Genomic DNA, 72,089 nt, shown 5'->3' with positions numbered 1-72,089 from the left:
CTGAGTTGCCTCAGAATCCCTAACAAGGCCGACAGGTAATTTTGTTAAGATTTGTTTTGTGACCTAACATATGATTGATCTCAGAAAATGTTCCCTGTCTTTCAGAAGAAAATGTATTTTGATGCTGTTGGAAAAAAAAAATTGTTTATACGTCAGATAGGTCCATTTGGTCTAATAAATAGTTCAAGTCCAATGTTTCCTGTATGCCAACTAGCTACATTTCAGAAGATTATATGCAGAAGTATGTGGTGAACCATGGAAGCATTTACTATAGTTACTAGATACTGTTGTCATGATCAACAGTCCAGATTACAGCAACTAAGAAAACCCCTGTAATGGCTATATCAAACCTAACAGTATTATATGCATATTACCTCACTGTGCTGGCTATGAATAATACTGTATCTTAGCTCTAAAACCACAATTCTTGAGGAGATCCTGGGAAGATGGCAGTGTAGGAGGACGCTGGGCTCACCGAGCGTCCTTCTGATCACTTAGGTTCCACCTACACCTGCCTAAATAACCCAGAAAACTGCCAGAAGACTAGCAGAATGGAGTCTCTGGAGCCAAGCGCAGATGAGAGGCCCACAGAAGAGGGTAGGAAGGGCGGCGAGGCAGTGCGCGCTATATGGACTGGCAGGAGGGAGCCAGGGTGGAGGGGCGGCCCGCCGGCCAAGCATAGCCCCCGAGTCTCGCTTACAAAAGCAGAGCGGCCAGATGGAGTGTGTTCTGACAGCAAGCGGTACTTGACATCTGGAAGGTTATAAGCTAACAGCTCTGCTCAGAGAACAGGAGGGCTGGAGGACAACGGGAGGGAGAGTTGTTGAGCCCTGGACAACAGAGCTCAGCTTGGCAGGGAAGAAAGGCGCTCGCCAGCGCCATCTCCCTCGCCCATCCCCCAGCCAAAATCCCAAAGGGAACCAGTTCCTGCCAGGGAATTTGCTTGCACTGCCAAACACCCAAGGCTATGCTTCTGCGGATCCATCCCTCTGGCGGCGGGTATGACTCCCTCCCGGTTCCGCAGGGCCCCCCCCCCCAAGCGGATCTCCGAAGGAAAAGCGAGCTGAGCCTGCCCCTCCCCCCCCCCCCGCACCTTGCCGATCCACCCCAGCTAATACGCCAGATCCCCAGCACCACAAGCCTGGCAGTGTGCAAGTAGCCCAGATGCGCCACGCCACCCCACAGTGAATCCAGCCCTTAGGAGAGGGGAAGAGAAGGCACACACCAGTCTGACTGTGGCCCCAGTGGTGGGCTGCGGGCAGACATCAGGTCTGACTGCGGCCCCACCCACCAATGCAAGGTATTCAAGACAGCACAGGGAAAGTGCCCCGAGTCCTGCACCACTCCAGGGACTATCCAAAATGACGCAATGGAAGCATTCCCCTCAAAAGAATCTCCAGGAAATAACAGCTAAAGAACTGATTGAAAAGGATTTAAACAATATAACAGAAAGTGAATTTAGAATAATAGTCATAAAATTAATCGCTGGGCTTGAAAACAGTATAGAGGACAGCAGAGAATCTATTGCTACAGAGATCAAGAGACTAAGGAACAGTCAGGAGGAGATAAAAAATGCTATAAACGAGCGGCAAAATAAAATGGAAACAACCATGGCTTGGACTGAAGAGGCAGAGGAGAGAATAGGTGAACTAGAAGATAAAATTATGGAAAAAGAGGAAGCTGAGAAAAAAAGAGATAAAAAAATGCAGGAGTATGAGGGGAAAATTAGAGAACTAAGTGATGCACTAAAGAGAAATAATCTATGCATAATTGGTATTCCAGAGGAGGAAGAAAGAGGGAAAGGTGCTGAAGATGTACTTGACGAAATCATAGCTGAGAACTTCCCAGACCTGGGGAAGGAAAAAGGCATTGAAATCCAAGAGGCACAGAGAACTCCCCTTAGACGTAACTTGAATCGACCTTCTGCACGACATATCATAGTGAAACTGGCAAAATACAAGGATAAAGAGAAAATTCTGAAAGCAGCTAGGGATAAACACGCTCTAACATATAAAGGGAGACCTATAAGACTCGTGACCGATCTTTCTACTGAAACTTGGCAGGCCAGAAAGGAATGGCAGGAGATCTTCAATGTGATGAACAGAAAATATGCAGCCGAGAATCCTTTATCCAGCCAGTCTGTCATTTAGAAGAGAGAGAGAGATAAAGGTCTTCCCAAACAAACAAAAACTGAAGGAATTCGTCACCACTAAGCCAGCCCTACAAGAGATCCTAAGGGAGATCCTGTGAGACAAAGTACCAGAGACATCGCTACGAGCATAAAACCTACAGACATCACAATGACTCTAAACTCATATCTTTCTATAACAACACTGAACGTAAATGGACTAAACGCACCAACCAAAAGACATAGGGTATCAGAATGGATAAAAAAACAAGACCCATCTATTTGCTGTCTACAAGAGACTCATTTTAGACCTGAGGACACCTTCAGATTGAGAGTGAGGGGATGGAGAACTATTTATCATGCCACTGGAAGTCAAAAGAAAGCTGGAGTAGTCATACTTAGATCAACTAGACTTTAAATTAAAGGCTGTAACAAGAGATGAAGAAGGGCATTATATAATAATTACAGGGTCTATCCATCAGGAAGAGCTAACAATTATAAATTTCTATGGGCCGAATACAGGAGCCCCCAAATATATAAAACAATTACTCACAAACACAAGCAACCTTATTGATAAGAATGTGGTAATTGCAGGGGAATTTAACACCCCACTTACAGAATGGATAGATCATCTAGACACACGGTCAATAAAGAAACGAGGGCCCTGAATGATACATTGGATCAGATGGACTTGACAGATATATTTAGAACTCTGCATCCCAAAGCAACAGAATATACTTTCTTCTCCAGTACACACAGAATATTCTCCAGCATAGATCACATACTGGGTCACAAAAAAGCCCTTCATAAGTATACAAGAATTGAGATCATACCATGCACACTTTCAGACCACAATGCTATGAAGCTTGAAATCAACCACAGGAAAAAGTCTGGAAAACTTCCAAAAGCATGGAAGTTAAAGAACACCCTATTAAAGAATTAATTGGTCAACCAGGCAATTAGAGAAGAAATTTAAAAATATATGGAAACAAACTAAAATGAAAATACAACAATCCAAACGCTTTGGGATTCAGTGAAGGCAGTCCTGAGAGGAAAATACATTGCAATCCAGGCCTATCTCAAGAAACAAGAAAAATCCTAAATACAAAATCTAACAAAACACCTAAAGGAAATAGAATCAGAACAGCAAAGATACCCCAAACCCAGAAGAAGAAGAAGAGAAATAATAAAGATTAGAGCAGAAATAGACAATGTAGATTCTAAAAAAAACTGTAGAGCCAATCAACGAAACCAAGACTTGGTTTTTTGAAAAAATAAACAAAATTGATAAACCTCTAGCCAGGCTTCTCAAAAAGAAAAGGGAGATGACCCAAATAGATAAAATCATGAATGAAAATGGAATTATTACAACCAATCCCTCAGAGATACAAACAATTATCAGGGAATACTATGAAAACTTATATGCCAACAAACTGGACAACCTGGAAGAAATGGACAAATTCCTAAACACCCACACGCTTCCAAAACTCAATCAGGAGACAATATAAAGCTTGAACAGACCCATAACCAGCGAAGAAATTGAATCAGTCATCAAAAATCTCCCAACAAATAAGAGTCCAGGACCAGATGGCTTCCCAGGGGAGTTCTACCAGACGTTTAAAGCAGAGATAATACCTATCCTTCTCAAGCTATTCCAAAAAATAGAAAGGGAAGGAAAACTTCCAGACTCATTCTATGAAGCCAGTATTACTTTGATTCCTAAACCAGACAGAGACCCAGTAAAAAAAAGAGAACTACAGGCCAATATCCCTGATGAATATGGATGCAAAAATTCTCAGTAAGATACTAGCAAATCGAATTCAACAGCATATAAAAAGAATTATTCACCATGATCAAGTGGGATTCATTCCTGGGATGCAGGGCTGGTTCAACATTCGCAAATCGATCAACGTGATACATCACATTAATAAAAGAAAAGATAAGAACCATATGATCCTGTCAATCGATGCAGAAAAGGCCTTTGACAAAATTCAGCAACGTTTCTTAATAAAAACCCTCAAGAAAGTTGGGATAGAAGGAATATACTTAAACACCATAAAAGCCATTTATGAAAAGGCCACAGCTAACATCATCCTCAATGGGGAAAAACTGAGAGCTTTTTCCCTGAGATTAGGAACACGACAGGGATGTCCACTCTCACTGCTGTTGTTTAACATAGTGTTGGAAGTGCTAGCATCAGCAATCAGACAACAAAAGGAAATCAAAGGCATCAAAATTGGCAAAGATGAAGTTAAGCTTTCACTTTTTGCATATGACATGATATTATGTATGGAAAATCCGATAGACTCCACCAAAAGTCTGCTAGAACTGATACATGAATTCAGCAAAGTTGTAGGATACAAAATCAATGTACAGAAATCAGTTGCATTCTTATACACTAATAATGAAGCAACAGAAAGACAAATAAAGAAACTGATCCCATGCACAATTGCACCAAAAAGCATAAAATACCTAGGAATAAACCTAACCAAAGATGTAAAAGATCTGTATGCTGAAAACTATAGAAAGCTTATGAAGGAAATTGAAGAAGATATAAAGAAATGGAAAAACATTCCGTGCTCATGGATTGGAAGAATAAATATTGTCAAAATGTCAATACTACCCAAAGCTATCTACATATTCAATGCAATCCCAATCAAAATCGCACCAGCATTCTTCTCGAAACTAGAACAAGCAATCCTAAAATTCATATGGAACCACAAAAGGCCCTGAATAGCCAAAGTAATTTTGAAGAAGAAGACCAAAGCAGGAGGCATCACAATCCCAGACTTTACCCTCTACTACAAAGCGGTAATCATCAAGACACCATGGTATTGGCACAAAAACAGACACATAGACCAATGGGATAGAATAGAAACCCCAGAACTAGACCCACAAACGTATGGCCAACTCATCTTTAACAAAGCAGGAAAGAATATCCAATGGAAAAAAGACAGTCTCTTTAACAGATGGTGCTGGGAGAACTGGACAGCAACATGCAGAAGAATAAAACTAGACCACTTTCTCACACCATTCACAAAAATAAACTCAAAATGGATAAAGGACCTGAATGTGAGACAGGAAACCATCAAAACCCTAGAGGAGAAAGCAGGAAAAGACCTCTCTGACCTCAGCCGCAGCAATTTCTTACTCGACACATCCCCAAAGGCAAGGGAATTAATAGCAAAAATGAACTACTGGGACCTAATGAAGATAAAACGCTTCTGCACAGCAAAGGAAACAACCAACAAAACTAAAAGGCAACCAACGGAATGGGAAAAGATATTTGCAGATGACATATCGGACAAAGGGCTAGTATCCAAAATCTATAAAGAGCTCACCAAACTCCACACCCGGAAAACAAATAACCCAGTGAAGAAATGGGCAGAAGACATGAATAGACACTTCTCTGAAGAAGATATCTGGATGGCCAACAGGCACATGAAAAGATGCTCAACATCGCTCCTCATCAGGGGAAAACAAATCAAAACCACACTCAGACACCACCTGACACCAGTCAGAGAGGCCAAAATGAACAAATCAGGAGACTATAGATGCTGGCGAGGATGTGGAGAAATGGGAACCCTCTTGCACTGTTGGTGGGAATGCAAATTGGTACAGCCACTCTGGAAAATAGTGTGGAGGTTCCTCAGAAAATCAAAAATAGACCTACCTTATTACCCAGCAATAGCACTGCTAGGAATTTACCTAAGGGATACAGGAGTACTGATGCATAGGGGCACTTGTACCCCAATGTTTATAGCAGCACTCTCAACAATAGCCAAATTATGGAAAGAGCCTAAATGTCCATCAACTGATGAATGGATAAAGAAATTGTGGTTTATATACACAATGGAGTACTACATGGCAATGAGAAAAAATGAAATATGGCCTTTTGTAGCAACGTGGATGGAACTGGAGAGTTTTGATGCTAAGTGAAATAAGCCATACAGAGAAAGACAGATACCATATGTTTTCACTCTTATGTGGATCCTGAGAAACTTAACAGAAACCCATGGGGGAGGGGAAGGAAAAAAAAGGTTAGAGTGGGAGAGAGCCAAAGCATAAGAGACTCTTAAAAACTGAGAACAGGGGCGCCTGGGTGGCGCAGTCGGTTAAGCGTCCGACTTCAGCCAGGTCACGATCTCGCGGTCCGTGAGTTTGAGCCCCGCGTCAGGCTCTGGGCTGATGGCTCGGAGCCCGGAGCCTGTTTCCGATTCTGTGTCTCCCTCTCTCTCTGCCCCTCCCCCGTTCATGCTCTGTCTCTCTCTGTCCAAAAATAAATAAAAAACGTTGAAAAAAAAAAAACAAAAAAAAACTGAGAACAAACTGAGGGTTGATGGGGGATGGGAGGGAGGGAAGGGTGGGTGATGGGTATTGAGGAGGGCACCTTTTGGGATGAGCACTGGGTGTTGTATGGAAACCAATTTGACAATAAACTTTATATATTGAAAAAAAAAATTAAATAAATAAATAGAAATTTAAAAAATAAATATAACTACAATTCTTTATATTCTGCTTTGATAATAAGGGTGGGAATCATGAAACACAATTATCATTTGCCAGCTGGTTCCCTGCTATGTTCTGTTAATTGGAATATGATAGAAGGAAACTGGAAGCTACTAAAAGGATGAGTATCCCAGCATGTTTGCTTGTGATTCCTGTCAATGCCACACAACAACGCCAATATCACTGGTTCTTCCTTCTAGTTTTATTTCTTCCCAATACTCCCAGCAAAATCTCATCACGCTTCCTCAGAAGAAACAGAACCAGACAACAGTGGGGTGCGTCTCAGGGGTCTGAGTCTCAGGTCCATGAGGGGTCCTCCTCTGTGCTCCTGAAGCATGAGCTACAGCTATGAAGTGCCTCTTCACAGGGGTGTGAGTCTTGGATCTATGTGGTCTGTTCTCTTGGCTCCTGAGGTACTACAATCAACAGGACAGCACCTTTCCATAAGGGGTCTGAGTGTCAGTTCGGGGAAGACCTTCACCATGCTTCTAAGTTTTCAATACTTCAAACTCCTATCTTTGTTCCCACAGACATAAAGGTGGAAGTGATACCCTGCAGTTACTATCTCTTATTATTTCTGTATTCCCTTTGTGCCTTCAGTCCACCTATACTTGTTTATCTTGGATTAAATACTCCCAGTGTTAACCACTGGTATAACTTCTGTTTTCCTATCCAGAACATGATTAACATACCCACTTTAATCTTCCTTGAAGAGAAAGCCCAAACATAGCATCACAAATCCAAACAGATTAAAATATCTCTGCATCTGGTTCCTGGTACTCTTGAGATTATATTTGCCAAAAACAAAAACAGATTTATTAAGCATTAAGCATGACATTAGTACTTCTGAAAAAACCATACAGACTGAAGTTGAAGTAAGAAGAGTTATTTTTCATAGGATGTTTGTGCTATAAATATTTCCTGAAGATCTAGGGGAAAGTAAGAATATCTGACCAAAAAGTTCAGGTTACTGACAAAGCAATAAAACATGTATTGATGATAATACTAGCTATTATATTAAAGGTTATAGAAGTCAGAGGCAGAGAAAAAGTAAAATATTTGGAATGATTCCATAACCATGGGCAATGCCAATTTTATGTGCCAGATTTAGATAATAAAATTCAGTAACAAGCTATTGTTAACACACTTTTTATTCCCACCTTCTTATTTTTTTTTTAATGTTTATTTATTTTTGAGACAGAGAGAGACAGAGCATGAGCGGGGGAGGGTCACAGAGATGGAGACACAGAATCTGAAACAGGCTCCAGGCTCTGAGCTGTCATCACAGAGCCCGATGTGGGGCTCGAACTCACGGACCGCAAGATCATGACCTGAGCTGAAGTCAGACACTTAACCGACTGAGCCACCCAGGCGCCTCTCCCACCTTCTTCTTTAAAGCAAACAAAAAAAACAACTCCACATTTGAAATCCAAACTGGGTCATTCTGGTTATCTCAGTAATTGAATATCTTTCATCTTAAATGAACAAATTTTAATATCATTGTGGCTGAGGAAATAATAGGTAGATAATTTTAGCCTAAATTTCTCTCTTTGCCCATGGTCTTCTTATTTAAAACTAAAGTGATCTTTTGGGATGTTGTTATCCCAAGCACGAGTCTCAGCATTTTAACTTCTATCAGTGGCATTTTACTCATCTATACAATAACAAAGAATAGAAAACATTGAAAAACCCATCTATTCTTTTGTTGCACTGAGATGGAGAACTTTCAGCACAGCCCTGCGTACCTGTTTGGTCTTCACACTGTAGATGATGGGGTTCAGCACAGGGGGATTAACAGGTAGGTATTGGCAACCAGGGTATGTACATAAGGTGGGGCCCATTTCCCAAATCTGTGAACAAAGGACAGACTAATCAATGGAATATTGAATACAGCAACAGCCCCAATATGGGAGATACATGTGCTGAAGGCTTTCTTCCTCTCTTTCAAAGATGCAATGCTGAGGACAGTCTTAACGATTAACAAGTTAGAAAAAATAATGAAGACCGAGTCTACCCCAGCAGTGGTGATCAGGGCTGTGAACCCCACTGCGCTATTGATCCTGGTATCTGTGCACGAGAGCTTCATCACGTCAGGGTAGAAGCAGTAGGAGTGGTGGAGCACATGGCTGTGGCAAAAGGGCAATCGTTTAAGAAGCAACACCATAGGAGTCTGGATTAGTGCCCCCTGGTGATGATTGCTATTCCAATCTGTGCTATTTTAAGCTCAGTTAATAGAAGCATATCTAAGAGGATTAGAGATGGCCACAAAACGATCAAAGGCCATGGCCAACAGCACTGAGGACTCCATGACAATGTAAAGTTGAATGAAAAACATCTGTGACAGGCAGGCATTAAAGCTGATCTCCCTGGCATCAAACCAGAATATACCCAACATGGTGACCAGGGTAGATATGGACAGGCCGAGGTCAGTGGTGGGCAGCATGGAGAGGAAATAATACATGGGTTCGTGGAGGCTGGGCTGAGTGACAATGGCAAAGAGAATCAGGCTGTTTCCCGAGAGGGTGGTTATGTAGAGAAAGCAGAAAGGAATGGAGATCCAGGTGTGGAAGACTTCCAACCCAGAAACATCAGTTAGTAGGAAAATGATGGACATAGCTGTGGTATTCTGGAAAGTTGACATGTTGAACTCAAACTGCAGAATCTTATCATGAATAGCCTGCAATGATCAATTGCATTTCTTTATAATGAATTCAACCTGAAATTAATTATTTCACCAGGTAAACATTTATAAGAGATAGTATCTATATTATAGAAAGAGCTTATGAAGATTGGTTAAAAAATAAAGAAAACTAAGGCCACATCTAATAGAGAAGCAGAAAACAGGAAATGAACAATTATGTGAGGATATAGAATTTGTATATAAACAAATCTAGCAATGATCCATCTTATTTAAATTCATTGCCTTTTAAGTGGATTGCACCCATCACTTACTTTATGTGGTAGGCAGTCAAGAAATATTTTTTGAGAGGTGCCTGGGTGGTTCATTTGGTTAAATGGCCGACTTCAGCTCAGGTCATGATCTCACGGTCCGTGAGTTCAATCACATGTCAGGCTCTGTGCTGACAGCTCAGAGCCTGGAGCCTGCTTCAGATTGTGTCTCCCTCTCTCTGCCCGTCCCCCACTCACACTCAATCTCTCTCAAAAATAAACATTAAAAAAAGTTTTTAAAAAAAGAAATATTTTTTGAAATGTATATGTTGTGTTGTATGAAATCTTAGATAAACAACAAACAGTATATACAGGGATTCTGATATAATAAATAAAGTAAGTTGGCTTCTGGGGGCCAAAAAAAGGAATGCTCTCATCTCCTGGATACTTTCTTTCAATCAAGTTGAATATCTCCAAACATAAAAATAGCCAACATTTTTTTGGGGTGCCTGGGTGGCTCTGTCGGTTAAGCGGCCGACTTCGGCTCAGGTCATGACCTCATGGTCCATGAGTTCAAGCCCTGTGTCGGGCTCTGTGCTGACAGCTCAGAGCCTAGAGCCTGCTTTGGATTCTGTGTCTCCCTCTCTCTGACCCTCCCCCATTCATGTTCTGTCTTTGTCTCAAAAATAAATAAACCCTAAAAAAAACTTAAAAAAAATAGCCTACATTTTTTGAGCCCCTACTATCTGTTAGAAGTTGTGAAAATATTCTGTATGAACCTACACTTTCTTTGCAATACCATAACTTGAACTGTACCTAATTAACTTTTGTACTACATACCTAGTGTAAGCCATCAAGACAATTACAAACAGAACTGTTTGAATATAGAGGGTCTCAAAGTAAGTACTGTGGACATTTTGATGTTACAAATTTTTATTTGGCATCCCAAATCAATTTTTTGGGCTGCATGTTCTATTTTTTGATGCATTCAAGCATTGACTGATATATTTACTGGCTAAGATACCCACACGATAAGATATTAAATATGTGTGCCTGAACTTTCCATCCCTAAAGTAATAATGATATGCATACTCCATAGAATTATTACCAGGATTAAATTAGTTAATATATACGAAAAACTAAGGAGGGTACTTCACTGTGATGTAAAAGTTCAACAAATATTAGCTGTTATATTTTTTTAATTAAATTTAAAATATTATATAATCACTTCTTTTCCTTCCTTTCCCACATCTATTTGCATACCCCTCCCACTTATTCACAGGTCTTGTCTTCTGAGCTGAGACAAAAGGTGAAAATATTATCTAAGTCTGACTTGGGCAATGCCTACTGCTTAATATCTTCTTTATGTGGTCCCTTCTTCCTCCACAGCTATGATTTTTCTTCTATATTCTTTCCTGATTCAGAAGAAAAACTATTGCTCACTTCCAAAGACAACTCTACCATGTAAGCCCCTAAATGAATTCTGGATATTAGTATAGTTTAACATTAAATTACTGAGTGCATGTGGGGTCCCTGGGTGGCTCAGTGTGTTAAGTGACCGACTCTTGATTTTGGTTCAGGTCATGATCTCAGGGTCATGAGCCCAGCATGGAGCCTGCGTAAGATTTTCTCTCTCTCCCTCTATTGCTCCTGTGCTCGCTCTCTTGAAAGAAAGAAAGAAAGAAAGAAAGAAAGAAAGAAAGAAAGAAAGAAAGAAAGAAAGAAAGAGAGAGAGAGAGAGAGAGAGAGAGAGAGAGAGAGAGAGAAAGAAAGAAAGAAAGAAAGAAAGAAAGAAAGAAAGAAAGAAAGAAAGAAAGAAAGAAAGAAAGAAAGGAAGGAAGGAAGGAAGGCAGGCGTGCAGGCTGTAATCCACTAGATGGATACAGAACCAAATTAAACATGGTACCAGCCCTCAAGGATATTTAGGAAAGGATAAGATACTTATGAAAACAAACATGTAAACGGACAAATAAAATGCAATGTGATATATAAAATAATGGGTTTGTGTTTAAAACACACTGGTTGAATGTATTAGAAAGTCTTGTGGGGGAAGGATCAAGAGAGGCTACTTTGAGAATATAAAGAACACTTGTGCAGGGGATGCTAGGTAAAAATCACCATGAAGATACTCTAAGCATGTCCAAGGTATGTTGTATTAGATAATTTACAAATGTCACTGACATGAGATATAAGGTGCTAAAAGTGTTTAAAGGTAGCAGGAGTCCAGTATGGAATTATTTTATCACCGTCAAAGGGTAAGGAATTTGGATGTTTTCTAAACACTGAAAACATAAAGAATACGTAGATGTCTTTCTGCACTGTGAAATAGCCCCACCAATTTTCCTTCTTTATTTTTATTAAAATTTGGACACTTTCATTTGTACCATTACCACCGTCTATAAATATTTCAACTTCTTTCCCAACCTAAACATAACTCTGCCTCCTTCCTGTCGCATGTATCTCCTTCCCTTCACCAACAACTTATTGAATATTTGTCTTTCCTCATCTCCCTCTTAAATAGTTCACACCTATTCTTGAAATTTGCTTCTTTTTGTACTGAAGCATACTCTGTTGGATTAGTTGTCTATTGCTGCATGAAAAATTAGCACAAATTCAAGGTTCAAAACAAGAAATTCATTGACTCACATTTCAGCAAGTCCTAAGCAGAAGCAGAAGTATCAGGATCTCTGCTCAGGGTCTTACAAGGCTAAAATCAGGGTTTCAGCCAGGACTGTGTCCTCATCTTGAGGTCAGGGTCCCTTCCAGACAGATCCAGGTTGTTGGCGTTCTTTGTGGTATGCAATTGATGTCTCCACTTTCTGACTGGCCATTGACTGGAGGTTGCTCCCAGCTCCTAGAGACTACCCTCTACCCTCTGCCCAGTCATCTGGACCTCTCCCAACAGGCTGCATCTTCCAACCCAGTAGAGGAGTCTCTCTGCTGGCTCCTGTCTCTTTTAAAGGCTCACATGATTAGGGCAGGCCCACCCAGCATAATCTCCCTTTTGGAAAACTCAAAGTCAAGCCATCACCAACCTCTCTGACATCTGCAAACTCTCTTTGCCATACGTACAACATCTATGGATGAATACATATCCATCTATGGATGGATATTTCCATCACATCCATAGAACCGCGCACACTCAGGGGGTGGGTTTCATACTGGACTATACTCATAGGGGACAGGAATCGTGAGCACCTTTTTAGAATGCTGCCTGCCAAAACTGTCCAGGCCAACCAATCTATAAACTTTTATAGGTTTGGCTTCTAAAATGTCCTTTGATTGACCATCCTTATCCTCCACTTCTATCATCTCTATTTTACATAGCAGTCTCATTAGTTTTTGCAGGAACTACAGCTATATTCTCATAAGTAATTTCCCTGCCTTGAGTTTCAAGTGTTTACAAACTTTTTCCACATTGATGCCAGCATGATCTCTCAAAAATACAGCTTCTTGTCACTCCTCATACAGAACTCTTCCTTGTCTTCAGCACGAGAGTGAAACTCTTTCCTATCTTATTATAGCCATCAAGGATCTTCCCAATCTAACAAAAATCTACTTTTCCTGATACCCAACCCCTTCCCTCCCCCCAGGAACCTTTTGATATGATCAACCTGGGCCTTTCCTACCTCACCAAATTACCAAATATAGTAAGTTCTCTCACAGTGCTGTGCTTTGCTTAAGTCATGTATTTCCCATTCTTCTTTGAATAAGCCTAAATTCTTTGATTCATTAGATTCATTCTTAGATTCATTATTTTCTTTAGGAAGCATTTTATGGAATCACCTTCTCCATGTCAAGTCACAAGGAATTACTTCTTCCTCTGGAGTCATATTTTTATTTATTTATTCATCTAGAATAGTGTTAATTCCATTGCATGATCATAAATTACTTGAAAATATGCCTCTCTAACTGAAATCAGCTATGGGCAGGTAGACCATTATATTCCCTGTACCATGAACTGTACTGTGCAGTGTGGGAAGTCAATAGATATTTTTTGATAAAAATTAAATCCAAGGGTTGTATACTGACAAGGAATTCTGGAAATATATCAGGATCTTAACACATTACAGCCTTGTGGTATTTAATTTATGCTATTTGGCTTCAAATTACAGGTGTGACTACTGGAAGCATCTCTGTGAACTCTTTCATTCCCACAAAAGGAAGCAAGCGCGCGCGCGCGTGTGTGTGTGTGTGTGTGTGTGTGTGTGCGCGCACGTGTTGAGGCTTTTTTTAATGAAAGGTTTGTGCTGGCATTTTAAGGTAAACTTTTATGTGCCCCCCTCCACTTCTCAATAGTGATTCTCTCTTCTGTGAAAACAATATTCCAAGCCCATAGTAAGAACATGCAACAGCTCCCATGCAGGACTACCTTGAGTTAGCTCTCTCCTCTGATGCCAGAGAGTCACTAACATGGTTGTACGGTCAGGCAAACCTAGTTTCAAGTGTTGGCTCTGCCACCAACTAGCTGAGGTTCTCCAAATAAGCACTTTATATTAGGTTTTACTTCCATAAAATTAAGTTTACCAATAGCATTCATTGTAAGGATCACTGAGATAGCATTTGTGAAGCATTTAATCTGCTAACGAGTACTGGGGAAGCACTTAACAATGGTAAATGAGGATGAGGTTGATGCTGGTGGTAGGTGGTTGCAGCATTGCCCGCTGCCCTTAGGCAATGATTTTGAAACGTACTCAACTAACCAAAAAACTCACAATTCAAGGACCTGCTGACAAACTTGCTCCAAGAGTCAAGATATATGGGCCACAGATCAACTGAACCCCATTGGCCAGAACATGATGTACCCAAATACTGATTTCAGGAAAAACCCTTCCACAGTTTTCCTGAGACACTCATGAGGGCTTTTTGCAGTTAATTAACTCTTCCTCATTCTAAAGGAAACCGGTGGGTGTGAAGCTTGATGTTTTCCCTAAGCGCACAGTGTTACTTACAAAGTATGGAGCTGTCTTCTTTCCTGTCCTCTTTGCCAGAAAGGGATTTGAGGAGCAGTGGAGGTTTTCTCCTCAGGTACAGGTAGCACATATAAGGAGCCATGACTCAGGCTTCATGAAATCTCCTAATCAGAAAACCCTGGTGGACTTTTCTGCGGCCCCCGAGTACCAAGTTTCCCAAGGGTTCATTCCACCTCACGACTCTCTTCCCTTTCTATCTCACTACATTTAGTTTTGTCATTTCCATGCATGGGCTGGTATTATAGTGCCTTGACCTTGCTAAATGTGAGTCTGTGAGTAAAAATTCCCAAACAAAACACCTGCCATATATGCACCAGCTCACTCCTGTCTCTACCTCTACCCCAACACACAGCAGATAAATGTCTCTTCCTACAACATAAATTGGGTAAATTTGGTACACTTTTAAGATGGGTGAAGGGGAGTGGGAGACACAGGACTCCAGTTGTGGAATGAGTAAGTCACGGGAATAAAAGGCACAGCATACAGAATATAGTCAGCGATATTGTAATAGCAATGTAAGGGGACAAATAGCTATACTTATGGTGAACATAGCACAGTGTATATAAACTTGTGAAATCACTAAATTGTACATCTGAAACTAATGTAACATTGTGTGTCAACTATACTCAAAGAAAAAATATATATGGTTCTCTACCTTCAAAGTTCTCCATTTTTAAAACTTTTCCTGAGAATCCATGCAATTTGAATCTGTTATGTTTATACTTAGAAGTATACTCCTTAAGTATACTCCTTAGAAGTAATTGAATGTGTATTATATCTCCTCTGTTAAACAGTAAATTTCTAGGAGGTATATTTTCCTCTTCAGACTAAGAGTTTCCTGAGTTGTTGATATCCCCTTTAGTTCAGGTTCTTCCTGGCAGAGAGATCACCATCAATGATTCCTCTTAGTATCTGCTTCAATGTTTTATCCAGTCTCATTCAAAAGAAACAACTGTTTTAAACATTACTTGAATTTATATATGTTTAGTCAGATTATTACTCCTTAAAAATAGAAATTATGTCTTCATTTTTCACTGTTTCAACACCAGTACATTCCACAGCACTTGCCAAAATGAAAATGGCCAAAATATGTAAGAAAAATATTTGCAAAGTTATGTAAAAGTTGTTAATTCAGTAAGCATGTATTAAATTAGCTATTATTAATAAAGTACTATGCTTATATCTGTGCATGATAGATTAATTTGAAAGTTCAATGGCTGTTTTCAAAATTTTTTAAGTCAGTCAGGGAAGATGGCCCTAATTGCCTATAAGACAAAGATTTATTAATGGCATCTAGAAGAAGGAAAAGGCAACTACTAGGGGCGGGTGGAGAGCAGGTGAATATTTCAGTTATAGAGCACAAAACAATCAAAGACAAACAGCAAGATATTTATGGTATTTTTTTCAGAAGTGAAAACATCCCAGAAGAGTGTTATCTAACATGCCTGCTAACCTGGAGGTAGCTTGTTAAAATATAAATCCCCAGGCTCCATCTAAAGAATTTCTGATTAAGTAGTTCCAGGTTGGGGTTGAAGATATTAAGTTGTTCTGATGCCCTGGTTTTGAACCACAGTTAGTACAGCAATGGACAAAAGCAGGAAGTGGATGTCATATTATAAATTGGTGGTATGAAGACAGATTGTGAAGACCCATGGGGAAGCAGTTACAAGGGAAGATGAAGAACAAAAAAGTACTGTGTTTTCAAGTGGGTGTTAAATGGAAATCAATTATTTCACTACCTGCAAAATTTTAAACACTCATTATTGAGCATTTTTAAACTGCAGGAAAGTACACAGAAAATATAAACAAGCCAATCTCTAATTACCAGAAGACAAGTACTTTGACATTTGGAACATATCTATCCACACTTCTACAGTGTATATGTGTGAGTGGATATGCAAGTGTATGTGTGTGTGTTCCCATGAAATATATACACAAACAGTGATACATACCCTGTAAACTAATCTATCTTTTCCCTTAATAATATATAAATTTATACCTATGTCAGTATTTAGCTGGTTGCATGAGAGTTTATATTTTATTTAACCAATACCCTAAAATAATTGTTTAAGCAGTTTCCAGATTTGCATTGCAACGAATAATGATATGTTGAACATCACAACACATCTTGGCCCACTTTCCCCCATTAGACACGTATTTTGAAGAATAAATCACTGGATATTACATAGTTAAAATTTTAATACATTTACCAAAGGGACCTGAATAACCCTTTTAAGAATTAAGTAAGTTTGATTTTTATTTGACTTCATGTTTTCTAGGCTTATTCATGTTCTGTGTCCATGAGTAGTCTATCTGGGGAAATAATAAGCATTACCAATAAATGGTTAGAATTACTGTAACTTAGACTTTCCTACTGAGGGAAATTATATCAAATATCCCTTGAATCATGCTGTACCTCAGAGGTTATAAGGCTGTTTAAACCCCAATTCATGACTTCATTTGTCCACTTTGTAGAAATATTTTACCTGTGGTCCTATTCTGTGCCAATGGAAGCATTTGTGACAAGGCCAAAGGTACACGAGACACAGTCCCTATCCCCAAGAATCTACATTCTTGAACTCACTAAATACGAAGCTATTGCATCATCAGAACAGAATGAAAGCATTTATAAATAGGCTTTTTCAATTCTGCACAGTGCCAGTCCTTTAAGACTCTAGGTTTTGAATCCCGGCCATGTGCCAAAGAAAAAATGCAGGGGAGTTGTGGCCCAGGGCCAGCTGACTGCCCTCACTATTCTGTGAGGGCTGCCTGAACAGCAGGGTTGTAAGATCCCTGATCTGGGCAAGAGAGACTGGGGTGGTGCCATTTATCCCCAACATCAACAAGGTGCGACTTCAGAAAGAAACACAGCAGCCCCCAGTGAAGTGGACCGCCTTACACCAAACCCTGCCCCTCTTGCCTGGCAACTACTGGGGCAAGCCTGACTCTGAGCCAACTGGGTAGGCCTCTCCTCCAGAGCCAGCATAGCCAGCACCCCTCATGTACCAAGTGCACTGAAAATCACGCCTCAACACTACACTGAGAGTTCTTTTCTCCTTTTGTCTTCCTTCTTTTTTTTTTTTTTTGGAATCAGGCTCATAGTTTCTTGTTTGTTTTTTTCATTTCCTTTTTTTTTTTTTTAATTGGTCATTTTTATTGTTTTTTTTCTTCTGTTTTTTCCTTTCATTTTCTTTGGAATCAGCCTTATAATAGTTTTTTGATTCTCTGTTTGGTTTTTTGTTGTATCGTTCTCTTTCCTTTTCTCTTTTTATGGGATCAGGCTTTACTCCTTCCTCTTTTTTCCAGAGTTACTTCAGAAAGCAAATCAAAGCACACCTAGTTAAAGGTCCAAACACTCCACTACTGCAAGCAAGGAGGAGCTCTGCAGAGGCCTGACCAGGGGGGAAAGAGCAGCCACAACACAACAGCGAGTGCACACAGCATGTACCAGAAACACTTCCTGAAGTGCCAAGCCCTGGACAGTGTATGACCCCTTTTTAATACAGCAGTACTCTCTGGCACGAGAAACATATCAAGCTTTTAAAACAAATAATCCAAGGGTGACTGGGTGGCTCAGTCAGTTAAGCATCTGACTTCAGCTCAGGTCATGGTCTCATGGTCCATGAGTTCGAGCCTCGCATCGGGCTCTGTGCTGACAGCTCAGAGCCTGGAGCTGCTTCAGATTCTGTGTCTCCCTCTCTCTCTGCCCCTCCCCCATTCACACTCTGTCTCTCAAAAATGAATAAATGTTAAAAAAAAATTTTTTTAAACAAATAATCCAGTGAAGAAATGGGCAGAAGACATGAACAGACACTCCTCCAAAGAAGACATCCGGACAGCTAACTGACACATGAAAAGATGCTCAACATCACTCATCATCAGGGAAATACAAATCAAGACCACAATGAGATGCCACCTTACACCTGTCAGAATGGCTAATATTAACAACTCAGACAACAACAGATGTTGGTGAGGATGCAGAGAATAAGGATCTCTTTTGCATTGTTGGTGGGAATGCAAGCTGGTGCAGCCACTCTGGAAAACAGTATGGAGGTTCCTCAAAAAACTAAAAATAGAACTACCCTACAACCCAGCAATTGCACTGCTAGGTATTTATCCAAGGGATACAGGTGTGCTGTTTCAAAGGGACACATGCACCCTCATGTTTATAGCAGCACTGTCAATAATAACCAAAGTATGGAAAGAGCCCAAGTGTCCATCAACTGATGAATAGATAAAGAAGAGGTGTTTTATAGATATATATATATAGATATATATATAGATATATATATATATGTACACACACACAGTGAAGTATTACTCAGTAGTCAAAAAGAATGAAATCTTGCCAATCTTGCCATTACAACAACGTGGATGGAACTGGAGTGTATTACGCTAAGCTAAATAATTCAGAGAAAGACAAATATCATATGATTTCACTCATATGTGGAATTTAAGAAACAAAATAGATAAACATAGGGGAAGGGAAGGAGAAATAAGATAAAAAGAGAGAGGGAGGCAAACCATAAGAGAGTCTTAAATACAGAGAACAAACCAAGAGTTGCTAGAGGGGAGTTTGGTGGGAGATGAGCTAAATGGGTGATGGGTATTAGGAGAGCACTTGTTGGTATGAGCACTAGGTGTTATATATAAGTGATAAATCACTGGGCTCTACTCCTAACACTAATACTACACTGTAGGTTACCTAACTCTAATTTAAATAAATAAATAATATAATAATCAAATATGAGTTAGAGAGACTATGGGAAGAAAAGATAAAATAAAAAATTCCTAAATCATCTTAGAAAGGAATATTTTGAGCACTGCCTTACGAATTTGCTTGGTTTTCACACTGTAGATTATGGGATTCATCACAGGAGGGATGAGCAGATAAACATTGGCAATGAGAGTGTGCACAAGGGGAGGGGCTTGCTTCCCAAATCTATGCACCAGTGACAAGCTGATCATGGGAATGTAGAAGATGGCAACAGCACTTACGTGTGAGACACAGGTACCAAAGACCTTTTTCCGCTCCTCTGGGGAGGCCATGTAGAGCACAGAGTGGATGATCAGAACATAGGAAAGGAGGATAAACACAGAGTCTAGGCCAGCAGTAGATATAACAATGGCCAAACCAAATGCACTGTTGATCTTGGTATCTGTGCATGAAAGCGTCATCACATCAGGGTGGAAACAATATGAATGGTGCAGAACATGGCCATGGCAGAAAGACAGACGCTTTAGGAGCAGGAGTAAAGGCACTAGAGCCGTTGTCCCCCTAATAACAATGGCAAAGCCCACTTTGATGATCCTTGAATTGGTTAAGATTGTGGCATATCTCAGTGGGTTACAGATGGCAGTGAAGCGATCAAAGGCCATTGCCAGGAGTACTGAGGACTCCATGAATGTGAAACCATGGATAAAGAACATTTGACCAATGCAGGCATCAAAACTAATTTCTCGAACATTGAACCAGAAAATACCCAGCATGGTGACCAATGTGGAAAGGCATAGTCCTAGGTCTGTGAAAGATAGCATGGAGAGGAAATAGTACATGGGTTCATGGAGGCTCGACTCAGTGAAGATCACAAACAGGATCATGCCATTCCCAGAGATGGCAATGGCATAGAGACAACAAAAAGGGATGGAGAGCCAGGCATGGTAAGTTTCAAAGCCAGGGATGCCAGTAAGAAAGAAGACTGCAGGGTGGAAAATGCTCTGATTGAAGGATGACATGATGAGTGAAGGAAGCAGATTTCCCTGAAGGAAAGGACCATACAAGTAGGCAAGGAAAATGTTTTCACTCTCTTCTACACATCATACAATCCAGGATCACTAGTGAGCCTTGTCTTGTTCTTCAATGGAAGTGCAAACCCAGTTATCCTTTTCTTAGATTTGGAGTCCATCTTGGGTGAACTAAGGAAAGAGACAGAACACTAAATCATATACAAGGACACCTGGGTTTTAGCAAGAGTAACATGTTATATCTAGGCTTCAGTACATTTTCACATACATGTGTAAAAAAGGAGGTTAGAGTAGATAACAGTAACATATTTTCCAGTTTTATGATTCCGTGTACATGGACAGATAGGATATTTCTGTGCAACTCTGGGACAATACAAAAGCCAATTCATCCTGCTTTTCTTCACTTCTCTTTTCCCCTTAAGAGGTCCATTAAGGCTTAAAAGTCCTATGGCACCTGGTTGGCTCAGTTGGTTGAGCTCCTGACTTCAGCTCATGTCTTGCAGTTTATGGGTTCGAGCCCCACATTGAGCTCACTGCTGTCAGCACAGAACCCACTTTGGATCCTCTGCCCACCTCTCTATGTCCCTCTCCCACTTGCGCTCTCTCTCTCTCTCTCTCTCAAAAATAAATAAACATTAAATAAAAAAGATAAGTCCTTATGCATCCAAATAAAAGAGGATCATAAAGACAATATTAAATATCTTCTAATACCACTGATTAAATAGCACAATGGCTATTGATAAAAACTAAATATTATTGAAGAGCAAATTCAATCTGGCAAATAGACTGCAATGGGTGATAACTGATAAAGCGTTTCATTGTATAGGTAGTAGCCTTGAATCGGATATTGTTTAAAGGAAATTCTCCCTGAAGAAATATGGCCCAAAGTTAACCTTACAAGAAAAAAGGAACTAATTTCAAGCTAAGACATAACAATTAGAGAGGAATTACCTGATTATGATTCTTAATATTCCATTATTGTGAAAGGATAAGAAAATGAATGGAGATTTTGGTGGGTGTGGTCCCTTAGTAACTGTCATGAATCTGGGTTAATCTCCATTCAGGTGAAGGATGATGACATGTTCACCCACATCAAGAAATCTGTAGGATTAAAGAAGTTCCTCTATAGTGATTCTTGTCCTACGTATTCTTACACCCTATTTTATCTTCAGAAATAATACTTGGTTTTTAAGGTACGTGCTCCTTTTTTACTCATTCACGTGTGTATTCACTCAACAAATATTTAAATATCTACAAAATTCCAGCGTGTGCAATTAGAATTACATCTGATACCACAAGAAGGCCTGTCCAAGACTCTGGGAAAGAAAATATCGAAGTGTATATAAGTCAACTTGGTGAGTTTCATTCCGACTCTATTAACAGGCAGTAGCTGTGACTAGAGTGGGGATAATTCATTACATGAAGTGTGATGAAGAGGGCATTTGAAGAGAAGAAAAGAGAAAAATGTTCAATATAGGAAGGCTCTTCAGAACTCACACACACACAAAAAAATAATGTCTAGAAAATCTGAATTGAGGGGCAATGTATAACAAAATAAAATCCATTGGTTGGTTTCAATGCTTGTACATCAGTTGGAAGACAAATCTCACTTTTTCACCTGTGACTTACATGCAAGAATTAGAATATGTACTTAACTTGCTTTGCCAAAAAAGTGACTCCTGCATTGTCTAACTGATGGCTGGTTTAAAGTCATAGGAACAGTGAAGGAGGTCAGAGGAAAGAGCCCTGGGGAATAGCAGTATTTTCAAAAAAGAAGAAGTCTACTGGTGAGACTGGAGAGGCGTGCCACTAAGCTGAAAATAAACCCCCAGGAAAACACAAGGCCCTTATCAGTTTTTTTCAGACCTCTGATCTCAGAGCCAGGAAAAATGCCTGGCACAACAGTTTCTAAGAGTATCTGTTCAATGAATGAATTCATTATATCTGGTAATAGTAATAAACCCTAGACCCTTAATATCAGGCATATATTGTGATTCCTGATAGATACCCCTTCAAATTAGTAATAAAGTTCATGTAACCATATGGGCATATATTAAAATGAGAGATCAACACTTTTTCTGATTAATCTAGTATTCATCCTACCAGATATATTTCTATACAAAGATAGACCTGGTGATAAAAATAAATTTTTCTGTGTGAAGTTGTAAGGACCTTTAAATAATAACCTCTTTATTTTAAAGATGAGGAAACAGGCTCTCGCGTTAATGTTCTTTGTATTAGAGTTAAATAAATTAAGAGACCCCCAAAGGATTATCTAAGTATCCAAACTAGCCTTCTCTTTAGTAACAACACTGATAATGTACTAAATGACTACTATGTAACAATTTACTTCATTATATCTCTTTCTCTGAATCCTCTTTCCACTGCTTTGCATGCTTCCTCTGGTCTCTTTTTTGAATCAAAGGAAAACAGAGTGGGACTATTCCAATGCAGGGAACTCCATTAGTGAAGCTTGTGGGAAAATAATAGCTTTTTTTCCTTTTAATTCTATGATTCCTAACCCTCCTTTGGTCCTCTTGCACTAAAACTAATGAGCAAATATTAAATAACTATTCATGGGAAGGTATACTTAAATGTCTCTTTCTCCCCAGTGGAGAATTCTTCCAAGACAAGGGCCATGACTTACAAATCCCTGTAACCAGACTACCAAGAACATATAAATAGACTGCCCCCACTATAAAGCTTTGCATCCATCACTATCACAACATGCCCTGGGTCTTATGAGCTCCTTTTATAGATGAGAAAACTGAAGCTAAAATTAGAAAACCAAAGCTCGAAGGAATCATGTTACTTTCTCACATTTATACAACATGACAATGGCAGATCTAAAAATTAAACTCTATTCTCTCTGACTTCAAATGCCATGCTTTGCCATTACTTATTTAAAAGGAATTTAATTTTTAAAATATGTTCAATGATGAACACATGCTCATAGCTTCATGACTTTAATGTATATTTTTTTATATCAATTGTTTTTAAATTGATATATGAATATATATAGTATATGAATTTGTCAAATATATACTACTAAGTTCACCAATTTTCTCTGAACTGTTGGTTTTATAAACTATCTTAAGATTGTAGAGTCCTTGATGTATTCAGAAAAGATTTCAATGCACTAAAACACTGACCTTATGCAAAGGAGAAATCTTGAGTCTGGAAAGGGAGGTCATTTGCTCTTACCCTCTGCTCTTTGAAGAGTCATCCCACACAGCAGCAGAGAGTCTTTTAAAGCCAGAGAGAGAGAGAGAGAGATTATCTCAACCTCAAAACCTTATGGGCAGAAAGATGCTTCTGTCCCAAGGCTAGGAAAACACTTCCTGACCAGTCCTGCCCCATTAAGCCATCTCCAAAGAGGTTCTCTTTTGCCAAGAGAACTCAAACAGAATACTCAGGTATCAGACCTCAGAAAAGCAGGCTTTACAAAGGGCTCAGAAGCTGCCTGGTGAGAGTTATTTTCCCAACAGAAAATCAAATCCCTAGGAGAGAACTATACACCTGTGTCCTGCTAACCCTTTGTGCCCTGAAAGACCACAAAGAGCAATTTCTTTGCATGCAGCTTCATTCTTAATTCGCCAAAGAAATATCTTGGAGATTCCAGGATTCCAGTTCATTCAAGAGCTTTTTGACCCCTAAACAGCTGTTAAGTCAAAACCTTTCATAGAGTAAAAGTAAGGGAAAAGGGGTGTTAATGGATCACCCATGAGTTTGCTTACCAGTCATTTGCCAGTAGTGCAGCAATCATAACACATAGATAACACAGGTAGGAGAGGAGGGGTGAATAACTGTATTCACTGAGGCCACTGCAGTGTTATCTGGTTCAGAGCCCATGACTGTTCCTGAGCATTCTGAATATCTGGAGAGTTGTTCCTAACTTGTACACAGGCATACAAAATGATAACTTAAAACAAAGTGATTCAGCAAAGAAGCATATGAAAAGATGCTCCATATCATATGTCATCAGGGTAATGCAAACTAAAATAATAATGATTCTAGAATTGCCAAAATCCAGAACACTGACAACACCAAATCCTGAAAGGAAGTGGAGCAACAAGAACTCCCATTCATGGCTGAAGGAATGGTCCAGAAAAATGTAAAATGGTCCAGCCACTTTAGAAGACAGTTTGGCAGTTTCTTACAAAACTGAACATATTCTTACTATACAATCCAGCAATTTCACTCCTTATATACCCAAAGGAGTTGAAAACTTATATCTACACAAAAATTGCATATGAATGTTTATTTTTTATTCATCATCGCCAGAAATTGGGAGCAATCAAGATGTGGCTTGCAAGCTTACAAAGGCACTATACTACTCTGATAACTGGTCTAAAACTGACACTAATACATTTATCCCTGTGGTAGAGACATTAACTATGTTTGACAGACAGCTTCTGTTAAAACTGTGATATGGATACTCATTAATGGCCCTCAGACTTTGGTCATTAATACAGCCTTTTGACAATTGTGGGGACTGAGAGGGTTGGTAGTTTCAAGAACAGTAACTAATTAAACATACTTCGTGGCATAAAAAGCTATGCCAAGAGGGCACTGCCTTGCAAAGTTCTGCTATATGGAAAAAACGAATGAGGTATTCACTATCATTAGCATTGCTTACTTGTTCTGTATAGTTTTTTTTTTTTCCTTCTGTCACAAGATTCTAGATTCCTAGGAAAGTCTGGAAAGACATAGTTTTTTCCAGGAGTTCATCAAAAATCTGAAAATAAGCTACCCATTTGAGGTATCTTCAGGACTAATATAGAAACTTAGTCTTCCTGCAGAAAGCACTTTAACAGATGGGGCAGACATCCTCACAGCCCTGAATAAATTTGTCATGAAATGACTGAGACTCCATGGGAAAAATGCATAATTCAAACAGTTGTTTCCAAGATACAGAAGCAAAAGGGGGATACCCAGGCTATTACAGGGACATATATGTGAAAATCTTGCTGGTCATGCTAAGGATTCCAATCTAAAGAGCCTTGGTCCATGAACAGGGCTTCTGGAGCTAGTATTCTGTTAGGAGAACTTCAGGTTCTTTTCTAGTGCAAACTGAGGGATTTAAACCATTCAACAGCCCAAGTTTAATGGTTAGTGGATACACAAACAGAGGGCATAATGACCCTCCTTCATTCTGTTGATAGAGTGTCTCTTCTAATTGGTGTGTCCCAAGGCTTGAATATTTTGAATACCTTCTCTGCATTCACCTATTCCTTTAGAGTTGACAAGCACTGGTTAAAATCAAAGTATTTAGAACCAGATAGCCAGGATCCAAAATTTAGCTCTGTCATCAAAAGTGTGATCATGGGATAATTATGCAACCACCTCCACTCAATTTCTTCAATTTTACATGGGGATAATAATTGTATCTGCTCCATAGATTTAGTTCATGTAATAAATAAAGTGACCCAATATTAATCTATAGAAAAGTTAGCATAGAACACTTTGTACTCACTCATAATAGGTTATTAACAATTGCCAATATTTATGATTATTGATTGTCATTACAATTATTTTTTTCATTAATATAGAAATTTTAATAAATTATTATTTAGTGACTGGTATGTGTCAGATACTATGCTCCAGATATCAAGAATTAAAAGGTGTAGTCTCGGGGCGCCTGGGTGGCGCAGTCGGTTAAGCGTCCGACTTCAGCCAGGTCACGATCTCACGGTCCGTGAGTTCGAGCCCCGCGTCAGGCTCTGGGCTGATGGCTCAGAGCCTGGAGCCTGTTTCCGATTCTGTGTCTCCCTCTCTCTCTGCCCCTCCCCCGTTCATGCTCTGTCTCTCTCTGTCCCAAAAATAAATAAAAAAAAAACGTTGAAAAAATAAAAGGTGTAGTCTCTACCCTCAAGAAGTTCACATTTCTGACAGGTAAGACAGTCACTGTAGTAAAAGAAATCTGATAAGGACGTCACCCTGCTTCCAATTCTCTGGCTTCACAGATCTCTGAGGAATCTGGCTTTGTAGGCCTTTTGGCTCTATCCTAAAAGCACTGTCTTTCCACCCTCTCTGCTTCAACCCTACTGAATTCATCTCCAACTCCCTAACCAAGGGCCACTTTTGCTCACCTCTGAGCCTTGTTCTCCAAGGCAGTAGTAAGCTGTTTACTGATTCCTAAGTTCTGCCTCAAATGTAATTCAAAAAAGATTTTATTTTTTATTGACATAAAATTTACATTTACATTAAACTTAAAATAGCTATTTCTAAGATTTTATTATTTCAAAATTAAAGATAAATTAATGGTGGCTCAGTTGGTTGAGCATCTGACTTCAGCTCAGGTCATGATTTCATAGTTTTGGGGTTCGATCCCTGCATTGGGCTCTGTACTGACAGCTCAGAGCATGGACCCTGCTTCAGATTTTGTCTCCCTCTCTCTCTGCCCCTCCCCCCTTTGTACTCTGTCTCTCAAAACTAAATAAAACATTTAAAAAATTTTTAAGATAAATTAACGGAAGCCGAATATTGTGGACTGTTTTATTTTCCTTTGTTTTTGTTTTATATTTGTGTTTATTTTTTAACTTCCCTGAATTACAGTTCTCCAATATTATGTTCAGTTTGCCTCTAGAATAAAACACCTGTTTTATTGACCATGTTGTTGACCGTTCCTGCAACATTTCCCTAATTTGCTATTATTGCCTCTCCCTACCCTCTATGCTACTATCCTCAGCCCTAGCTTCTTTCAGAAAATCCTTATTTCCTCAGATCTCATTTTAGCTATTATATTTGATTAGCCTCCTTTGACTATAGGGCTAGGTCTCAACATCCATGTGATCTACATCAATGCTTCTCAAACTTGAATGAGATACATGAGTCCCTTATGTATCTTGAAAAAAATACATATTATGATTCAGTACATCTGATATCCTGCATTTCTCACAAGCTTTCAGGTGATGCTGATGCTATTGGTTCTTTAGTAGCAGAAATCTCTATTAATCTTCCTTCTTTAGAGTAACTATAACACAGTATTGTAACTCCCCACATACTTAATTTTATCCTCCACTAAATTCTTTAACATCTGGAGCAATAGCCATTGTGTTCACTATTATAACCTCAAATCTTGCTCAATAACAGACACATAGTATGCATACACTATTTTCGTAATGATAAATGAATGCATGAAGAATGTTGATGGAAGTGTGTATAAAACATGGTGGGGGGGCGCCTGGGTGGCGCAGTCGGTTGGGCGTCCGACTTCAGCCAGGTCACGATCTCGCGGTCGGTGGGTTCGAGCCCCGCGTCAGGCTCTGGGCTGATGGCTCAGAGCCTGGAGCCTGTTTCCAATTCTGTGTCTCCCTCTCTCTCTGCCCCTCCCCCGTTCATGCTCTGTCTCTCTCTGTCCCAAAAATAAATAAATGTTGAAAAAAAAAATTAAAAAAAAAAATAAAAATAAAAATAAAAAAAAAAACATGGTGGGAGCAGAAAAGAGTGGGATAAATAGGAATAATAGAAATAGCCAGAAGAAGGTGATAGAGGAAAGAAAGAGCTACATTTATTTATTGACTAAAATTGAATCATTAATGTTGGCCATATCCACAGGGTAGAACTACTAATAATTCAACATGGCTGAATCCAGGAGAAGAGAATGAAACTTTCACCAGACCATGGAGGGCCAGTAGGAGTCGTAGGAGCTTCATATTTTTGGTAAATAGCAAACAGATCATTTCTAAACACAAATACTGATGCAGCAACCAGTGTTTGTTATTATTGTTATTCTTTCCTTGCTTTTTAAATTTGTTTCTATAATTTGGATACATTAACCCTAGATTACCTGATTTGTCTCTGGCCTTTTGTTCCTGTCTCAGACTGTTTCTTTCAGAACCTACACTGCTTACTGCTTCAGGAAACTTCCAGCCCTGAATTCTTCTTTCCCATTTCCTGATTTAGGATGACCATCCATATCAGCTACTTCATGTGTGAATTTTAAAGCTTGTATCCTGTGACTGGAGAAAATGCTTTACTTATTTCTATGTGATTGAGAATTTTTGTTACCTATATTTTTACTACTATGAATAATATCACAATAAATATTCCTCTCTATAAAGCATTGTCCATATCTCTATTTTTTCTTTGGATAAATTTCTAGGAAGAGAATCTTATGGACATTGTAAGCCAACAATATACTGGAAAATACACTTTCACAAAGTTCTACTGTAAAACAGTATTTAGTCCATGATAACACAACAATATAACACTGTGTATTATAAGTTTTTTATAAAACTTTGCAAATAAAAATTTGCTAATTTGACAGGCAAGAATATTTTACTACTTACTGTAGTAAATACATTGGCACTCAATAAGTAATATTTATTGCAAGTCCTTATGGCAATTTTTTTGTTTCTAATTCTGCTCTTCCTATTTGGATTAACAAGTTGGGAAAACATTTATATGCAGTAATGATGTCACAGACTGTGGTATTTCCCAGGTTCAATGGTATTGATATTGATATATTGATAACTACATACTCCTGGGGCTATGTGACTTCATTGAGAGGCATTCTGCTCAGACTTTTGGAAGGCTGAACTGAATAACCAGCTACTGTTCTGCTGGACTGGTGCAAGTGTAGGACAGCGAGATGGACCATACTTTGAAAATAGGTGTACAGGCGCGGCTTTGCGGGGGCCGGGCGCGCAGGACGCACTGGCCCGCGGGGCCGGGGGGTGGTGCGCGCGGCCGGGCGGGCGTTCATTCATTCGCTGTGCGTTTCTCCCTCTGTGCCCCAATCTGTTCCCCCTCCCCCGGGCTCCGTCCCTGCCCCGGCTTCCCCTCCTACACTTCCTCCTTCCAGTCTCTTTCACTTTCCCTCCCTCTTCTTTCCTCCCTCACTTCCTCTCGCCCGACACCCTTCTTTCCTTTATTTGTTGATTCGCCGCGCACTTAGAAGGCCGCTCAGGCACTTGGAAAGAAACCGTAAATCACACAGGATCCCTAGTGTCATGGAAAACTCCTTCGTTCGATGCAAGTGACTGTTGGGCAGCCTCTCTGTGCCTGGCCCTGTGCTCCGTGGGGAGCGGGGCACACGCGGCGCCTGCCCGTGAGAAGTCACAGTCTGGCCAGGAGTCAAGGGTACCCAAGGAATCACAGGTGTAAATGCACCATCACCTGGCCCGCAGAGTAGCAGAAGAGAAAGTACAGGGAGGAAAAAAAAAAAAAAAGAAAATAGGTGTACAATGTGTGCCAGTGCTCTAACAGCAGGCACAACAGTTCCATGTGCATGCACCAAGCTCTGGCTCAGAATATACTATAATGTTATTATAACACTATTGCTATAAGAAAAAATAACATTCTTTTGGCCAGGGGATACATAAACATAAACATTCCCAAGTAGTTTCTGAGACTGATCGGAAGTCTCACGTAGTTTCTTGGAACTCCCAAGTAGTTTCTGAGACTGATCGTCAATGCCCTAGAATTTGCCCAGCCTGGTGGAGAAAATGTTTCCAATGATCTCAAGAAGTTCAATGTGAGGAGATATAAAAGACTAACCTTCATACACAAAATACAAGCACACACAGGTGACAACATGTTAAAATCCAGTCTGGCACATACACATGCACACATGCTGTTAGGTTTAGAGCAATCTGAATTGGAATTAGTAGTCGATGAATGGTCATGTAAAGATTCTCTAGGGAATGAGTTTTAAAACCTGAAAGGGTCTCCAGTAGCCCAAGCTTTTAATAGTGGTTGTGACACTTATTAACTGAGAGACCCAAGTAAGTTGCTTAAATTCTCTAATCTTTGGTAACTGTATAAATCAAAGTAATAATGGATTCTTCCATCAAATTTATTATCTTACAGTTGTGCAGACTGGAAGACTGACATGAGTCTCACGGAGCTAAAATCAAGGCATCAGCAGGACTAAATTCTAGAGTGCATATGGGAGAATCAATACCCTTGCCTTTTCTCCTTCTAGAGACTGCCCACATTCCTTGGCTCATGGTCTCCCTCCCTCTGCCATCTTCAACGCCAGCAATAGTGGATCAAGTCCTTCTAATGCTGCCACCTCTCTGGTTCTCCACTTTTAAGGAATCTTGTGATTAGAATGAACCCACCAAGATAATCTAGGATAATGTCCTCATCTCATCTCTTCAACTTTAATCACATCTGCAAAATCCCTTCTGCCATGTAAAGGTAATGTATTCACAGGTTCCAGGCATTAGGCGATGGATATCTTTGGGGGCCATTATTTTTTCTACCACAAACATTTCATAATACCTTAGGCAGAGAATGCATAGTAAAATGTTGTTGTTATATTATAAAGAATGAACTATTTCAGGCCAAGATATTGTCTGTGGTGAAACAGACTTGGTAGTAGGAAAAGTTAAGGATAGAAGCAGAGAGAATGGTTAGGAAACTACTGAAATTATCCAAGTGAGAGATATCCAATTATCTGGTGCCTCAGAAGGGGGAGGAAATTTTGGAGGTGATGAAGACTGATTACATTCCAGTTATAGTTTCAAAAGTATTAGGATTTGCAGGTTTATATGCAGAGTGTAAGAGACAGAAATCAAGGATGGAGTCTAAGACCCATATGCTCTAGAGTGGTCCAGAAAAGGTGGGAACATCTGAGAATCTAAAGGGACCATAAGTAGAGAAGACAGACAGCCTATAGCAATCTGCAGGTACTCTATTTATTCAAGACTAAAGAGGGCAAATGTCACCTCATATCAGATTGCATCACTGGCCAGATCCATCACCCACATACTCAAATTCCTTGGTACAATCTAAGATCCACAAAATTTAAACACAAGTGGGAAGAAACCCAAATTACTGTTGTTAGTTTCCTTCCAGCTAGTAGGCTGGGACTCTAAACAGAAAATAGATTGAATTATGAAAAAGAAAATTATTTATTTTCTGCACACACAATTGTAGACTGAGATTTCTACCTATGATATTCTCCAAGCACTTGGTTCATGCCTCTACGATAACATTATCATTGATTATCAGTATTGGTAATTATCAGTTAACTGTGTATTTGTAAACTAAACTAAGAGCCCCTGGACACTAAGAACTATGTTGTATTCCCCCCCTTTTTTAAATCTCTGGCACTTAGCATGATGTTTGGAATATAGGACACTCTTATGCAATATTATCTGGCATGTATGTATACGTGAGTAAATTATGTTTTCTCCTACTTGTAAGAGAGAGTCTGCTAAGAAGCACAGGTAGGCTTATGAAACAGAACTGCCACGAATAGCAATATATGCTAAGAAGTTATGGAGAGGAGTGTGATTTACACTCACCAGAGGAGATGACTTTTAGTGAGTTAGTATACTTTTTAGAATCCTCTTCAGAGTGACTGCCCATGGGCATGGATTTCTTCTTACAGTGATGATAATTTTCTAAAATTAGACCATGATGATGCTTATGGTACAACTCTGTGAATTTACTATGAACTATTGAATTTGTACGTTTTAAACGGGCGAATTTTATGATCTGTGAATTATATCTCAAAATTGTTTCTACAAAAAACACTTCAATAAAAGGGCACAAGGAAAAAAATTACATCAGCCTAAAAAGCACATAGTCACAATAAGTAATTGCATAATGGAACAGACAAAGACTGTATAAGGCAAAAGAAGTCTTCTGGGAACCACCACACCCTGGAGACACAGTGAGTGACACCACTGCCAGGAAGAGACCTCTCAGCTCTGGCCCTGTCTCTATCCAGGCTGGAACAAGTCTTCTCATAAACTTGGTCCTCCCCCGGAATCTAAAGCCTCCTCAGCTTTCTGAGCCTAAAAGAGACCAGCAAAACTGCTGTAGAAACTCTGTAAGTAAAACCATTTTGTTCGATGAAAACGTTTGACTGTAGGCAAGCTGAACTTTCTTATCCACAGGAAGAATTTCCTCACAATGTGCAGAATTACATTAGATAGTGAGATGGTGGGCTGATATGGACAGTAGAATTTATAGAATTATTTACTCTCAGGAAACCTGCAAAGAAGGGGCATTTTGTTCTGCCCAGCGTACGTTGGATAGCCTGTGGTTTGTTAAGCAAATGGCTCTATTAGAGTGCTTATATGTTTATCATGGTTAGTGGTTTGGTGCTTGAGAAAAACAAAGAGGTTGTCAGGAGTTGAAAAGTCATTTCTAAGCCCAATTATTCCTACTAAAAATTTTTTAAAAGTACCAATTTTGAACACCTACTGCATGCCAAGCACAGTATTAGGCACTGTATACAGTCTACCTTCTAGATGGAGAAACTGGATCAAAGAAAGTTTATACTACTTGTACACAAAACAATAGTTTTCAGGAGCAGGAGTGTTGAAGTTTTTTTTTTAATTGGGTTTAAAACCCCAAGTCTGACATTCATTAGCTGTGTGTGATTCTGAATATGTTTCATAACCCCTCTGATACTCAGTTATCAGGAAAAGGGAATCAAAGTGAATTTAATAATACTTGCCAAATGATGTTGTAGTAAGAATTGAAAGAATGTTTCTCAAGTGCTTAGCTCTGCAACATTCACAAAATAAGTTCTAAGAAATGGTAGCTGCTGTTATGAGTAATTTTTTTTATTATTATTGCTATAAAGAGTCTTAAAAGTAGTTATGTTTAAGCAAGGATCTGAACCGAGATCAGTCACATGCTACAGTGATGCCATGAGCAATGGCTTGGACAATATTGATAATGCTATATGGTCTGTTTCAGCAGCTAAAGACATAGCCACAAGCTATAGCTCACAACAGTACAATGAAATAAGAGCATCACTGTGATCTGAGAGGGCAGGAAAATTAAGAGACTATAGCTTATATCTCACATGTGAAAAGGAAGGTTGTACATGGATTGGAGAGGATGGATTAAACAGATTCCAGGGTGATGGCAGCATGAAGAGTTGTTTGGGGGAATTTTGGTACCTCTCCCTAATAATATCTATTAGTCCCCCTTTATTCTTTGATATGAACAGATAAGTTTTCCAGTTAAGAAAAACACAATGAAATGCAACTTCAAGTACCCACTACAAACCACATTGCTATTACTTAGCCTTCAAACATAAACCTCCTCATTCTCCAGCTTTTGACATTTTAGAAGTAAAATCAATAAATATTTTAAAAACATTTGCACATAGGGGGATGAGAGGGAGAAGATTGTGTGTGTGTGTATGAAGGCAGTAACTCTGATTAGATTATTTGTTCGAGTTTGATGTCATTTACTGATAAATGAGGCAGAAGAGAGAGCACCATGTTTGGAATGGGGAAAGGAATGAGTTCTGTTTGGCTCATATTGAGGTGGAAGTGTCTGAGAGATAATGGGTGGGGTATGCCTCAAGGGTAGATAAAGTAGTTTATTCACCTTTTATTCACTGGCACTTAGCAGAGAGCTTTGACTTGTTCTCCAAACTGCTGCCTGTTAGTTTTCCCAAAACGCCTATTTGATCATCTCACTCTAGTTCCATGATTCATTACTGCCTTCGAATTTCAGCCCAGACATTTTACCATGGCTTCAAAGATCCTGTTAACTTTTGAACTATAGAACTCAGGAAAAGCTATAATTAGATTTCAGATTTACGCATCATCTGGATATAAGTGCTATTTATAGCCTTGGGAAAAACTAAGATATTCCAAAGAGAGAATACTGGACAGCAAGAAAAGAACAGGGGTTTCTTGAAAGAAAAAGACTCCTAAAGAACAACTGAAAAGACAAAGAACAAAACCACTGTTTGATAAACAGATTTTTAAAAAACCTACAGAATTACTATCATTGAAGCTAATGAAGGAGCATTTCAAAGAAAAGTTGCCAAAAACTGTGAAAATTTGAGATGAGGGAGAGGAAAACAAATCTGAAAATAAACATTTGGACCTGATATTTAGAAAGTCATTGGTGGAAACCAATTTGACAATAAATTTCATATATTAAAAAAAAAAATAGAAAGTCATTGGTGACATAAGTTGGAGAATTTCCTGAGTCACTGGAGAAAGAACCCAGATTGTCACTGAATGTGAAGGAAAAATAAAGCCAGGCAGATGGTCCTTCAAAGAACATTTTTGTCATTGCAAAATGTAAGGCAGTAACTTGAGGGAGAAACAAGGTTTGTGTTTTATTTCACTTACTAGCAAAGCACAGTGGCCAACTGTGAAAGATGGTCAATATATCTTAGTTGAATTGAATGTGTTGAAAATATCTATATAAATGTGTGGGAAGTTTTCATTAATGGTTTGGGGTATAAGTTGAGTATTGAAGTGAAGCTGCATAAAAGGAGCCAATGGTACTACTGAAGGTACTAAAGAAGGAAAGGAATTTTCTCGGAGTTAAGGGAGAAGAAATGAAGAATGATTTGTTTACTTATTCATAAAATATTTGGAAATGCCTAGCTCTTGATGCTCTGCAACTAAAACCGAAGTTCCTTCTCCTATCTGTGGAATGCAAGATATTCATGTCCTGGCCCTGTGAATTTCTCTAGCTTGTCTCCCATGTCACCTGGATCATTTTTAAGTCTCCAGAATTTTAATTTTCTTGTAGTTGTCCAACAAACTTTCTGTGCTATTATTTCATTCAGTTTCTGTTCATGTTGTTATGTATGTCAAGAACACCCTTTTCCTCATTTTCATCCTTATAAACTTACATTCATCCATCAAAACTTCACACAATTATAATTCATCTTCTTGGTTAAGAGTTCTTGGAATAAATTCCTCTTGACACACACAGACACATTCATGTATATGCACACTCAGAATCTGTCACTCCACACTATTCTGTCTTATCACTTAGAAATACCTTATCCTGTCTACTCTACAGCTAGTGGTATTTCTTTGACTCCTCCTATTATGCAGTGTGCCTACTACAGTGCCTGGCACGTAGTATGTGTTCAAAACTGGTAAGTTTTCATTTTCACAGGAGTCACTGGGCTCTTATTAAAGATAAAGTTTTCAGCCTTAAGAAGATGAGATGTTGACAACCTCTCTGGTTTTCTCAGGCACTAAACCACTGTTATTTTTCTTGCTTCATATCCTTAGTGCTAAAACAATACCCAGTGAGCTCCCAGTTTGATACTATAATGAACTAAGTGTTGATGATGGTTGATCAAGAGCTTAAATGGAGTTGTTGGCTATGAAAAGGAATAAGGAATCTTCTGTGTCTACACCCAGCATGGATGAGGAGAGGGTACAGGAAGACCAGCTGTAGAGCAATGGAAAGGAAGGGATTTGAGGGAGTTCTCTTCCCTCTGCCAGACTCAGCTCAGATTAGTTCAGCCTATACTTTATGTTCTTATTCTGATCTCTCAACAAGAAAGGGAAGGGGAAAAACTGACAAGAAGAACAAAAATGTTCAATGAATAAATTGTTTGAATTAATAAAATAATGTAAAGTGAGCCATGGAGAAATAATGAAGAAAGAGAAATTATTCAGATAGCAATTTTTAAAAATGAACTCTTGGAGTGCCTGGGTGGCTCAGTCAGTTGAGTGTCCGACTTCAGCTCAGGTCATGATCTCACAGTTAGTTCGAGCCCCACACTGGGCTCTGTGCTGACAGCTCAGAGCCTGGAGCCTGCTTTGGATTCTGTGTCTCCCTCTTTCTCTGCCCCTCCCCCATTCACGCTCTGTCTTTCTCCTTCTCTCAAAAATAAATAAACATTTAAAAATTTTAAAAAAAAGATCTCTTATAAAATTTCCTGGAACTCAATAACAAAAGTTACAACTCAAACATTGCATGTCATAGTAATAATCATCATAAAAGTCTTCGTAATAGCCAGACTTGAGTGACACATATGGAGGTGTTCTGCACCTCCATAACCCTCTTTGTTATTCACCACTATACACTAGATGGTGAAGCTATTTATCAACAGTGCTATTATTTCTCCCTCATTGATTTTAAATTCTTTAAGAGAGGTTTTGTTGGTTTCTAACACCACACTATGCATAAAGTAGGTGCTCAGTTAATGTCCCTGAGAGTGTAAGTCATGAGCAAAGAGATATTATAGATTCATTCTGGCTCAACACTTCCACATATACCATTCTAAAAGCTTTGATTGAACACTTCCTTTCTACTTACAGAAAGCATAGCAATCTTTCAATCACTTATTTTCCTGAGAAGCCTTCTCCAGATACCCCAAACCTTTTATACACAATTGAACTGTTCCCTTTTTCATAATTACCCTAGCTCCCATGGACCCTAGGAAGTTGCTAATGTCAAAAACTGAGACCTGCGTTCTGGAAATTAATAGTAAATACACAGGTCAAGGACTTGTGGAAAATGAGATAATAATAATAATAATAATAATAATTTAAAATAAAATGATCACAAGTACTATTCATTTAACAAGTAGATTTTTAGATTGCCATTCTGATCAATACATATTTTTTAAAAGCTAAATAGAGTTACTTAGAATGTTTTTCAGAAATCAATGTATTTACGAAAAGTGCTAATAGAATTTGTTAAACCACAAATTTGGTAAACTTGTTAACTTTCAAAATTTCACAATTAACTGAAATGCATGCCAGGTGAACAAATCTGTATCCATTTCACTTCTGTGTAATGTTGGTTGTATCATGACACTCAATAAACAGTCATTGGAAGCAGTGTCAAAAAAAAAAATGTTCCCTTTCTTTTTTTTTTTTCATTATTTTTTTTTAATTTTTTTTTTAACGTTTATTTATTTTTGGGACAGAGAGAGACAGAGCATGAACGGGGGAGGGACAGAGAGAGGGAGACACAGAATCGGAAGCAGGCTCCAGGCTCTGAGCCATCAGCCCAGAGCCCAACGGCGGGGCTCGAACTCACGAACCGTGAGATCGTGACCTGAGCCAAAGTCGGACGCTCAACCGACTGAGCCACCCAGGCGCCCCAAAATGTCCCCTTTCTTAATGAATATTCCCTTTCTGTCAACTTTTATTTCTATTAAGAGGTTGTATAATACATTTCTGACAGTGATTTCATTCGTTCCCTGAGGATATTCTCATGACTCTAAACTGTAGTCTAAAGTTATAGTTCACTTTTTGGGTCAATTCATGTAACTTAGCATTTCTTTTTCCTCTAATTTTTCATTGATCTCAATTTTAAAAAGTTCCCAATTTTTAAAACTAAGATTTCTTTAGGGAATCCTTGAGGCACTTTATCTGGGTGAACTTGAGTGGTTGGGAAACACTTAGGTTCCCCTGACAACCAGTTACCTTACTGATTGAACCCTCTCCAGTCATAGCCCTAATGTCTGTTTTCCCAAGACCCCCTCTTCCAACTCATACATGCCCATCTGACTAGCCTGCAATTCTGTACTCAATGAAAAAAGAAATGCAATGTTCACAGTAAAGTTATATCTTTTCTTCCAAAGCAAAATAGTAAAATTCTATTAAATATCTCCTGAGAAGTATGTCTTAACAGAATGTAAAACAGCTAGTCTTCAGGCAGATTGAAGAGAGAAATATATTTGAATAAGGCAGCATGCTATACCATATGGGGGGCAGAGGCCTCTGTCTCTATGGTGGTAGATCTGTGTTCTAACTCCATTACCCAAATGAAACACCAGATGTTATACTGCAAGTGTCAATTTAAAGATTAGATACCATAGATATCTGCACATGACTGCACCCAGTGCCTAAGCCATTTATTATTATTTCATATGTGTTGCTTTGTATCATAACCATCTCTTTCTCAATATTTTCTGGCTTCCCAAATTGTAAGCTTATCTGTTTCCTATACTTAAGGCTGATGTACTATTGTTGTTCCAACAGTCCCAGTCTATTTTTCTCTGATGCCAACTACACAGAAAAACTAAACTGCTACCTCTTTATCACATTTGGAAGTCCAGAAAGGATGAAATATTATTGACCTATGTTTAGTAGGGTGTCTTCACTTAGTCTAGTCATCTCTGGCTAGACAAGTGAGGGAAAGGGTCACATAGTATAAACATAACTACCAACAAAGGGTTCCAGGACATAAAATGATGGTCTGGGACACATACAAGAATGATACCTACTACAGAAGTTGAAATCTTACAATTCCTTTATTAATTTAAGTGAGTAATTCACTTTTATATAGTATATAAATATTCATCTTTGGTTTGTTTTTGATTGATAACATTATTTATAATTAGATTAATACAAAAAATATAGTTGTTGTTGTTTCAGAGTTTCATCTTGGAACTCTGTATTTTTAATCCAGCATGTCAAACTTCCAGAATATCACATCTACATCCATCACTTTCCTGCTAACTGGTGTTCCTGGGCTGGAAGTCTTCCACACCTGGATCTCCATTCCTTTCTGCTTTCTCTACATAACTGCCCTCTCAGGAAATAGCCTGATTCTCTTTGCCATTGTCACTCAGCCCAGCCTCCACGAGCCCATGTATTATTTCCTCTCCATGCTGTCCACCACTGACCTCGGCCTGTCCATATCTACCCTGATCACCATGTTGGGTATATTCTGGTTTGATGCCAGGGAGATCAGCTTTAATGCCTTCTTGTCACAGATGTTCTATATTAAACTCTTCACTGTCATGGAATCTTCAGTGTTGTTGGCCATGACCTTTGATCGTTTTGTGGCCATCTCTAATCCACTCAGGTATGCCACCATTTTAACTGATTCCAGAATAGCTCAAAGTGGAGTGGCAACTGTCATCAGGTGGACACTAATGCTAACACCAATGGTAGCTCTTCTTAAAAGACTGTCCTTCTGCCACAGCCATGTGCTCCACCACTCCTACTGCTTCCACCCTGATGTGATGAAGCTCTCGTGCACAAACACTAGGATCAACAATGCAGTTGGGTTGACTACCATGATCTCTACTGTTGGTGTTGACTCAATCCTCATCCTCCTTTCTTACATTTTGATTATTAAGACTGTCCTCAGCATTGCATCCCCAGAAGAGAGGAAGAAAGCCTTCAGCACATGTATTTCCCATATTGGGACTGCTGCTATTTTCTATTTTCCATTGATCAGTCTGTCCTTTGTTCACAGTTTTGGGAAATGAGCCCCAGCCTATGTTCATACAATGATTGCTAACACCTACCTCCTGATCCCTCCTGTAATGAACTCCTTCATCTATAGTGTGAAGACCAAACGGATACAAAGAGCTATGATAAAAATTCTCCATTCCAAAGATACATAGAATCATAGAATTCTAGTGGTCTACGTTATGAATTTAAAAACAAAACTTGTGATCATGAAACAAAAATTTAAAATTAAATCTGGAATATATGTAAAACATCAGCTACCTTGACCCTTTATTTTACAGATGAGGAGACAGAGACTTGAAGATAGAAAGGATGAATAGTGTAAAGTCCTAAGTCTAGAATTTCTCCTACCCACCACTGTTTGTTCTAAACTGTTTATCCTGCCAACAGACTATATCTTCTTACTTGGTCCTCTTTATAGCAGTTAGAATGACACATTATGAGAAAGCCACTCCTTTATGAGAAATAGGTAGTATTTTCTTAACTGTAATAATAATTTTTACTAACAGGGGCGCCTGGGTGACTCAGTCAGTTAAGCGATTGACTCTTGCTTTCAGCTCAGGTCATGATCTTGCAATTACTGAGTTCAAGCCCCACATCAGGCTCTGTACTGACAGTGCACAGCCTGCTTGTGACTCTCTCTCTCCCTCTCTCTCTCTCTCTCTCTCTCTGCCCCTCCCCCACTCTCTCTCTCTCTAATAAACTTAAAAAAATAATTTTTACTAACATTATTTCTTTTGACTAGTCATGGTTCTTAGTGTTTTTTTACATTTATTAACACATCTAAAACAATATTATAAGGTAGTTATTTCTTTGATCAATGAAAAAACTGAGGCACAAAAATGTTAAGTTACTTGCTTAAACATCTCATAAACAACAGAGCATACTTCACATGCATGCAAACTGACTCCAGGGTCCCCAACACTCCTAACTTCAACTATATTTTTACCTATAATAATATAATACATATATAATTATATATACACATACATATGATTATATTATATATATTGTATATATATAATATACACATATTATATATATATAATATATATATATATATATTATATATATATATGAGTCCATGTAATTTGCATTTGGGTGACATAAAGAAGCAAAACAAATAAACAGACAAATAACAAACAAAAACCCCCACAACTCTATCCTCTAGAAATTTTCAACCACATTATGGAGAAAAACCCCAAAATAGAATTTTCAAACCTGAAAAGTACAAATGTATTTCTACCCGATTGTTCTTTCCCAACTAAACATATTCCAGAATTTCTCTTTGCTTTCCACCGACTTTCTGCCCCAGCAGAAACTGAAAAATGACTAAGAACTGCAAATGAATTTCACTTTGTATCATTTACTTGGAAATGTTCAATTTGTGGCCATATGCTTAATATAAAGGCTTAATCCAACAAGTTAATTATTTTTTCCAACCTGGGTATGTCCATTAATTCTCAAATATTTACAGCACATGTTTCAATGACACATTGATATCATTCAGTAAAGTTGGCCCCTTAAGGTGGTATCAGTTCCAGTAAGGAAGGAGTAGTCCGTCATATCTACAGGAAGTTTATTAGGTGACAACAGTACTATAATAAAAAGGATGGTGTGAAAATTCTCAGTATGTTTGACAATAACATTTTCAGTCTCAATTATTGTTGGTCTTCACTTCCCTGATCTTTGTATGCTGGAAAGTTCCAGGATTTTGTTCTCAGACCTGATTTTCTCTGTTATATTCCCATTTTTGGTTATCTCATCTAGCATCGTGGCTTTAAATACCATCGACATGCTGGCAAATCCCAAACTAATAGTTATAGTCCAGACTCATATGCTATATATCAGTACTGCTACTAAAATGTTTAACAGTCATCTCAGATTATCATGCCCAAAACCATATCCTAATATTCACATAACCACATCTTCCCTGAGAAATTCTATTTTTCATGTTGCTGATATAGAACTCTTGGAGCTATTTCTGACACCTGTCTGTCTTTCCCACTCCACATCCGAACTATCAGCAAATGCTGATGACTCTTTCTTTCAGATATTCCACATATGGATACCTGGAATCTAGCTTCTTTAAACCACCTCTGATGCTACCACCATGTTCCAAGCCAACATTATCCTGGACCTGAAATATAACAGTCTCCTGGTAGATCTTTCTTCAGCACTTTTGATTTTTTGAAAAAATGTTTACTTATTTACTTTTGAGAGAGACAGCAGAGGAGGGGCAGAGAGAGAGGGAGACAAAGAATCCCAAGCAGGCTCCACACTGTCAGCACAGAGCCTGACTTAGGGTTTGAATTTACAGTGAGATCATGACCTGAGCCAAAATCAAGAGTCAGATGCCTAACCAACTGTGCCACCAGGCACCCCACCACTTTTGCTTTACTATCTATTTTCCCCATGGTAGTTAGAGTGATTTTTTTTCCATTTTTTAATTGTTTTTATTTATTTTTGAGACAGAAACAGACAGAGCATGAGCAGGGGAGGAGCAGAGAGAAGGAGACACAGAATCTGAAGCAGGCTCCAGGCTCTGAGCTATCAGCACAGAGCCCAACGCAGGGCTCAAACTCACAGACTGTGAGATCATGACCTGAGCTGAAGTCGGACGCCCAACTGATTGAGCCACCCAGGTGCCCCTAGAGTGATTTTTTTTTAATTTTAGAGAGAGAGAATGCATAAGCAGGGGAGGGGGACAGAGAGAGAGAGAGAGAGAGAGAGAGAGAGAGAGAGAGAAAGAACCCCAAGCAGGCTCCACACTCACTCAGTGTGGGGCCCAGCACAGGGCTCAATCTCACAACCCTGGGATCATGACCTGAGCCAAAATCCAGAGTCAGGCACTCAACTGACTGAGCTACCCAGGCACCCCTAGAGTGATTATTTTAATACATAAAAAAGATCATACCACTTCCTCTGTTCAACATATCCCAGTGTCTTATCCAGGGAAAATTCACAGTCATTATAATATCTCATGAGGATCTATATGATTTAACTCCCCTGTACCATACCAATTTCATCTCCTACTACTCTCCCCTTTATTCATTCTACTATACCTGCACTAGCCTCCAAATATTTCCTTAAACCCACCAACCATACTTCAACATCGAACTTCTCACTTTCTGTCCTCCCTACTTGGAATGTTCTTCCCCAAACACCCTCATGGCTTACTGCCTCAACTCATGTAGGTCTCTGCCTAAGTTACCTTACTACAGGGCCCTTGACATTAAAAATAACAACAACAACAACACTCATGCAATTCCTGTCTACATTCACTCTCTTCATTACCTATTTTGTTTTTAATCCCTGGTATTCCTCTCCCCCACCAAAATAGTTATTTATTCTCTAGTTTCCCTATTACAAGGTAAGGTCTTTGAGAATAAGAACTTTGTTTCATTCATTCTGTCTTCCAGACTCCAAACTAGGGTCTGCCACATAATAAAATAATAACAACCCTGGATGACCTGGCTCTATTTAGGTCTCAAGCCTCATCACCTGCCCTCTGTTCAGGGCTGCAGGCACAACAAACCACTTGCATTTCTTAGCTGTGATTGCTCTGGGTCACTTACAACCCTTTGCACAAGCTGTTACCTCCCTCTGTAGCACCCTCACTATCTCCCTTCTCCTGACTTAGAATAGAAGTGACTTAATCTCAAAGGCATTTCCTGACTTCTCAAGTCCATCTGGTGTCCTTTCCAGGTGCTTCTGCAGAACTTTGTGCCTCTTTCTCAGGACATCCCTTTTCAGACCCTACTGTAACTACTTCCTCACCATAGATTCTGTGCCCACTTCCTATGACCAGGGACTATGACTCATTCATTCACTGTTGGAAAGAAGTGAAAAAGTTCAGATGATGTACATTTACAGACTTGATATTTATTTGTTTGTGGGGGAAGAGGAAGGGCAACATAGAGAAGAATGATGAGGTACACAGAGTCCTAAAAATCATAATGAGAAGGAACGTCAGTCTAAAAAACCAGATAGCCAAGATGATCATAGTACTTCTACAGTATTTCTCCCCTACCTCATCACTCCCTACATACACACTAACCTATGGACAGTCCCACTATCCAACAATCCTGGAAACTTGGAAGCTTTTATCACTAGGAAGTGGGTAATTTGGACAATTTGGGAATAGGTGGTTTGAAGAGCAAATGTCACCTCTGACCAAGGTAGACAAGCTCATAATGAATTAGAAAAGTTCCTGAAAGCTGAGGTGAGTAGTATACACATAGCTGCTATTGTAGCTACTTGAATTCATACTATAAGTAAAAATCCTTAACTGTCCTATAAAAAGTCCTATAAAGTCCTATATGATCCAATTCCCTATTATCTGATCCTATCTCCCTATTGCTCTCCTCTTTGTTCTCTCTGCTCAGACACACTGGCCTCCTTGTTATTCTAAACTCCCAGATACACTTCTCTCTCAGCTTTGTAGCTTCTGTTCTTCTTCCTCAGATAGCCTTCCTCAGAGATCTCCATGGATATATTTCTCACTCTCTCCAGGCTTCTCCTCAAATGTCTCCATTTTGTGAGATATTCCCCCAACAACTTCATTTAAAATTTCAACTTTCATTTCTGGTGGTCTAGTGGTCCAGGAGCTCAGTGCCTTTTTGTGCATCCCTTCATCCTCTTTCTGAAGAAACTGTTCTCAAACAGTTTTTTCAACTTTCAGGGGCACCTGGGTGGCTCAGTCGGTTAAGCATTGGACTTCTGCTCAGGTCATGATCTTGTGGTCCATGAGTTCGAGCCCCACATCGAGCTCTGGGCTGACAGCTCAGAGCCTGAAGCCTGCTTCAGATCTGTGTCTCCCTCTCTCTCTCTCTGCCCCTCCCGTGCTCATGCTCTGTCTCTCTTTGTCCCTCAAAAATAAATAAATGTTAAATTTTTTTTTAATTTCAACTTTCCACCCTAATATTTACCTATTCTCTTCTTCACTTTTTTTTTTTCTCTTTAGGTAGTCATAAGAAGAAACTATTTAGTTTCACATAATAACCATGTACCATGTGTCCCTCTTACCAGGATGTATAATTCATGAGGGTGGACTTTTAAAAAAGAATTTTGTATATCTTATTACATTGTAGACCCCTGATAAATATTCATTAAATGTGAATGAATAAAGAATCAGCATACCTAGTTCTCCAACCAGTATTATCACGAATAACTCTGCAACCAAGGCAAAGAGCCTTTATCTCATCCATGCCTTACGTGTGCACCTAACACAGATGCAATAGAGTGGCTTCCCTACTTCAAGGTCTATTTCATCAACTGAAAGAAAAGCTGGGAATGAAAATCTGAAGAAGTACACGCCCTTATTTTGACTTATGGAAATTACTGGTTTTGTGTACCCATCTTGGCTTTTAAAGAGGATGTGAACTCCTAGAGCCCAAGGACATAACTATAGATCCATATTGCCTGTCATGTCTAGCCAAGTGGCTAATGAGGAAACGCTCTAACCTCTGTTGTTAACTTGGGAAATTTGAGTTATTTGGAAGAGTGCAGATAGATTGTCTAAAGTCCTATATGTGTAAGTGTGGGAGTGACGGAAGAGTCAGTGCCCTCTTGTGATCACCTCCCCTCATACACACACCTAAAACAGTGGGATGGAACTGGAGAGTGTTATGCTAAGTGAAATAAGTCATACAGAGAAAGACAGGTACCATATGTTTTCACTCTTATGTAGATCCTGAGATCCTGTGACACCCACATGGACATGGAGATACTGTCCCCTGCCTGCCAAGCCCCAGGGGCCTCAGTTCATACTCCCACAGTCTGTCCCCTTGGGACTCCTAGGCAGTGCTATAAATAGGCCTGTGAAAGGGAGAGCCAGCTCCAGCTGCGCTCTCTCTCAGTAGGACTGCATGGTTTTCAAGTGAGTGCACTCTCGCCTGGGGTCAGGAAGCCCAAATTCCTGCCATCCTAAGAGACCTTGAGGACACCATAACTGTCTCATGGAAGGAGGGGAAAGCCCCTTTGTCCAACCCACATCTTCATGGGCCAAGAAGAAATGTCCCAGGGCACTGGCTGACAGTCCAGAAAGGCAAGTAAAAGTGAATGCAACAGCCACATTCAGACCCAAAGAGAAGCTGAAATTGGTCCTAGACAGAGGTCACTTTAGGCAGAAGTCCAGACAACATGGGAGAGAGACATGAGGTATTCTGGGATAGGTAACTGGGGAGACAAGATAATGGTTCAAAGTCTTAGACTGTTACCTGCAAAGCAGAAAAGATGCCCTGCGGAAAGAGGAGTCAGGAAAGGATCCAACTCTGTGGCCAACAGAGACCCTTATATCTGTGGGTACTCACATAGTAACATGTGCAAGAGGCTTTGGGAAAGGGGAAATACATTACTGTGTTCCCCCTACTCCCCCTCCATGACTTTTCCTTCATTTGGGGCCACATTTCTCTTGGAAACCAAGGTCCAATGAGCTGGCCTCCCTCCAGGGAAGTTTCCTTAGCATTACCCATACTTTTCAGCCTGACTTGTTTCGATTTCTGAATCTCCCACCCCAAACTACCTATGATAGATACATAGATGACTGGATGGATACAAGACATAAGCTATCTTTCATCTCATTGAAGGATGCAATTATCTGTCTATGAAAAGGTCTTTTCATTCAGAAGCTTGGGGCTAAGTTTAGGATTTCATATTTGCCAAGGAGAGTAGCTATTATGTCTTTGCATAAGATCTGAGGATAGGGAGAAGAGGAAATAGTGGTCAGAGGTATGAATTTGTGATCTTTGACTTGAGAATTTTGTGACCTTTGACCTGAATTTGTTCTCCCTTGCTTATCCACAATGAGGATAATCCAAGTCACATCTTTTAGTTCCCATTTTATCACACGATATTTTAAGACTGCTGGTCTCCAAACCCTCCCCCTTAAAGCCAAATAAAAGAGAGACTCCCAGTTGCAGTAAGGACTCAGATTAGGAGTGAAGAAGAATCCTGAGAAAATGAACAGGTTTACCTAACTATCACTGATGAAGACACCTGCAGAGTTTCCCAAGATTCAGAGGCCCTACCTCTTGAAGCCAAGCCTTTGGCTTTTTAGAAACAATTAGCTCTAAAAACCAGGGCACCTAGGGAGCCTAGCAGGGGAAAGTGTTTGATGAGGTCAAAGCCCAGGTGTGTGGGTGGGAGGGCAGGGGCAGAGCCAGTGGGAGTCAGGACAGGGCTTCCAAAAGCAAAAAGCTTCCCCTAATATGAATGACTTGTTGGCAGAGGTTCCAAAAAAGACAAAGCTCTAGGAGTGTTAGGACTCAACCTAAGATCTCCTTGGGGTAAGGAATATGGCCTTGGAGGCAGCTGTCTTATGTGGAGAAACACATCAGCCAGGAATAGAGAGAAGAGCCTTCACAAGGGACAATGCCAGGCAGCTAGGATCTGTTGGAGGCCACATACCCTGATCTGCTGGAAGCCAGGACCTTCATCCCCAGATAAGTCAGTGGAGGGAACTACTCCCAAAGGAGTTTCCTTATTTTCCTCAATAGATTGACTTGTGGGCCTCTTTTCCTTAGTGGGTTTTTTTTTTCATTTTTAGAAAATTCCTGTTTTTGTGTTTCTTTCTTCCCTTGCTGGCCTTAGACCTAGGGACCTAAAATCCTGGAAGTCTGAAGGAAAAAAAAAAGCAAAACCCAAAACCTATCCCCATTGTCTTGGTATACCCATTAATCCCTTCTCTAATTCCTACTTAATGTTTAAAAACAAAAGGATCATTTCTCTTCTCCTCCCATGCATTAAATGCACACTTTATGCTAACACTCATCCCAAAATTCTAATAATTTTGTTACTTGTCTATCTTCCACCATAGACAAGGCATCTGAAGGGCAAAAGATGTGTCTTTTATCTCTGTGTCATGAGCATCTAGAAAATTGCCTTGTACATAGTAGATCATATAAGTAGATGTTTATAAAAATGAATGAACAATTGAAGGAAAGGAAGGGAAGGAGAACACACCTGTAAAGGGGTTCCCAATAGGATATCTGTTAACACGTATCTGAGAAAAGGACCACCCAGTATCCAGACAATGAAGGTGTGGGCCAGGAGTTTGAAGGAATTTGGAAAGGATACATTTTGGGATAAGCATTGTTCTCCCCAGGTTCCCTTTAAAAAATGTAAACGGACCTTGGGAATAGTAACTGATAAATGAATTTTTTTATGTTTATTTATTTTTGAGAGAGAAAGCACGAATAGGACAGGGACAGAGAGAAAGGGAAACAGAGGATCAAAAGCAGACTCTCCACTGACAACAGTGAGCCTGATGTGGGATTCGAAATCGCCAACTATGAGATCATGACCTGAGCCAAAGTCAAACGCTCAACCAACTGAGCCACCTCAGGCTCCCTGATAAATGAATTTTAACTACCATTTTCCCTTTGGAAGAGGACTTTAGAGCTTATGAAAGAGTGTAAATGGCTTGGAAGAGTGGGAGGAGACAGTAGGAGAGGGAGAGCTGAGAAACATTCAGTTTCCAGGATTCCAGGGCTGGCCTCTCTGATTGTGCTCCATGTCCTTGCAGGCTAGCTGGCTGCCAGTGTGACCTCACCCTCTCCAGTGCCCCCTACTCGGTGCCAGCTATGAGTTCCTGCAACTTCACACATGCCACCTTTGTACTCATTGGTATCCCCGGATTAGAAGAAGCCCATTTCTGGATCGGCTTCCCCCTGCTTTCAATGTATGCCGTAGCAGTGTTTGGAAACTGCATCGTGGTGTTCATCGTAAGGACGGAGCGCAGCCTGCATGCTCCCATGTACCTCTTTCTCTGCATGTTGGCAGCCATTGACCTGGCATTGTCCACATCCACCATGCCCAAGATCCTTGCCCTCTTCTGGTTTGATTCCCGGGAGATTACCTATGATGCCTGCATTGCCCAGATGTTTTTTATTCATGCCCTCTCAGCTATTGAGTCCACCATCCTTCTGGCCATGGCCTTTGACCGTTATATAGCCATCTGTCACCCACTACGCCACGCAGCAGTACTCAACAATACAGTAACAGCCCAGATTGGCATGGTGGCCGTGGTCCGTGGATCCCTCTTCTTTATCCCACTGCCTCTGCTCATCAAGCGGCTGGCCTTCTGCCACTCCAATGTGCTCTCACACTCCTATTGCGTGCACCAGGATATGATGAAGTTGGCCTATGCAGACACATTGCCCAATGAGGTCTATGGTCTTACTGCCATTCTGCTGGTTATGGGCGTGGATGTCCTCTTCATCTCCTTGTCCTATTTTCTGATTATACGAACAGTTCTACAACTGCCTTCCAAGTCAGAGCGGGCCAAGGCTTTTGGAACCTGTATGTCACACATTGGTGTGGTTTTAGCCTTCTATGTTCCTCTCATTGGACTCTCAGTGGTTCACCGTTTTGGAAAGAGCCTTGACCCCATCGTGCATGTTCTTATGGGTGATGTCTATCTATTTCTGCCTCCTGTGATCAACCCCATCATCTATGGTGCCAAGACCAAAAAGATCAGAACTCGGATGCTAGCTATGTTCAAGATCAGCTGTGACAAGGACCCTCAGGCTGTGGGAAGCAGGTGATCTTTACCACTTTCCCTTATCCTTAGTGGTTTGACATAATGATTTCATAATACTAGCTTATTTCTAGTTGCCTATTTAATGATTTTTCCTGCTGTGGCCTCCAAATGCTACCTCTGCTTGGGATGAAAGTTTGGAGGCTACCATGATTTCCTTTCATAGGAAATTAGTTTTTATTAATGAAAATTCACAATTTTGGAATATAAATTCTTGAGCATCACAGCTGATGGTATAATTGGCAATATGTAGCAAGAAATTTTTAAAACTTACATGCTTTAATGCTTTCTCACTTTTGGAAATTTATCCTAACAAAATATCCCTAAATGCTGAAAGCAGTTTTTCATAAAATACATTGGCTACACCACTATTAATCATATACTAAAGATCACAGGATATAATATATAAAAGTAAGGAATAGTAAATTTGAGTATGGTCCATTTATTTAATGAAATATATGTGGAACAATCCATATTAAAAGAATATTATGTGACCTTTAAAGACTCTGCTATAAAATGAAACATGCATATAATGTTAAAAATAAAATAAAAAGGACACATGATTGAAATTAACTTGAAAAGCAATCTATGCCTTCAAGGAAATGTGCTCAAATTAGTGACTCATTTTAGTTTTGACTTTCTAAATTTATTTATTATGGATGTCTTGTTTAAATGATATGTGTAACTTTCAAAATGAAGAAAATGAAACTGATAATTTACACAAACCTAAGCTTGTCAAAGACCTCATTGTTGGTTTACTATGCAATATCTGAAAATTTATCTAAGCCCTACACAATAATGCCAATGAACATGTCTTAAGTGCTTACCATGTTCTAGGCACTATACTAACTGCTTTAGAGATTTTATCTGATCTTCACAACAATTTTGGGGGCTAGGTACCATTTTTGTCCCATTACAAGTGAGAGAAATGAGCTTTTCATTAACAAGATAACTAAGTCATACAGTTTGTGGGTGCTGTGCCAAGATTTGAAATTGAGTTTGATAACCAAATATAGTTACTTAATTTCCACATTATATTGCTTCCTGTTTAATATATTCCATTTATTTCTTCAGCCTGTGCAAATCCTGTTTTCTCTCTGCTGTGTGTCTTCTAAGATGAGTGACTTTGTGTTGAGAGATAACCCTGCCCTCATGAGCAACAAATCCAGATTGCTCTTCGTGATTTATAGTCACCTTTCATGTTCTACAGCCTGTTTCTTTCCAGATTAAGGGAGAGTATTTTTGTCTACTTATAGATTACATCTTCTCACCCATATCTCCCTTTTGTCAGTATATCCTGTATCTTTTAAACATTTCATATGTATGGGTTTTAACTTAAGTATAAGACAATAAAATTTTATTTTAAATTTTGCTAAGTGTTATGCCTACTGTTTTTATATTTATAGAATCCTATAAACTCAGATTTGAAGATGCAGGAGATTCTCTAGTCTACTTTCCTAGTCTACCACAGGTATTGTTTGTACAACTGTGAAGATGCTGAATGCATCTTTTCTCAAGGTGGGATATTTCCATTTTATGGTTGAAATCAGATCTGATGAGAAGCTGAAATGTGACTACAATCATTGGGTCTCTTAGTAGCTTCACTGAATAAATGCTGGTGGGAGATTTGGGTGGATGAACCAAGGGGGAGACTCCAATCTCCTTAGAGCTTCCTTAGGAGAAGGAAACATCAGACACTTAACCTCTCCCCTGGAGAAAGGGTCCTCCTAGTATATGTATCTGTGATCATCCAATTGTGATTCCCTGCTCAGAGGCAGTCAAGTGGCCTCCAAAGTCACACAGCTAATCAACACAGATAGACTAGGACTGAGAGAAAGAACTAGAATGGAAGAAATGAGTGACTTCCCTAAAGAAACAAAGAGATGCCCATTCTCTGTAAAAGTAGAGATTCAGGTATCGGGACTCACCCCAAATAATGAGGACAGGAGACTCATTTAATGAGACTGAACCTCATTATGTCTCTCCCCACAACCTCCATCCTCTTCTATCTTCCTATGTATTACTCAACCTCAAATCATACCCTCCCACCTAGTTCCATATGCCTAAGAGCATGGCCATATTGACAATTTAATAAAGTATGTATCTTTTGCTTTTAAATCTCTCATGGTACTCCACTGCAGCCCAACTTACTCATATTCTATTGCCATCTCCCCGACCCTTCCCTTTGCCCTAAGATTTTCATTTTTTTCTTTTAAACACTGCTTTTATTTTTTGTAAGTTTTAATTTAAATTTCATTTAGTTAAAATACAGTGTAATATTGGTTTCAGGTGTACAATATAGTGATTTAACATTTTCATACAACACCCAGTGCTTATCACAACAAGTACACTCCTTAATCCCCATCACCTATTTCACCCATCCCCCCACCCACCTCAATTCTGGTAACCATCAGTTTGTTCTCTATAGTTAAGAGTCTGTTTCTTGGTTTGCCTCTCTCACTCTCTCTCTCTTTGTCTTTGCTCATTTATCTTCTTAAATTCTATGTATGAGTGAAGTCGTATGGTATTTGTCTTTCTTTTACTAACTTATGCTAAGTGAAATAACATTTTCATTTTTTAAAAATAGTCCAAAGACTGGGGCACCTGGGTGGCTCATTCCGTTAAGCAGCCAACTCCTGATTTTGGCTCAGGTCATGGTCTCAAGATCATGAGTTTGAGCCCCATATCAGGCTCAGTGCTCACAGTGCAGAGCCTGCTTCATATTCTCTGTCTCTGTCTCTGTCTCCCTCTCTCTCTCTCTCTCTCTCTGCCCCTCCCCCACTCACGCTTGCTCTCTCTCTCTCTCAAAATAAATAAATGTTAAAAGAATTGTTTAAATAAATAAAAAATAAACAAAAGTAGTCCAGAGACTTGTTTGCCTATATTCATAGCAACACTATATTCACAGTAGCCAAAAATGTGGAAACAACCTAAGTGTTCATTAACAGATGAATAAACAAAAGGTGGTATATACATACAATAGAATATTATTCAGCCATAAAAAGGAATAAAATTTAGATACATATGACAATATAGATAAACCCTGAGAGCATTATGCTAAGTAAAACAAGCTACACTCAAGAGGACAAATACTGTTTGATTCCACTTACATGAATATGTAGAATAGACAAATTTATAGACACAGAAAGTAGAATAGAGGTTACCAGGGGCTGGGGGAACGGATGATGAGGTGTTATTTAATGAGAACAGAGTTTCAATTTGTACTGATGAGAAAGTTCTAGAAATAGATAGTGGTGATAGTTGCACAACAATGTGCAACTAATTTAATGCCACTAAATTGCACACTTAAAAAACTGCTAAAGTGGTACATTTTGTGTTATGTTTCTTTCACCACAATAAATGGTCACCAAAGAAAAAAGGCAAATTTTTCATTAGCATTATCAATTTTTTATCAAGAACATGTTGAAATGATTGTATTTTGGATATACGGGGTTAAAGAAAATACCCTTTTATAAAAGTAACCAATAAGGATGATATTTAATCTCTTGTATTAAGGGAAGGAAAGAGCTCTAGGATGGGATTTATGAGCTCGGAGGTATAGTTCCTATTCTGCCTCTAGGTGAGTGACCTTGTCTAATTCACATAATCTCTCTGCATTAACTCTATAAAACAAGGTGATTAAATTAGATAATCTCTGAATCCCATCCCATTCTAAATATAATGTGCTCTGAACATTGAGAAGTCTTAAACAATTCCAAAGGGCCTATAAAACTGAAACCCTGCAGGGACTCCTGGAAACTGCCTTCTGATTCACATAAAACAGCCAAGCCCCTTCCCTGAGGCCACACCTGCTATTTGCCCAAAGGTAGTATTTATCAATTCTATCACCAACCCCTATCTCTACCAATTAAGACTCTTTCAAAACTCAAAGCTGGGTTTTGAAACCCAGTTTCAAATCTCAATGGCAGGGATTTTCCACCCTAGAAAATATTCACAAGTTCCCTAAAAGGAAGCTCAATCCAATAGAAAGACCAAACAGTTTTGTGGCTCATCAAGTCAATTCACCCTCTGTGAGCCTTGTTTGCCTCATCTGTTCCTAGGGATAATAACACTATCTACCCCTCAGGGTTTTAGTGAGAATTATGTGCAATAATCCACATATAATGCTTAGCACAGTATTTAGTACGTAGTTTGAACTCAATAAATACTCATTATTATCATTACCATGGAGAGGGCAGTGGGTGATAATCCCTGACTCACAGGGATATTGAAGGGATAGAAATGTGGTTTCTGTCTGTGGCAAGCAAGCCACAGATTTTTTGTAAATAGTCATCTAGCTACATTAGCCTGGAAGCTTGGAGTTTAAGAAATGTGCTTCTCTCTCTTTCTCTCTCTCTCTCTCTCTCTCTCTCACCAGGACTAAGTGTGGTAGAAGGGAGAAGTAAGATTCAACTGGGATTCAAATAGGATTGATATGACTAATTTTATGTACAAAAGGAAGAAAACCAACAGAAGGTCATATTGTTCAAAGCTGTCCCAGGAAAATGTGATTGCATTCTAGAATGTGGCAAACTAAAGGGATAGTTATGGCCATTGCTTATTCCTTGTTCACATGGGCCACAGTCCTGGGAGAGTGTTTGACTTCTGGTTCCCACTGATCTGGAAGGGCTTCCAGGAGGAGGCCCTCTGGGTGCTTGCAGAGCTGAGTCAACTTAGAGAGGTGATCGTAGGCAGCCCCTGCCGTGAGAGGCCTCTGGGTTTCAGGCAAGTGCTCACTGAAATGAGAGTATCTTTCCCAGTGAAAAGGGGTCTCCAGGGACCAAGGATCAAAAAAACACTGCCCTGTTCCCAGTCATGTTTATGTTGGCCTGGTCAGTGGAGGGCACTTGTTTAGGTAGCCAATTGCCCTTGAGAGTCAGAGTCTGAGGTTGTCTGGTAAGTAGGATAGTTTCCATCCCCCAGTAATTTCATTTAGTCCCCATCTCTGAGCAGCAAATCATTTGCTCCAAACTAGATTGACAAGAAATGATGATTGAACATAAATTTGTTTCTGGGGACAGAGATTTCCCCAAACTTTTCTTTTATTAGAAGAAAAGATTTACTCTCAATCCATATTTATGACCAGAGATTAGCAGCATCACATATCTAAGATTCTTTCCAATGATTATCATCACCAGTTCTCCCAGGCCATGCCAAAATTCATGCCTAAAGTCCATTTTTTAATATCATTCAATGTTAAGCATTCAAGAATCAGTTACAATGTTCCAGGACCTATAAAAGATGAAAGGAATACAAAAACAAAAACAAAAACAAAAACAAAAACAAAAAATAGTGGATATTATAGGGGTTGTCATATATTATCCAAAGACAAGAGATAACAAGTGTTGACAAGAATGTGGAGAAAAAGTAAAACTTGTGCATTTTTGGTGGGAATGTAAATTGGTATAGTCACTATGAAAAACAGCATGGAGGTTACTCAATAAATTAAAAATGTGGGACCCAAGGAAGTTAACAAAAATCCCCTACCCCTGGACAAGCAGAGCAAGACTAACTCCATTTTGTGCTACACCCACCATCTGATGTATAACCCCCACATGACCTACTTATTGCTTAAGACACTCCCCCACTCTAGTCAAGCTGCTGAGCACACCCTTACTGGAAACCGGCTCATATAGGAATGCGGAACCCCTAACTGCCAAAGAATGTAAACCCTGGCTTTTGCCCACCAAACCTGCACGCCAATTCTTAAACCCCGCCTTCTGCCCGCCAAACTTGCGCGCCAATTCTGACCAGAGTGATAGGCTAGTTCAAACAGTTACTATAGGGTAAACTGTAATTTGATTGGCCACCTGTGTGTGGACTGACGTGACTATGCAACTTTCTGTGTATGTTACAATCTCATTGGCCACTGGCCCCCATGAAACTGCTACGCCTCTTAACCTAGGGGTCCAAGTCCCTGCTCCGCTGTGTCAGGTATACTTGGGCCCAAGCTCGAGCTTGCAAATAAACTCTTGTGCGTTTGCATGGTATTGGCTCCTTGGTGGTCTCTCGGATTCAAAATTTGGGGCATTACAAAAATAGAACTACCATATGTGATGCAGCAATCCCATGTCTGTCTGGATATACATGCAAAGGAAATGAAATAATTATCTCAAGAACATATGTGCTCATTGCAGTATTATTCACTATAGTCAAGATATGGAAACAAGAAAAGGTATGGAACATTATTCAGCCTTAAAAAAGAAGGAAATCTTGCCATTTGCAACAAGATGGAGGAAATTAAAGGCATTATGCTACACAAAACATGCCGGGCAAAGACAAATACCGTATAGTACCACTTATATCACTTATATGTGTAATGAAGAAAAAAAAGTCAAACTCATAGAGAGTAGAATGGTTATTGCCAGAGGCTGTGGATGGGGAAATAGAGAAAGTTGGTAAAAGAGTATAAATTTTCAGTTACAGGAATAAATTTTGAGGATCTAAGTATAACATGGTGACTAAAGTTGGTAATACTATATTGGATAATTAAAATTTGCTAAGAGAGTAGAACTTAAATGTTCTCAGCAAGAAGAAAGAACTAAAGAAAGAAAAAGAAAGAAAGAAAGAAAGAAAGAAAGAAAGAAAGAAAGAAAAGAAAACATGTAAGATAACAGATGTATTGATTAATTCAGTGGTGGGAATCCTTTCACAGTGTATACAGATACCAAATCATCATATAAATACAAATATATTTATAAATTTATTTATTTTAATTTATTTAAATATATTATAATTTTATTTGTTAATTGTACCTCAATACATACTTTAACTCAAAAATGACCACTGACTTAAATGTAAAATAATAATAATAATAATAATAATAATAATGTAAGCATAAATCTAAAACTTTTAGAAAAACTTAGGAGTAAATCTTCAGGATTTAGGGCAAAGTGTTCTTAGTCTTGTCACCAAAAACATGAGTCCTTAAAGGAAAAATTGATAAATTAGGATTCATTAAAATTAAAAACTGCTTCTGTGTCAAGGACTCAGTTAAGAGCATGAAAAAAAAAACCTCCAGAGTGAGAGAATATATTTGCAAGTGATATATCTAACAAAGCCCTAGAATCTAGAATATATAAAGAACTCTGAAAATTTAACTAGAAAAAAAATCTAAGTAGAAATAAGCAAAAGACATGAAAAGACATTTCATGGAAAAAGAACCAGATGCAAAAAAAACACATGAAAAGCTCAGTTATTTGCCAGTAGAAAATAAATATTAAAACCCAGTGAATATCACTATATATCTAGCAGAATGGCTAGTTTCTTTAAAAAGAGGTGAAAATATCAAATACTGGCAAGGATGTGGGAAAACTGGATTGCTGGTTGAAATGTAAAAGGGTATAGCCAGCCACTCCGGAAAACAATTGGGCAATCTCTAAAAATACTAAACATGCAAGTAACATATGCCTGAACATTTGTATTCCTGGGCATTTATCCCAGAGAAATGAAGAGTTATGTTCACCAAAAGCTTGCATATAAATGTTTATAGCAACTTTATTCATAATGGCCAAAAACTGGAAACACAGATGTTCTTCAAAAGAATGATTAAACAAACTGTGGTACAGCCCTGCTCTGTAATACTACTCAGCATTTAAAAGGAATGAACTCTTAATGCATTAAATTATCTGGATAAATCTCCAGAGAATGATGCAGTGGGGAAAAAAATCCCAAAAGATTACATACTGTATGATTTCAATTATATAATATTCTTGAATTCACAAAATTATGGAGATAAAGAACACATTAGTAATTTCCAGTGATTACAAAGGAGATGGGAGGAAGAAAAGTGGATGGGGCTCTAAAAGGACAACATGAGGGATCCTTGTGTCTCTGGAAGTGTTCTGTATCTTCACTGTAGCAATGCTGATATTTTTATTTTGATACTGTACTATTATTTTGCCAGATATTACCATTTGAGGAAATGGTTGAAGAGTACATGGGATCTCTATATTAAATCTTAATACTGCATGTGCATCTACAAACATCTCAAAATAAAAAGCTTTAAAAAAAATCTTAAGGAGTCAGTAAGTTTGGAATATGGTGGCAGAGTAGGAGGACCCTAGACATACCTCTTCCCATGAACACAACTAGATAACTAACAAATTATCCTAAATACCACAGAAATCAACCTGAAGACTGGCAGAACAAACTCTACAACTAAAGGTGTAGAAGAGGCGACACTGAAGAAAGGTAGGAAGTGCGGAGCATGGTTTGGGAGAGAAATAGATTGTGGCCATTGTGGCAGGAATGGAGCTGCAGTCACAGAGACAGACTAGCACTGAGGGGAGTGCACAGGGAAAATAAATCCCCATAGCAATTGGCTTGGAAAGCAAGAGGCAACAAATTTTATGAATTCCCGCAACCAGTGGGGCTTAAAGCCTGGAGTTTTAAAGGTCACTATGTTTGGCTTGGGGAGAGCTTGGAGGGCATTGGGGCTGCTCTTGGAGAGGAGGCAGGCAAACATCTTGCAGACATACAGCATGGAAACAGAGATATGAAGAGTACCTGGGGCACACAGTGGGGAGGTTATTTGCTCATCTTGGAGCACTTCCCAGAGAGACAGCAATCCCAGGTAGACTCCTCCAAGAACAAAGGAACTAGCCAGTGCCATTTCACTCCCCTCCCCTTCAGCATAAGCACAGGGCCACTTGCTACCTAACTTTCTTACACCAAGCCCCACCACTCCAGCAGAAACACCCCTCCCAATTACACTAGCCTCAGTCTCAGCATGGTGGACTACCTCCCCCAGAAGTCCTGCACAAGCCTCTGCTCACACCATGTCTCCCAACAAGGGAGTTTTGCAGAGCCTTGGTTCCTGTGGCAGTGGCAACAGGCCTTATTTCAGAAACAGATAAGAACACACCTAGTTAATGCACCACATTTAGGCCAGGGCCCAAATACTGCCCACAATAGGCAAAGAGAGCCTCTGCAGATGACTGGCCTAAAGGATAAAGCAGCCAGACAAGAGAGCACACTCCAGAAGTGCCAGACTCTAGGGAATCAGGGACACTATACTGTAAGGCACTACAGGACCTCTTCTTCATAATACCATTACACTCAAGAAAAAAGTACATAGCTGACTTTCCTAACACAGAGAAACAGGTACAGAGACTTACACAAAATGAGAAGACAGAAAATTTTAAATTTTATCCCAGATGAAAGAACAGGATAAGTCCTCAGCCAGAGTTCTAAGTGGAATAGATAACATGCCTCACAGATAATTTAAAGTGCTGATCTTAAGAATACTCACTGGACTTGAGAAAAGAGTAGAAGACATGAGTGAGACCATTAACACAGAGATAAGAAATAGCAGAGATAAAGGACGCAATAAACCAGATCAGAAACATGCTTGATGGAATGAACAGCAAGATGGAAGAAGCATAGGAATGAATTAGTGACCAAGAAGACAGAGTAATGGAAAGTAATCAAGATGAACAAAATAGAGGAAAAATAATTATGCAAAATGAGAACAGACTTAGGGAACTCAGTGACTCCATCAAATATAATAACATTCGAATTATAGGAGTCCTAGAAGAAGAGAGAGAAAGGGGGAGGGGGGGGAGAAAATTTATTAGCTGAAAATTTCCCTAACCTGGGGAAGGAAATAGATACCCAGATCCCAGAGGCCAGTGAGCTCCCATCAAAATCAACAAAAACAGATCCACACCAAGACATATTTTAATTAAACTGGCAAAATATAGTGATACAGAAAAATCTTAAAAGCAGAAGACAAAAGAAAACAGTAGCTTACAAGCGAAAACCCATAAAGCTAGCAGGGGATTTTTCAGCAGAAATTTGGCAAACCAGAATAGAGATGCATGATATATTCTAAGTGCTGAATAGGAAAAATCTGCAGCCAAGAATACTCTATCCAGCAAAGCTATCATTCATAATAGAGAGATAAAGAGTTTCCCAGATGAACAAAAACTAAAGGAGTTTGTGACCTAGTACTAAACCAGCACTGCAAGAAATATTAAAGGGGACTCTTTGAGTGGAAAGGAGAGACCATTAAAAAGACCACTTTTGGGGAGGAAAGAAGAGACCTATTAAAAAAATCAGTCAAAGAACTCACAAAATAAAAGGATATAAAATATGACAACATATACCTAAAATATGGGGAGGAGAGGAGTAAAGAATGGGTTCTAACTGCCTCCGATTGGGACTCCAAGCCTGAGCTGTATCTGGTGCTGGCACAGCCCCCAGAAGGCATCTGCATTTGCTACTGGTGGCAGCCGCAGTGAGCCAGGCCAGTTCCTCAGTGCCCAGCACCATCACTCCTAGCAGTCTGGAGAATGTACATAGGCTGGCAGTGAAGCTCATGCATCCCAGCCACTGCTCCCTTACCTGTTCTGGAGAGAAGGGAAGATGAAGGAGTTGAACTCAAAGTCCAGCCAGCCCTTGGCCTTCAAGCAGGATAAGAATGGTACTGAGAAGCAGGGGTGGGGCAGACTGGGCAAGTAGCCTCCAATGAGTCCTGGGTCGGTGCTGGTAGCTAGTCAGAAGGAACCCAGTGAGGTGTCAGCACCTAAGCAACCTCAGGGCCAACCAAAGGGGAAAAACAACAAGGGTGCTGTCAAGATGCAGAAAACTACAACTCCCAGGAGGAAATCAAGGGGCAGAGCCAAAGAAACTGGAGAAGGTGGAAGAAGAGGGCATTTCCTGGGAGTCCTCATAGGAAAAGCAGTAACTACACCATACCACCTGCTCCATCACCAAGAAGCAGTTTCCTTCTGGGACTGGACAGCTCCACTCCACTTCCATTGCCCCCACCCCTCTCCCAAACCTACCCATCACTGCCACCCACCTGTGTTCTCACCACCATACTACACAGCACATTAGCTGCTGCAGAGCCCCAGAGCTGAGTGAGGAGCCGTTTCTTTTGGTCTCGGTTTCTAGCAACCCCTCTCACCCATGCACACATTTGCCCTGCCAGACGAAGCTGACTTTGCACCTTGCCTCACCCTGCCTCTGCTGTGTCCCCATGCTCAGTGATGCAGACATTGCTGACTGGGCTCTTGGCTGGGGGGTGGGGGGGGGGGCGTCCCTTCTGCTTCCCCATTCTTCCCTCTAGCTTCCCACTAAGGAGCCTGGGACAGCTCCCCTGGCCTTAAAAGGGGCCCAGCCCCATCTCATTGTAATATGTGCCACTCCATAGCACTGGCAGAAGCTGGTATGGACAATGTAGAGGGGTGCTCAGTGCCAAGATGTCCCCAACCAGCCTTTACTTCACGAGGTGCAGCTCACATCCACTTTTCTCCCCACCTTCCCTAGTCCTTCCTCTAGGTTGGACAGCCCCCTTTGGGGCATAGGAAGAAAAGGCAGGAAGGGATTGAGCCCTTTACCCTCTCTAAATGGGATCCAGTGCACCTCACTCCCACCCTGAAATCTACTGCAGTGATGAAATGCAGTCATCCTTTCTCCAGGTGAAGTCCAGGAGACCCATGTTCCTTGTGGCAGCCACCTACAGTGGGGTTAAGCCACTGTTCAAACCCATCCGTTTCCACCCCAGGCCTCAGTTTCCTATTTCCTCACATGGAACACTAAAAACAAAGAACTAGCCTTGCCCACCCCCCCTTCTGCTCCTCCCTACCCCTGATGGTTTTGCTTCCATTTTTCCTCTGTTCACAAACTACCTTTGGAATGTTGCACTGTTTTTGTTCAATGTTTCCATTTTTGGATGTCAGTCATTGTTGCTATGACCAGCATCAAATGTTCCTCCTCATTGCCTTCTCCCATTCTGCCCACATTCCTCTTCTTCAAGATGCTCTTAGGAGAAGGGGCCTGGGGCAAAGCAGACTGTGTCACCAACCACTCCAGGCCCAGGGAGGGTGGCACCCTGCCCCTAGGATGCTGCAGAAGAGTGATAGGGGGCCTGTATTGACTGTTGAGGTATAGGGGACACCTCCTCCCCTGTTCTGCTGGGGCGGGGGGGGGGGGGAGAGTAGTCATTATTTGTCCCAGTCTGGACCCTCCTCTCTAATCTGATTTCCCTATCTGCAGTTATATGAATTTAAAAATATCCTTTTCCAGAAAAAAAAGAGTGAGTTCAAACTTAAATGACCATTAACTTAACATAAACTCTATATGCAGAAGACATTATATACAAGCCTAATGGTAATCACAAATCAAAAACCACTAATAAACACGTAAAGAATAAAGAGAAAGAATAAAGAAAGTGAAAGAATATATCAGTAAAGAAAATCAGCAAACCATGAAAGAGAGAAAGACAAGGATCAGAGAAGATCTTCAGAAACAACCATAAAACAACTAATAAAATGACAACAAATACATATATATCAATAATTACTTTGAATATAAATGGACTAAATGCTCTAATAAAAAGACATAGGGTGACAGAATGGATTAAAAAAACAAGACCCATCTATATGCTGCCTATAAGAGACTCATTTTAGACCTAAAGACATGTCCAGATTGACAGTGAGGGGATGAAGAAATATCTTTCATTCAAATGGATGACAAAGAAAAACAGAGTAGCAATACTTATATTGGACAAAATGGACTTTAAAACAAAGACTATAAGAGACAAAGGATGATGCTATATGATAATAAAGGGACAATCCTACAAGAAGATAGAACAATTATAAATATTTATGCACCCAGAATGGGAACACTCAAATACATAAACCAGTTAATAACAAAAAACAAAGTAACTAATTGATAATATTACAGTAATAGTAGGGGACTTTAATACCCCAAACATCAACGGACAGATCATGTAAACAGAACATCAACAAGGAAAAAATGGCTTTAAGTGACACACAGGAACAGATGAATTAAACATATATATTCAGAACACTCCATCCTAAAACAGAAGAGTACACATTTTTTTAAGTGAACATAGAACATTCCCAAGAAGAGATCACATATTAGCCCAAAAAACAAGCCTCAATAAATTTAAGATCAAAGTCATACCATGCATACTTTTTGACCACAGTACTATGAAACTAGAAGTCAACCACAAGAAAAATTCTGGAAAGAGCACAAATATATACAGGTTAAATAACATGCTACTAAACAATGAATGGGTCAACCAGGAAATAAAAAAGTTCAAAAGTACATGGAAAGAAGTGAAAATGAAAACATGATGGTCCAAAACCTTTCGGATGTAGCAAAAGTGGTCCTAAGACAGAAGTTTATAGCAATATAGGTCTACTTCAAGAAGCAAAAAAAATCGCAAATAAACAACCTAACCTTACACCTAAAGGAGCTAGAAAAATAAAAACAAAACCTAAACCCAGCAGAAGTAAGAAAATAATAAGGGTAAAGTGAAAATAAATGATATACAAACTAAAAAAAAAAAAATAAATAAAACAGATCAATGAAACCAGAAGCTGGTTCTTTGAAAAAAAAATCAATAGATTTGATAAACCTCTGGCCAAATTTATCAAGAAAAAAAGAGAAAAGACTAAAATAAATAAAATCACAAGGGAGAGAGGAGAAATAACAACCAACATCACAGAAATACAAACAATTATGAGAATATTATGAAAAGCTATATGTCAACAAATTGCACAACCTAGAAAAACAATGAACAAATGGAAACAGGAAGAAACAGAAAATAAGAACAGACCAATAACCAGTAAAAAACTTGAATCAGTAATCAAAAACCTCCCAACAAACAAAAGTCCAGGACCAGATGACTTCACAGGTGAATTCTACCAAACATGTAAAGAGTTAATGCTTATTCTTCTCAAAATTTTCCAAAAAATAGAAGAAGAAGGAACACTTCCAAATTTAATCTATGAGGCCAGCATTACTCTGATACCAAAGACTCCACTGAAAAAGAGAACGACAGGCCAACATCTCTGATGAACATAGATGCAAAAATCTTCAACAAAATACTGGCAAACTGAGGCGCTTACATGGCTCAGTTGGTTAAGCGTCTGACTTTGGTTCAGGTCATGATCTCACAGTGAATGCGTTTGACCCCCACGTTGGGCTCTGTGCTGACAGTTCAGAGCCTGAAGTCTGCTTCAGATTCTGTCTCCCTCTCCCTCTCTGTTTCTCCCCAACTCGTGCTCTGTCTCTCTTTCTCTCAAAAATAAATAAACATTAAAAAAAAATTTAAATACTGGGCAAACCTAATTCAACAATACATTTAAAACATCATTCACCATGATCAAGTGGTATTTATTCCTGTGTTGCAAGAGTGGTTCAATATTCACAAATCAATGTGATACACCGTATCAATAAGAGAAAGGATAAGAACCATATGATCATTTCAACAGATACGGAGGAAGCACCTGACAAAGTGCAATATCCATTCATGATAAAAATCCTCAACAAAGTAGGCTTAGAGAGGACATGAGCCAACATAATAAAGGCCATATATGAAAATCCCACAGCTAACATCATCCTCAATAGGGAAAAACTGAGAACTTTTCCCCTGTTGGGAACAAGGCAAGAATGTCCAATCTATTAAACATAGTACTAGAAGTCCTAGCCACAGCAATCAGAAAGCAAAAAGAAATAAAAGGCATACAAATCAATAAAGAAGTAAAATGTTCACTACTTGTAGATGACACTACAAGTAGTTCTACAAGAGATGATACTCTATACAGAACACCTGAAAGAGTCCACCAAAAAAAACTGCAAGAACTGAAAAACGAATTGGGTAAGGTTGCAAAATACAAAATCAATCACAGAAATATGTTGCATTTCTATACACCAATAATGAAGTGGCAGAAAGAGATATTTTAAGAAAAGAATCCCATTTATAATTATACCCAAAATAATGAGATACCTAGGAATAAACCTAACTAAAGGGTGAAAGATCTACACTCTGAAAACTATAAAACATTCACCAAAGAAACTGAAGATGACACAAAGAAATGGAAAGACATCCCATGCTCATGGATTAGAAGAACAAATATTGTTAAAATGTCTATATTTCCCAGGGCACCTGGATGGCTCAGTCAGTTAAGCATCAAACTTCAGCTCAGGTCATGATCTCACCATGCATGGATTTGAGTCCTACATCATGCTGACAGCTTGGAGCCTGGAGCCTGCTTTGGATTCTGTCTCCCTCTCTCTCTACCCTTCCCCCGCTCACTCTCTCTCTCTCTCTCTCTCTCTCTCTCAAAAATAAACATTAAATTTTTTTTTAATGTCTATACTGCCCAAAGCAATCTACACACTTAATGAAATCCCTATCAAAATACCAATAGCATTTTTCACAGATATAGGACAATTCTGAAATTTGTATGCAACCACAGAAGACCCTGAATAGCCAAGGTAATCTTAAAAAAGAAAAGAAAAGCTAGAGGCATCACAATTCCAGGCTTCAAGTTATATTACAAAGCTCTAGTAATCAAAGCAGTATGGTACCTGCACAAAAATAGACACACAGATCAATGGAATAGAATAGAAAACCCAGAACCCACAACTATATAGCCAATTAATCTTTTTTTTTAAATTTTTTTTAAACATTTATTTATTTTTGAGACAGAGAGAGACAGAGCATGAAAGGGGGAGGGTCAGAGAGAGAGGGAGACACAGAATCGGAAGCAGGCTCCAGGCTCTGAGCCATCAGCCCAGAGCCCGACGCGGGGCTTGAACTCACGGACCGTGAGATCGTGACCTGAGCCGAAGTCGGCCGCTCAACCGACTGAGCCACCCAGGCGCCCCTAGCCAATTAATCTTTGAGAAAGCAGGAAAGGGTATCCAATGGGAATAAGACAGTCTTCAACAAATAGTGTTGGGAAAACTGGTAAGCTACATGCAAGAGAATGAAACTGGACCACTTTCTTATACTATACACAAAAATAAGTTAAAAATGGATTAAAGACCTAAATGTGAGACCTGAAGCCATAAAAATCTTAGACGAGAGCATAGGCAGTAATTTCTCTGACATCCGCCATAGTAATTTTATCCAGATATGTCTCCTGAGGCAAGGAAAACAAAGCAAAAATAAACTCTTGGGACTTCATCAAAATAAAAACTTCTGCACAGCAAAGGAAACAATCAACAAAACTAAAAGGCAGCCTACAGAATGGGAGAAGATATTTGCAAATGACATATCAGATAAAGGGCTAGTATCCAAAATATATAAAGAATTTATAAATCTCAATACTCGAAAAAAAAAACAATTAAAAATATGGACAGAAAATATAAATAGACATTTCTACAAAGAAGATATTTCTCCAACAGACACATGAAAAAATGTTTATCATCACTTATCATCAGGGAAATACAAATCAAAACTATAATGAGATATTACCTCACACCTGTCATAATGGCTAAAATCAACAACACAAGAAACAACAAGTTTTGGCAAGGATGTGTAGAGAAAGAACCCTCTTGCACTGTTGGTGGGAATGCAAACTGGTGCAGCCAGTATGGAAAACAGTATGGAGATTCTTCAAAAAGTTAAAAATAGAACTACCCTATGATCCAGCAGTCATATTACTGGGTATTTACCCAAAGAATATAAAACACTAATTCAAAGGGATACATGCACCCTTATTTATAGCAGCATTATTTACAATAGCCAAGATATGGAAGCAGGCCAACTGTTCACTGATTGATGAGGGGATAAAGATGTGAGATACATACATATATATATATATATATATATGTATATATATATATATGTATGTGTGTGTGTGTATGTGTGTGTGTATACATATATATATATATATATATATATATATATATATATATATATATATTGGAATATTACTCAGCCATAAAAAGAATGAAATCTTGCTGTTTGCAACAACAAAGAAGGAACTAGAGAGTATAATGCTAAGAAAAGTAAGTCAGAGAAAGATAAATACCATACAATTTCACTCATGTGTGGAATTTTATATTTGCTTTTTATAAGTAAAACATACAAGCAAGGCACAAAAAGAGAGAGAGGGAGGGAGGGACAAATCAAGAAACAGACTCTTAGCTATAGAGAACAAACTGATGGTTACCAGAGGCAACAGTGGGTGAGGGAATGGGTTAAATAAGTGATGGGGATTAAGGAGAGCACTTGTCATGATGAGCACAGGGTAATGTATGAATAGTTGAATCACTATATTGTACACCTGAAACTAATACGACACTATGTTAACTGGAATTCAAATAAAAACTTTAAAAAAAAACTAAATAAATAATGAAAAACATCTTAAAGAATCTTGGGTTCCATGCTATGCCATTGAGACATTTTTTCCATAAGTGATGGGCAGCCAACAAGGAAGTGGTTAGAGGGTGGAGAGGGGGCTGACATGAAGCACTAAGTGCCATTAATGGTCTCCCTGGCATGATGTGGATGTTGGAGTGGAAGTGGGTAAGAGAGCAGATGGGTTGGGCAAGAACCTTAGAGAAGGCACACCTGAGAGTCTACATTTCCTGTGTGAAAGGAGCAATGTCAAATTAGCGGCCAGCAGCAGAGATGGCAGTCTGGGTGAAGAGCTTGAGAAGAATGGTGACTATTTTTTTTTCATTTCTTCCCCCATATAATTTTTTAATATTTATTAAATTAGATTCAAGTTACTTAACAAAAGTGACATATTGACTTCAGGAGTAGAACCCAGTGATTTGTCACTTACATATAACACCCAGTGCTCAGCCCAACAAGAACCCTCCTTAATACCCATCACCCATTTAGTCCATCCCCCCACCCCACTTCCCTCCAGCAATCCTCAGTTTCTTCTCTGTATTTAAGAGTCTCTTACGGTGTGCTCTCTCTCCTTCAAAAATAAATTAAAAAACATTAAAAAAATTTTTTTAAAAAAAGGGGTGCCTGGGTGGCTCACTCAGTTGAGCATCTGACTTCGGCTCAAGTCATGATCTCACAGTTCGTGAGTTCGAGTCCCACGTAAGGCTCTGGGCTGACAGAACAAAGCCTGGAGCCTGCTTCGAATTCTGTGTCTCCCTCTCTCTCTGTTCCTCCCCCACTCATTCTCTGTCTCTCTCTCTCCTTCAAAAATAAATTTAAAACATTTTTAAAAAATTTTTAAAAGAGTCTCTTATGGTGTGCTTTCCTCTCTGTTTTTACTTGATTTTGCCTTCCCTTCCCCATGTCCGTCTGTTTTGTTTCTTAAATTCCACATATGAGTGAAATCATATATATGTTTGTCTTTCTCTGACTTACTTTGCTTAGCAATAAAACTGGAATGGTGATGGAGATGGGAGGAAGATGGTGGCGTAGGAGGACACTGGGCTCACTGCGTCCTGCTGATCACTTAGATTCCACCCACATCTGCCTAAATAACCCAGAAAACCGCCAGAAGACTAGGGGAACAGGCTCTCCAGAGCCAAGCGTAGACAAGAGGCCCACAGAAGAGGGTAGGAAGGGTGGAGAGGCAGTGCGCGCTACACGGACTAGTGGGAGGGAGCCGGGCGGCGGAGGGGCGGCCTGCCCAGCAAGGCAGAACCCCCGAGTCTGGCTTGCAAAAGCAGAGGGGCTGGACTCCGTGAGTTCTGACACCTGGCAGGACTTAACATCTGGAGTGTTAAGAGTCAACACCTCTGCTCAGAGAGCAGGAGAGCAAGAGGACACCAAGAGAAAGAGGTGTTGAGCCCCGGAAGACAGAGCTCAGCACAGAAGGGGGAAAAAAGGTGCTGGCCAGAACCATCTCCCTCTCCCATCCCCCAGCTGAAATCCCAAAGGGAATCAATTCTCGTCACCGAACTTGCTTACACCGCACAAACACCCAATGCTGTGCTTCTGTGGATCCATTCCTCTGACAGGTCTGCCTCTCCCTCCTGGTGCTGCAGGGTCCCTCCCGCGGGGGACTACCCACAGGAAAGCGAGCTAAGCCTACCCCTCCCGCCCCTGTGCACCTTGTAGATCCACCCCAGCTAATACACCAGATCCCATCAAAGCAGCACCACAAGCCTGGCAGTGTGCAAGTAGCCCAGACAGGGGCCACACCATTCCACAGTGAGTCCTGCCCCTGGGAGAGGGGAAGATAAGGTACATACCAGTCTGACTGTGGCCCCAGCAGTGGGCTGGGAGCAGACATCAGGTCTGACTGTGGACCCGGCCACCAACACAAGTTACTCCAGACAGCACAGAGGAAGAGCCCTGCAGTTCCGCGCAACTCCAGGGACTATCCAAAATGACGAAACGGAAGAATTCTCCTCAAAAGAAACTCCAGGAAGTAGCAACAGCTAACGAATTGGTCAAAAACAATTTAAGCAATATAACAGAACATGAATTTAAAGTAATAGTCATGAAATTAATCGCTGGGCTTGAAAAAAGTATAGAGGACAGCAGAGTATCTATTGCTACAGAGATCAAGGGACTAAGAAACAGGAGGAGCTAAAAAATGCTATAAATGAGGTGCAAAATAAAATAGAGGCGACCACAGCTTGGATTGAAGAGGCAGAGGAGAGAACAGGTGAATTAGAAGATAAAATTATGGAAAAAGACGAAGCTGACAAAAGGAGAGATTAAAAAATCCAGGAGTATGAGAGGAAAATTAGAGAACTAAGTGACGCAATGACACACAACAATATCCGTATAATAGGGATTCCAGAGGAGAAAGAGAGAGAAAAAGGGGCTGAAGGTGTACTTCAACAAATCATAGCTGAGAACTTCCCTGAACTGGGGAAGGAAAAAGACATTGAAATCCAAGAGGCAGAGAGAACTCCCTTTAGATGTAACTTGAATCGATCTCCTGCATGACATATCATAGTGAAACTGGCAAAATACAAGGATAAAGAGAAAATTCTGAAAGCAGCTAGGGATAAACAGGCTCTAACATATAAAGGGAGACTGATAAGACTAGAGACAGATCTCTCTACTGAAACTTGGCAGGCAAGAAAGGAATGGCAGGAAATCTTCAATGTGATAAACAGAAAAAATACGCAGTCGAGAATCCGTTATCCAGCAAGTCTGTCATTCAGAATAGAAGGAGAGATAAAGGTGTTCCCAGACAAACAAAAACTGAAGGAATTCATCACCACTAAATCAGCCCTAAAAGAGATCCTAAGGGCAATTCTGTGAATGAAATGTTGAAGGACCACAAAGTACCAGAGACATCACTACAAGCATGAAACCTACAGATATCACAATGACTCCAAACCCATATCTTTCTATAATAACACTGAATGTAAATGGACTAAATGCTCCAACCAAAAGACATAGGGTATCAGAATGGATAAAAAAACAAGACCCATCTATTTGTTAACTACAGGAGACTCATTTTAGACCTGAGGACACCTTCAGATTGAAAGTGAGGGGATGGAGAACTATCTATCATGCTACTGGAAGCCCAAAGAAAGCTGGAGTAGCCATACTTAGATAAGACAAACTACACTTTAAATTAAAGGCTGTAACAAGAGATGAAGAAGGGAATTATATAATAATTACAGGGTCTATCCATCAGGAAGAGCTAACAATTATAAACGTCTATGCACCGAATATGGAAGCCCCCAAATATATAAAACAATTAATCACAAACATAAGCAATCTTATTGATAAGAATGTGGTAATTGCAGGGGACTTTAATACCACCCTTACAACAATGGATAGATCATCTAGACACAGGATCAATAAAGAAACAAGGGCCCTAAATGATACATTGGATCAGATGGAATTGACACATATATTTAGAACTCTGCATCCCAAAGCAACAGAATATACTTTCTTCTCCAGTACACACAGAACATTCTCCAAGATAGATCACATACTGGGTCACAAAACAGCCCTTCATAAGTATACAAGAATTGAGATCATACAATGCACATTTTCAGACCACAATGCTATGAAAATTGAAATGAACCAGAGGAAAAAGTCTGGAAAACTTCCAAAAGCATGGAGGTTAAAGAACACCCTACTAAAGAATGAATGGGTCAACCAGGCAATTAGAGAAGAAGTTAAAAAATATATGGAAACAAATGAAAATGAAAATACAACAATCCAAACGCTTTGGGATGCAGCGAAGGCAGTCCTGAGAGGAAAACACATTGCAATCCAGGCCTATCTCAAGAAACAAGAAAAATCCCAAATACAAAATCTAACAGCACATCTAAAGGAAATAGAAGCAGAATAGCAAAGACACCCCAAACCCAGCAGAAGAAGAGAAATAATAAATATCAGAGCATAAATAAACAATAGAGAATCTTAAAAAAAACTGTAGAGCCAATCAACGAAACCAAGACTTGGTTTTTTGAAAAAATAAACAAAATTGATAAACTTCTAGCCAAGCTCCTCAAAAATAAAAGGTAGATGACCCAAATAGATAAAATCATGAATGAAAATGGAATTATTACAACCAATCCCTCAGAAATACAAGCAATTATTAGGGAATACTATGAAAAGTATATGCCAACAAATTGGACAACCTGGAAGAAATGGACAAATTCCTAAGCACCCACACACCTCCAAAACTCAAACAGGAAGAAATAGAAAACTTGAACAGACCCATAACCAGCAAAGAAATTGAATCAGTTATCAAAAATCTCCCAACAAATAAGAGTCCAGGACCAGATGGCTTCCCTGGGGAGTTCTACCAGACGTTTAAAGCAGAGATAACACCTATCCTTCTCAAGCTATTCCAAGAAATAGAAAGGGAAGGAAAACTTCCAGACTCATTCTATGAAGCCAGCATGACTTTGATTCCTAAACCAGACAGAGACCCAGTAAAAAAAGAGAACTACAGGCCAATATCCCTGATGAATATGGATGCAAAAATTCTCAATAAGATACTAGCAAATTGAATTCAACAGCATGTAAAAAGAATTATTCACCATGATCAAGTGGGATTCATTCCTGGGATGCAGGGCTGGTTCAACATTTGCAAATCAATCAATGTGATACATCACATTAATAAAAGAAAAGAAAATAACATATGATCCTGTCAATCAATGTAGAAAAAGCATTTGACAAAATTCAGCATTCCTTCTTAATAAAAACCCTCAAGAAAGTAGGGATAGAAGGAATATACTTAAACACCATAAAAGCCACTTATGAAAAGCCCAGAGCTAATATCATCCTCAACGGGGAAAAACTGAGAGCTTTCCCCCTAAGATGAGGAACACTACAGAGATTTCCACTCTCACCACTGTTGTTTAACACAGTGTTGGAAGTGCTAGCATCAGCAATCAGACAACAAAAGGAAATCAAAGGCATCAAAATTGGCAAAGATGAAGTCAAGCTTTCACTTTTTGCAGATGAAATGATATTATACATGGAAAATCCGACAGACTCCACCAAAAGTCTGCTAGAACTGATACATGAATTCAGCAAAGTCGCAGGAGACAAAATCAATGTACAGAAATCAGTTGCATTCTTATACACTAATAATGAAGCAACAGAAAGACAAATAAAGAAACTGATCCCATTCACAACTGCACCAAGAAGCATAAAATACCTAGGAATAAATCTAACCAAAGATGTAAAAGATCTGTATGCTGAAAACTATAGAAAGCTTATGAAGGAAGCTGAAGAAGATATAAAGAAATGGAAAAACATTCCGTGCTCATGGGTTGGAAGAATGAATATTGTCAAAATGTCAATACTACCCAAAGCTATCTACACATTCAATACAATCCCAATCAAAATTGCATCAGCATTCTTCTCGAAGCTAGAACAAACAATCCTAAAATTTGTATGGAACCACAAAAGACCCCAAATAGCCAAAGTAATTTTGAAGAAGAAGACCAAAGCAGGAGGCATCACAATCCCAGACTTTAGCCTCTACTAAAGCTTGGAGGTGTGTGGGTGCTTAGGAATTTGTCCATTTCTTCCAGGTTGTCCAATTTGTTGGCATATACTTTTCATAGTATTCCCTAATAATTGCTTGTATTTCTGAGGGATTGGTTGTAATAATTCCATTTTCATTCATGATTTTATCTATTTGGGTCATCTACCTTTTATTTTTGAGGAGCTTGGCTAGAAGATGATGACAAAGCTGTCATCATCAAGACAGGATGGTATTGGCACAAAAACAGACACATAGACCAATGGAATAGAATAGAAACCCCAGAATTAGACACACAAAAGTATGGCCAACTAATCTTTGACAAAGCAGGAAAGAATATCCAATGGAAAGAAGACAGTCTCTCTCACAAATGGCGCTGGGAGAACTGGACAGCAACATGCAGAAGAATAAAACTAGACCAGTTTCTCACACCATTCACAAAAACAAATTCAAAATGGATAAAGTACTTGAATGTGAGACAGGAAACCATCAAAACCCTAAAGGAGAAAGCAGGAAAAAACCTCTCTGACCTCAGCTGTAGCAATTTCTTACTTGACACATCCCCAAAGGCAAGGGAATTAAAAGCAAAAATGAACTACTGGGACCTCATCAAGATAAAAAGCTTATGCACTGCAAAGGAAACAATCAACAAAACTAAAAGGCAACCAACGGAATGGGAAAAGATATTTGCAAATGACATATTGGACAAAGGCGTAGTATCCAAAATCTATAAAG

General features: G+C 39.4%; 3 protein-coding genes and 2 pseudogenes across 3 annotated transcripts; 3 read left to right on the top strand and 2 right to left on the bottom strand.

The window, feature by feature from the left end:
- Positions 1 to 8,239: 8,239 nt before the first annotated feature.
- Positions 8,240 to 9,408, bottom strand: LOC131488591 (olfactory receptor 51F2-like; annotated as a pseudogene).
- A 9,882-nt stretch (positions 9,409 to 19,290) lies between these two features.
- LOC131488590 (olfactory receptor 51F2-like) lies at positions 19,291 to 20,322 on the bottom strand. Its single transcript, XM_058690453.1, has one exon. It carries the CDS (start codon positions 20,233 to 20,235, stop codon positions 19,291 to 19,293), a length of 945 nt encoding a protein of 314 aa, XP_058546436.1. The 5' UTR covers positions 20,236 to 20,322.
- Positions 20,323 to 31,867: 11,545 nt separating this feature from the next.
- On the top strand, positions 31,868 to 50,061 carry LOC131487336 (olfactory receptor 51E2). The gene is made up of 2 exons (XM_058687967.1): positions 31,868 to 32,035; positions 47,677 to 50,061. Exon 2 carries the CDS (start codon positions 47,735 to 47,737, stop codon positions 48,695 to 48,697), a length of 963 nt encoding a protein of 320 aa, XP_058543950.1. The 5' UTR covers positions 31,868 to 32,035; positions 47,677 to 47,734; the 3' UTR covers positions 48,698 to 50,061.
- Positions 38,360 to 39,514, top strand: LOC131487337 (olfactory receptor 51F2). The gene is given in 1 exon segment (XM_058687968.1): positions 38,360 to 39,514. A coding segment is annotated over 1 exon segment (945 nt). The 3' UTR covers positions 39,305 to 39,514.
- Positions 50,062 to 59,058: 8,997 nt separating the features above from the next.
- Positions 59,059 to 59,380, top strand: LOC131488589 (high mobility group protein HMG-I/HMG-Y-like; annotated as a pseudogene).
- Positions 59,381 to 72,089: the final 12,709 nt, after the last annotated feature.

This window comes from Neofelis nebulosa, chromosome 10, assembly GCF_028018385.1.
Source record: "Neofelis nebulosa isolate mNeoNeb1 chromosome 10, mNeoNeb1.pri, whole genome shotgun sequence".
Lineage (NCBI taxonomy): Eukaryota > Metazoa > Chordata > Mammalia > Carnivora > Felidae > Neofelis > Neofelis nebulosa.
The sequence above is the reverse complement of the archived record's forward strand: the minus strand, read 5'-3'. Positions and strand labels throughout refer to the sequence as shown.

Coding starts and splice junctions, on each gene's coding strand:
- LOC131488590 (XM_058690453.1), bottom strand. CDS start 20,235: ATGTCATCCTTCAATCAGAGCATTTTCCACCCTGCAGTCTTCTTTCTT.
- LOC131487336 (XM_058687967.1), top strand. CDS start 47,735: ATGAGTTCCTGCAACTTCACACATGCCACCTTTGTACTCATTGGTATC.